A 72,089-nucleotide genomic window follows, 5' to 3' on the forward strand; every position below is an offset into this window, starting at 1 on the left:
TGTGTGTCAGACTATTCTAATTACTACTTTGACTCTGCTGTCCATTATAGTAGCCATGTCCACTTTGTTTTTGGCAGTTAGGTGCTGCCACTTGGCTTTGACCAACAGAGGATCTGATCATCCCTATTGTGTTTAAGGATCCAAGTTCAGTGGCAGCAGTTCCTATGGTAATATCTGACCTACAGAGAAGGGCAACTACAGAGCTCTTCAGGGATGATGGCATTAGTCTCACAAATTTATTCCTCACAGTCTTGATAAAAGGTGTGTCCTCTGGACATTCCTGGGGTGGGGGAGCAGGTCTTACATGATAAATCCTCTCTAACATTCCTGTCTCTAAACCTTTGGATCCCCTCATCTACATTATACCAGGACAGTTCTGGTGTTTCAGCTTCAGGCAATGTAGGCCACCTTTTGGTCCATGCCTCAGCCAACCCCCAAACAAATATTGGAACTCTTTCTAACCCCTTGAGCTTCAACACTGAATCCAGAATCTCAACTTAAAGGGCCTCCATCAATAAAATCAGCCTGATCCGAATTTATGTTCATCATTATCCCATCCCCTTAATATCCATTCCCACACATACTCCTCTGATTTGTCTATATATATTGGAAAAACCATGCAGTTATTTTGGAGTGTAATACACCTTTCATGGGTCACACTTTGTACCACACTGTCAGGGACTATTGGGACTTCAATCTAGTTATAGTCCTGGAAAAAAACTGGGGTGGTGGGAGTGGGTCATGAAGGGAATTAGAAGGATTTTACAAGCTCACTACCTCAGAGCATTCCATTACAGTTTCATCTGGTGAAACATGGTTAATCTCTTCAGACTGGTTGATTCCTCAGGGCCAACGATTATAGGTTTATCCTGCAAGACTTAGCAGAATTGAGAATTTTGATGCCCCCACCATCATCATCAGCCCATATGTGACCATTCCAATTTTTAGGAACCCATTGCTTTACAGTCAGTGCCCTTCCTTTAACAGCAGATACCCTGCAAGGTCAGGAATTCAATTTACATTGTAATTCAGCTACTCACACAATGGGACTCTGGGTCTGTTTTTCAGAAATCTCAAGAAGTAAGTTTCTTTCAATGCACTCATAGAAATTTTCATGTCCTTCATGCATCGCTTGAGCAGGGACTTTGAAGCCTTGAGCTCATCCCTTTCTTTAACTGTAGCCAATATATTTAGAAGCAACTAGCCAATGACATTATACTTTTTAATTCCACAAACTCTGTTAAGGTATCAAATAAACTGCCAACCAGAGCCTTAACCCTTATAAACATTTGAGTAGCAACATTCAATGGTAATATTTTGTGTATCTCTATTGCCAATTCACACCATGGACTATAAGTGCCATCTTGATCATTGGAAATAGAGTCATTAGTTCCTTTTAATCCAATCAGATTAGAAAACCAATTCTTCAAATCCCAGAACCAACTAAGAAATCTCATCCTTAAGATTTTGTTTCTCAAGAACCGCCCTTGATGCCAAAATCTGTGTTGGTCAAGGTTCTCCAGAGAAACAGAACCAAGAGGATATAAATATGTAAATATTATGAGATTTATTGTAAGAACTTGCTCACACAATTTTAGGGACTGGCAAATTCTAATTCTGCAGAAGGCAGGCTACAAATTGGGACCGCCAATGAAGGTTTTGATGAATTCCCCAAGAGAAGCTGAAACAGATGTAGAAATTTCTTCTTCTTTCTGACTGCTGACATAATCAGTTAAGGCCTTTAACTGATTGAATGAGATGCTCTCATTGCTGAAAGCAATCTCCTTTGTTGTTTGTAGATATAATCAGCCACAGATGCAATCACGGACTAATGATTTAAATCCATGAAATATCCTAACAGTAACATTCAGGCCGGTGTTTGCTTGACCAAACAACTGTACACCATAAGCTAACCAAGTTGGCACATGTACTTAAACATCACAACTACACAAAAATTAACACTTAACTAATAAAATTTGTTACTGTAAAATTCATACATATATAATGCACACACGAGAGAGAGAGCACAGATTTTTTAATAACGCAGTAGCAGTGTAAGAACTTTATATTCTTCTAGTGCTAAGAAATAAATAAAAGTTTATCTATTTTTCAAATTTTCCTGTGTGTGTTGCTAATACTAGCCATTTAACTTTTCTAATTATGTCAAAATGGTATCTTGGAAGACAATGATTCCATTCGCTATGAATTCACAAACAGCATTCACTCAACAGAGCTCCACATCAAACCTTTTCTCCCATTTTCTCATGACAGAATCTCTAGCTCATGAATACAAGACTAGATACAATCAGAAGTAAGTTCAAGGACAACTGTGTTGAGTTTTCTGGGTTAATACACACTGCATTTGTGAAGTCATCTTTGCCCGCGTTCTCACCCTAAGTCTTCTGAAAGACAGGCACGCCTGAGCACCATTAGAAAACACTGGCGATTTGTTCTCAGGTTAAATTTCACTTCCATTTATGTATGCTTTTTGTCATGGAGGTTTTGTCATGTGCTCCCCATACAATTATTCCTCTTCTGAGTCTGCTCCACCTCCCTGCAGGCCCGAGGAGAACTCCCAAAAATAAAGTGGTGAATGCACCTCAAGATCCACTTTCTGACCTCCTTTCTACACTGTACATGACTGTTTAATTTCCCTTTAAGACAAATTAATTGTTGCATGCTCTAATGAGTCTGCAAAGGATCCCGCTTCAGTCTGCAAGCTTGGAAAAGGTTACCCAGAGGTTGTCCAGATTGATGGTTCCAGAGAGGATGACCTGAAAATGAACTTTGACTAAACTTTGCTCTTTGTGCATTTGGCAGGCTGTATTTGGAAAGTGGTGATTGTCTGCAGCAGACAGTTTAAAACTTAAGGCTAAGATTTTGTTTGGAGGTTAGCCTTTGGAGGAGGGAGGGAGAAAAACCCCTTTGTCAATCTTCTCAATACCAGCTTTATCAATTGTTTCCTAAGTGTTTTATTCTTCTTTATTACATGCAAGTTACATTTCAGGAAATAAAGTATTAGCCCAACTAAAAATTTTTCTTCTTTTTCATTTTCTGTTCATCCAGGCACTATAAAAATTGGAATTTTTGTAACTTGAACTGAAATTTTGTAACCTGAACCCAACCTACTGTAATGCAAGAAATAACATTTTGCATAATAACATTTTGTATAATACCTTTCACTTAAGAATTTCAATAGAATTCTTACAAATATTAATTGTAAGAATTATAAGCCATGCACTAAGCCCATTTTACTGATTTAAACACAATTTATCTCTGGTTTGTGTCGGCATTGAAGACTAACTGCATTGAAATCATTAAATTTCAACTCTGCAATACAAAACTCCAATCTGTCCAGGAAATTCCCCTTAAAAATAATTATTCATTAAAATAATTCCTCAAATGTTAGAGAACGTTTTTCCATTAATGTAGCAAAATAAAGTAACAGAACATTCTGAAATAATTTGGGTTTGCCTACACTGGCACATAAACTGAACTCCACATTTTCTATCAAATCACCCTCTGAATAACATAAAACTGCTCTCCACTTAAAGATATATAAACAAAATAACAATGCTATTTTATATAAGATTGTCTACTATGTTTCTTCATAAGTAATTGATTAAATATCATCCTATTCTCCTGAGTAACCATGAGTAGGAAGTGACATCTCCCTACGAGAGATGGGAAAACTGACCTGGAAAAATGGCTTAGATCTATTGAAACAATAGATTTGTGAACTAGAAGGTCAACATTTCTTACTTTCTGACTGCTCTTTCATTTCTCTTTGCTGCTTCATCTGCTACCTCCTAAAGTGACCTAGGCAGTCCCAGGTGCTGCCCAATAACCTCCCACAGATTTGCAATAGTTTCAAGCAAAATAAAACAAACAAAACAAACCAACAGCAAACAAAATCATGGAATAGTCTTAAGATACCACTTTATAGTAAATAGGGAAGGAGTTCACAAGTGTGCCTCTTTCCTCGGATAAACACTGTATGAAAATATAGGGAGGTATCATCAGAGATCACCACATACTTGAAAACTGAAGGAAATGGACATGAAGTAATCTGTCTCCCTCTAACAGCCTGTGTAAACTCCCAATCTCAGCAGTGCCCTGGAGAAACCAGATTATCTGAACTTCTTAGGAGCATTCTGAAGGTCTCAGTAGAATTGGGACAGTTTTTAGGTCCCTTCAGGAGGGATCAGAGCCCCTACTGGACTCCTGAGAAGATGATCATTAGCTGTATAAATACCATTCCTTTTAGAGCTACTGCACGCTCTAGAGCCAGTCAGCTGGGCTCAAAGACAAAAGCAACTGGAGATTGTCAACCACTTCTCCTGAGGCTTCTCTAAGATTTTTGGCTGAAGTTCTATAGTACCACCTGTTCCCATTGACTGGATAAGAGTCTTAGAAATAGAACTCTAGTGCTAGTGTCTCTGCAATGCTCCTCCCACCTGAGAATGCAATGGACTGAATAAACAATAATATATTGGCCTGTGATGGTTTGAAGCTGTTATGTACCCCAGAAAATCATGTGGTTAAATTTAATTCATTACTGTGGGTGTGGACCCATTGTAAGTAGGATCTTTTGGTGAGTAGATCTTAAGATGTGACCCACCTCATTCAGGATGTGTCTTAATCCTCTTACTGAAGTCCTTTATAAGAGAATGAAACTCAGACACGCACACAGAGAGAAAGACACAGGCACAGAGAGAAAGACACAGAAGCTTAGAAAGAAAGCCACAGACTGAGCAGCCAGAACCTGAAAGCAAAGAAACCCAGGAGAGAAGGGAAGAGACCAGCAGACACTGCTGTATGTGCCTTGCCATGTGACAGAGGAGTCCAGGATCACCAGAAGCCAGGCTTTGATGAGAAAGCATCACCTGTTGATACCTTGATTTGGACATTTTCATGGTCTCAGAACTGTAAGCTGTATATTAATAAATACCATTGTAAAAGCCAAGCTAGTTCTGGTATATTACATTTCAGCAGCTTTAGCAAACTAAAACATGGCCTAATATCCTTTGTGCTGAGCAAGTTTGTTACATCCTAAAGCTGGAATGAAGAAGTAGAAGCAGATCCTCTGATGAACAGAAAAGAGTGAACTGGAAAAAAAAAAACTACACACACACAAACACACATACACACACACACACACCTTTTTTGACTTGGAGAAGGAGAATATCTGCTAAATAGAATGTCTTTCACAGTCTTACATGGGGCATCACCAGCTCTTTTGGGGTCATTTTAAATCACAACAGGAGTTATTAACTTGGCTCAGAGGCTGGAAATTGAGAAACATCTCTGATCAGATACTTCATGCAATTCAGGATGCTGGAGAAAATGGCAGTGTGATGGCCTATAATCTGTTGCTTCCTTTCCTCACAACTTTTGTTCTTTTACCTTCCTCTGTAGGAGAATTTGATTTTAGTGACATTGTTGATATGAACTTTTTTTATAAACCACTGGCTTATCTTTTGGTAGAGAATTAAGACACATCCCACTACTCCTACAAGACAATGCTGTAAATCTATGGAAAAGAATGATTGACAGCTCAGTGCCCTTTGAGGGTTTCTTTCAAATCGAAATTCATTTCAAGACTTCCAGTCACCTGAATTCCCAAATTATTCTACATAGCCATCTCTAGGTGCTCTCTAACCTTCTCCACTGGCCACATGACTGTTCCTTTCCTTTTAAAACAGGTTAGGGAGTAGAGACTTTAACAAGCCCAAGGCCACAATGCAACAGAGAAACATTAGGCAGAAACTAATTACATTTCCTTCTGTGATCAGTGCCCCTGAGCACATGTCACAAGCAAATGAAAGTGTAGCCTAGCTTGAGGTTAATTTCTTTACCATGAATAATTATGGTCAGTTGGTTCTGTACTGTCCACTCTTGCAATATTTTCAACTGATTCAGTGCTAAAACAAGAAAAAGCCTGGAAGTCTAAGACCATACAACCATTATGGGACTAACAATTATTTATTCTATAAATTACATTTTTGAATAGCTAAATCTAATATCTTGTTCTGAGTTAAGTGATTACGTATAGGAACAAAATGGGAGGAGGGAAAATTTGTTTTCCTAAAACATGTTAATCTATTAATCATTAAGGCAATCTGTATGTGTACAAAAAAGATTGCTTTGACTTACATGTTTGTACATATTCCTTTAAAAAGTGCTAATAGGTATAATTAAAGGCTAAGTTCCAAATTTAGCTATATTTTTAATAGAAAATATATAGGATCTCAGACTCCTCTTTAGGACTTTTATTCCTAGGAGGAGATCTTTATATCCAAGGATATAAGGGCCACTGTATTATCATTATATTCATTTTTCTTTTATCTTTTTTTTTATGCTGACTCCCTTGGGATTTTCTTCGCTCTTCCTGTTTAGGGAAGGCAGCTTTCCTTTATATTATTCCCAGCCATGTTGAGGTGTGAAGCAAACACAAAACAATCAGATGCTAATTCATCAGGGATAGGTGACAGTCAGAATTATTCAACTGAAATTAATAAGAAGGGGTGTAACAAACCCACCTTCTTTAAAGTTGGATAATATCAATTAGCACTTATCAAATAAGAATAGGCAGGTGAGGGTGACAATATTTTACCCACCTTGCTGGAACATTTGATGATGAATGACTCACTCATGAAATGTTTTGTAGCATTTCCTGAGCACTCACAGACTGTGTTTAAGCAACTCCAAATATCCAGATACAACTGAAAAACTCAGCTGTGGAACAGCAATTGGATGGACAAAAGTCCAGTTTGCTTAGCATTTTGCCAAGTTATAGTCCTAACCTTTCAGCTGCTCATGTCCTAGGGGAAAAGTATTAAATGAATTTGACCTGGATTCCATTTAATTTAATTTTAGTACAAAAACTATTTCCTGGGACTCTCTGTAGTTAATTCCTACTGGTCTCTGTGAAGTGAGTACCATTAGACCCATTTATGAAGAGGGAAAATGAAAGAAGAGAGACATTGAAATGATTTGCCCATGTGGAAAGACTGAGAATAGGAACTCAGTTGCTGAATCCTTCTGGCAGCACTTTATCCACTATGCTAAGCTGTCTGTTGTACCAAACTACTTATAAGAATCCTTTGCATGTATCCACGATAATCATCACTGTTACCATTTATCTATTGGCTAATGCATGTGTTCTTGCTAGGCTCTCACCATTATGTGAAAACATCAGATACAACCTAATAGAGATATCAGTTCAGAAAAACACAGATCTCCTTCTCCTGCCTTAGCTTATTTACAATTAAAGCAGGATTCCTGCAGTGAGAAATGAGATCCTTGACTTTGCAACGGCTGGCATGTTCAAGTTTAAATTCACTAATAAAGTTCAGGTTGTGTATATTTTATTTTAATATTGATGTCAACATCTACCTGAGGCCAGAATTATGAGGATGGAATGTAGTGATGAAAGCAAATTTGGCTGGCAAGTTATGATTAATTTAGGTTAAGTATATAAATTTGAATATTCTGAATTTCTTAGCCTTCCAGGAAAATAGATAATTGATGCCAAAAATGATGTGTCTACATTAAATGACTACAAAATTGGAATTTTATGGGAAAATTATTCAACTCAGCTGTTTGGGGTTTTTTCGTTTATTTATTCTTTAAACACATTTATGGAGCACCTGCTGCTCTACACCAGAGCTAAGTGTATAGTGATAAGGCACTGTGCTAGGACTGAGAATACAAGCAGGAAATATGCAGCCTTTGCCCCTGCCAGCATGGAACTTACACTTTGTCAGAGTGTCAGAAGAAACTGACACAAAGTACATTAAAATATTCCACAATAAAAGAGGAATATACAGTATTACCAATGGGGCACACACTGTGGGGTCACCTAATGTACGAGAGACTCAAACAGCTGAGGAGGACATCCTGGTGACAAAAGACACAGGCATGGAGTAGAGAAATATTTAGGAAGTTGACTTGATCAGATTTACTGAGTCAGTTTTAGCTTCACTGTAGGGGTTGTGAAGGCACTGGGGAGAAAAGACAGAGAGAGAAGTCAAAGGAAAACTCTTTCAGTATACACAGACATAACGTTATAGTGCCTTCTTTCCTAGAAATGGGGTGGGGAGGGAGTTATGAAAATGTGGCAGAATTCAATTTTATCAAGCATGTAAATCATTTTTCTTGAGACTGGTGGATTTTACGGAGGAATTCAGTCGGAGTTAAGTTTAACACTACTTCAAGAAAGACCTTTAGTATAAATCTAGAATGTCAGAAAGCAATTTGATTCAAAGTGCTTCTTTACGAACATGCAATGAAACTGCCAAATAGTATGCAAGGATATTTAATTGGGAAAACTAAAGAGAAACTAAAAGTGAAGAGATTTAGTAGTGGTAAGAGTCCAGAGAACCAATTTGAAATTTGTGACTTCCTTTTCCTTTTAAATAATAACATTTTTACCAATAAATTTGAGAAATTCTGGTCTTCATGTGATGCAAATGCTTGGCATTTTACCAGGGAGATGTTTAGAACTTTAGGAATGGAAAATTCAAAAGAATAAAATACTGAGATTAAGTCTAAGAAAATATGTGTGCACATTTGATGCTGAAACTACAAAACATTGATGAAGAAAACCAAAGAGAGCTATATAAATGGAGAGATATACTGTATTCCTGCATTAGAAGACTCAACACAGTAAGAATGTCAATTCTCCCCAAATTGAACTTAAGATAGAAAAAGACTTCTAATCAAAACTCCAGCAGAATTTTTTTTATATATAGACAAGTTTATTCTAAAATTTATATAGAAAGTCAAAGGAATTAGAACAGGCAAAACAATTTTGAAAAAGAAGAATAAAGTGGAAGGAATCGCACCACCCTATTTTAGACTTAGCATAAAACTACAGTAATTAAGATATTGTGATTTGATGATGGAATAGGCAAATAGGTAAATGAAACAGAATAGAGTCCAGAAATAGACCCACCCAAATTTGTCCAGTTCATTTTTGACAAGAGGTATAGAGGCAATTCAATGTAGAAAGGACAGTCTGTTCAACAAGCGGCATTGGAACAAATGAACATCCATATACCAAAAAAACAAATCTCAACCTAAACCATTCATCTTATAAAAAATTAATTCAAAATGGATCATGGGAATAAATGATAATTACAAAACTATAAAACTTTTGCAGGAAAACATAGCAGAAAATTTTTTGTCACCTGGAGTTAGGAAAAGAGTTCTTAAACATGACACCAAAAACTCAACACATAAAAGAAAATAAAATGATAAATTTACAGGACTTCAACAAAATTTAAAACTTTTACTCTGCAGAAAACACTGTCACATGAAAGAGAAGACAAAATACAGCCTGGGAGAACATATTTGCAAGCTAGACATATAAAAAGAATTTATACCCAGAATGTATAAAGGACTCTAAAACTCATGAGGAAGAGAAGTAAGAACCCATTTGGACTTAAACAGAACTTCACCTATGAGTATACATGAAAGCCAAATAAGCATATGAAAAGATGTTCAACATCATTAGCAATTAAGGAAATGCAAATTAAGACTACAATGAGATATCACCATACATCTACTAGAATGGCTAAAATAAAAAATATTGGCAATATTAAATGCTACCAATTTAATGATGCAGAACATCTGGAATTTTCATACATTGCTGGTAGGAAGAAAGTGGTACAGTCACTCTGGAAAATAGTTTGGTAATTTCTCGTACCCTTACATATGACCTGATAATTCCATTCTTATGTGTTTACCCTAGAGAAATGAAAGCTATTGGTCACACAAAGACCTATATGTGAAAGTCCATAGAAGCTGTACTCATAATTGCCAAAACTGAGAACAGCCAAAACGTTCTTGAAGAGGTGAATGGTTAACCAAACTGTGGTATATATCCGTAAAATGGGATAACACTCAGCAATAAAAAAGAATGATCTCTGTTATGGCTTGAATTGGACAAAACATTGGACTGGACAAAAAATATTTTTAATTCCTAAACGCTGGTCTTCTGAATGTAAACTAATTTGTAAATAGGATCTTTTGAACATGTTATTAGGTAAGGCAAGGCAAAACTGGATTAGGGTGAGTCCTAGTCTAATATGTTTGGTGTCCTTGTAAGGAGAGGAAATTTGGACACAGAGAGAGAGAGACAACCAAGTGACTGAGGCAGAGACTGAGTTATGCCACCATAAGCCAAGCCACACCATGGGTTGCTGACCACCCACCAGAAGCCAGGGGAGGGGCATGGCATGGACTCTCCCCTATAAGAGGAAGCAGAGCCTTGTCAACACCTTGGTTTCTCACTGCTACCCTTCAGAATCAGGAGCAATAAATTTCTGTTGTTTAAGCCAACTAGTCTGTAGCAATTTGTTACAGAAAACCTGGCAAAGTGAGACGATTTCTCAAAGGTATTATGCAGAGTAAAAAAAAAAAGAAGCAGTCTCAAAAGTTACATACTGCATGATTCAATTTATATGACACTTCCCCTGCCCCACCAAAATTTAAATGACAGAGAACAATTTGGTGGTTGCCAGGGGTTAGGGGTTGGGGAGGGCGTGACTACAAAGTGATAGCAAAAGGGAGTGTTTGGGTAACGAAACTGTTCTGTATCCTGATTGTGGCAATGATTATATGACTCTGCACATGTATGAAAATTCATAGAATTATACACTTAAAAAGTCAATTTTATTCTGTTAATTTTAAAAAGAAAAAGAAAAAAAGAATTGGAAAAATTTTTCAAAAGTTCATAAGGAATTATAGAAATGGAAGTCTTATTCCCAAGTCCAAATTTATCATTTTACAGGTAAAGTACATGTGACCAAGAGAGGTTGTATGACTTCCCCAAAGACCCAAGGTTAGTAAGAGGCAGAGGAAGGGTTAGAACCCAGGTATTCTGTTCACACCATCAGTCAGGCTGTTTCTCAATAACTAAAAGAAACAGTCTGTTAAGACTTCCTCAAGTATCTGGTAATAATTAGAACACTGAATAACTTTGCTTTTCCTACAAACTAACTACAATAATGTATTAAGACCACCAAATCCACAGGGAAGTTTGTTTTCCTATTTATAGAATAAATGATTAACTCCATCACTATAAGTAGCTGAATCTCAACTCCATAGTCTATCACTTGAGTTTTCTGTATAGGAATCTCATTAGCAATTATGCATTCCTGAATCTAAGTGTTCAGCTAAGCATCATCAAGATAGATTTTCTTCAGTGTGCAAAACCTACACTGAAGGTGATATTAAAAAGCCCGACTATTTCATAGTGAAGCAGTGCAAACCATATTCTTAGGCCAGTGCCCATTCTTTGTTTCTTCTATCCCTGCTCCAGGACTAAATTAAGATATGTCCTTGAACTACTTCTTTAGCACTTCCACAGTTAGAGCATCAAGTACAACTTAAGATGAATAGTACAGTATATCCATAATCAGGCATTCTGATTTTGATTCATTTTTACTAAATTTTAAGAAAGTCTATAGTAATTTCAGCCAGAAATGTTTATGCAACATTTCTTCCAGTGAATAAATGACTTGGTAGTACAGGCATTTAACCCAAATCAATTTTACAAATGACTTGACAAATGTTCATTCAGAAAATTCTATTTGAACACAGTGTTGAGCAAGGATAGTGTAATCACAGATGAATGTTTATAATCTCATGAGGGCAGTAATAGGCTGGGCTGTGTTAGAGGGCAACATAAGGATGCTGAGAATCAGGAAATGCCAAAGCGAAAAAGAAAACTTTGGCAGGGGAAGTAAAAGACAATGAAGAAAATCTTGACCTAGGGTCAGCTCTACTTAATTCCTTAGTTTCAACATGGAATGGATTTACAAACTCCACTTCCACTTGAGTCAAAATAAATCTTTCTTAGAGAAAGACCTTAATTAACGGATTTGAATTTACATTCTTTCTGTAATTCTGAACACTTTCTATAGCAATGCAAAATGGTGGGGGACAGGGGTTCCCCAATAGGAAATGCAGTAAAAATCTTTAAAATCATTTTCCAATATGGATATCTCTGAAACCCACTCATGAGGCATAGTGAAAAGTGCAAATTGCCCCTCGGATCTGATCTTAAAGAATAATAACATTTTCCTAATGTTAATCTAGGGGTTGTTTTTCTTTCTTTAATCTCTTTTAATTTGTAATTTGTCATTCTACTGAGACCTTTTTAAGAAAGCATTTCAGTATATGAAAATGTACAGAGTTGTATAGCACCTATGTACCCACTGCCCAGCTTTGTCATTTCTCATCTTTTGCCCATATGCTTCAGACTTTTTATTTAAAAAAAAAATAATTAACACATGCAGTTGAAGTGCATTGCGTACTCCTCCCAAATCTGATTCTTTATTTTTCCCTCCAAACACTACCTGAGTTGGATGTTTATCACTTTCATATGTGTTTTTATATGCTTGCTATGTATGCGTGTATCTATGTGTATTTTAGGTATGTTTTTAAATTTGTATAAATGATATGCTGTACATAAATTTCTACAACTTGCATTTTCCTTTCATAGCAAATTTAAGATATATCCATTTTGACACAGATTGCTCTGGTTAATTTTAACCACTATGAAAAAAGTAGACCACAATTGATAAACATTACCTAATAATATTTCAATATTTCCTCTCCCTTTCCAAACAGATCAAGGACTGTAGAATGCTTTAGACCTGTTCTTCCCTCCCTTTATATGTCAATTATACCAGTATTTTATTTCCCTTTTATTTGAACTAATTTCCTCAAATTATTCAGCATTTATTATATTTATTTATTGCCAATATTTGTTTAGACATGCAAACAAGTTTATCAATTTATTTGCTTGACCTTCTTACATCTTAGTCCTTTTACCTGTGTTAAATTTCCTTCTTACTTCCGTGGATGCTTTTCTGTTTGTTTTTGTGTTTGAAAATTTATTTTCCTCAACTCCTAAATTATAGTTTAAATGTATATATGTACCTGTTGATGGTTAATTTCTTTCACCATTTTGAAAATATTCCATCATCTTTTAGCTTCTTGTTGCTGTTGAGATATCTACTGTTTCGTCTAGTTAGAATTCTTTTATAGATAATCCCTTTTCCTCTCTTGATGCTTTTAATATTTCTCTTTGTCTTTTGTGCTTTGCAGTTTTACTATGATGTATCTAGGAATAAGATAATTTTTATATCCCTTGGAACTCACTATACAGGAATATCCTCCCTCATAATTGTTTTTCTTTCCTTTTGGACACCCTATTAGGCTCAGATTGGACCTCTTTCTATCTTCCATGTCTCTTTTATATGTTTCAACTCTCTCTTCGCTGAATAATGGAAAAATTTGCTCAGATTTACCTTACGGTCCATTAGCTGTCTTTAGCTATGTATAATCTGCTACTTAAGTCCACCACCCCCACCACCACCCCTATTTTTTAAATTTCAACAACTTTATTTTTAATTCTGGTAACTCTATTTGGTTATTTTCCAAAAATTCTCACCCTTTTTTAGTGTCTTTATATTTTTCTCATTTTTGATTCCTTATTTTTACCTATTTAATCATTACAAACATATTTATTTCCTATTGTCAAATTGTTCTATGATCTGAAAATATTTGGTTTTATCCTATAATTTGTTGTTTCACTGATAATTCTCAGTCTTGGTGAAATATTTCCTAGTGGGGTTACTTAGTTTATATTGTGAGCTCGTCTACAGCAGGACTTACATAGCTGTGGGAATTGGTGTCTGGTTCATAGAATGTCCCAAAAAGAAGTTTCCTTTTTCTTCTGCTAGGTGCCCCCAGCTATCAAACCTGCATAAAACAACAGGTCATAGTCACACATTCTCAATGCAGATCTTTTATCCCATCCAGAATCCAGGCAAAAAGGAAATGGCAGATTTTGATGGAGATTTCAGTTTTTAGTTCTCCAGTTTGGACAGGCCCAAAGTCTACTCTGATGTCCTCATCTGAGCCTCAGAAATGAAGCCCTTAGCTTGCCATGACTCATAAGCTCTTCTCCCACCAGCAACCACAGCACCAGTTATTGAGTTCACCACTCAGGTTCATTCCTAGAACCTGGTGATCACTTTCCTGTATACTCAGCGGTGCTTTTGAAAGAATGTTAGTTATTTTTTAGTTGTTTGTAATAGTAGGATTTTTATTTTGTTTTGTCTTTTGGTTTGTTTTCTGCTGTCTGGAACTTTACTTCATGACCATTTTTCTGTCAGGGCAATATTTTAAAATAATATTTCTTTGGTGCCCTGTAGGTAAATAGAAGAAGCTAAACCTGGTTTCCCACTTACCAGCTTGTGATCTTGGGAAGTTAACTTAAACCTCTCCACACCTCAGTTTCCCCATCTGTAAAATGGGTATAATAACAGTACCGGTTATTATGAGAATCAAATGAATTAATACCTGGCAAGTGCTTAGGACAGTGCCTGGCACTTAAACGTTGCGTAAGTGTTTCTTACATAAAGAAAAATTCAGTAGTCTTCTATTTCATTAGTTTATACACTTCGAACAAAGAAATTACGTTTTGCTTAACAATCTGGTGCCTGTTGTGTAGACAGAGGATTAACAAGAACTCAAAGTATTTTATTTTAAATCACTGGGTTGACACAACTGAAGTTGAATAACAACATTCACCCAATTCAGTCCTTATCACTCAGCAACACTTCCCTTCTCTATCCTATATATTCACTTGTCACTCATGTGTCTCAAATTCCTACAAGCAAAAAATTGTAAACAGCAAGTAAAGTAACTATGACATCTTTCAGTTTCCCAGTCAGAGATGGACTCAGTGTTTTTAGAAAACACACAAATCCCAAAAGGAAGTGACTTTAAAGGACTAAAGGGGTTTTCTTTTTATTATCTACCTTCTATCTTCCCTGGAGCAACCGCTTTAGCATATTGCTTCTTGAAGTCTCCATCAGCCAGCACCCATCTGAGTAGCTTCCTGAGGAACACAGTGAAATTTTCTACAATCCATGTATTCCTGCCTCATTGTGGAAAGAGCCAAATTTCCAAGTTATCCTTATAAAGAAGCTAAGTTTAAGATCAACAATGTTTCCTTTAGATAGGCTTCTAATAATTGCTTTTCCACTCTCACTGTGGCTAACAATTTCTTAACAACCTGATTCAGTCATCGGCACATTTTCCTAGGATCTCTATTAAAAGGTGTTTTGTTAGCAAGAAAATTTTTGGGAAATGCTTTCCTAACTACTTATTGAAAGGAAGAAAAATGGTTAGCCTTTTAGTTAAATTTCATTTTATCTATGGATAAGCTTTAAAGCCAAGGCAAAAAGCAAGTGTAGTCTAAATTACCCTAAAAAAATCCCACAAATCAACTATCAAGTAGAATGCAGTAAAGTCTCTTGGTAAGTCTGACACTGGCACTTTTTCCTTCTCACACTGACTCCAATGATCATTTCCTCAGTTAAGGAGCAGATGATGGAGTTGGCTTGTGTTAAGGAGTCATATTGTTTACAAAAAAGTATGAATATTTAAATACTAGAGTTACACTCAGGACAGTGAGATGCCTACACTATAGGATTACAGGGGGACTGCCGCCCACAGGATACAGGAAACTCACATCTAACACTCACTGGCTTCAGTGGAAAGCTGCATCACCTCTAGTATTTAAATTTCTCCTTCTTCCTTCCCCTGAGTTGATGAAGAAACTTGGTCTCATTCATTTCCTACATATTAAAAAAAAAAAAAAATTAAAAGGAAAAAGGAAAGTGAACAGTATATAGGTTAGTAACAATTCAAGGTATAACATTTCACAGAGGAATAACCACAAAAGAGGGTTATAGAGTAGAATTTGACATAAATGACATAATCTCTGGTTTATAAACTACTCAACCTGCTTATTGATGCTTAAAATGGCTGAACACTTGATAATTGCTTTATTGTTTTCAGAATAACAGAAGTGCTTTTCCATTTAAAATCTTCAAGTCTTTTGCTGAAGATGCATTCTTTTAATATGTTAAGGAGAAAAAGAAATGGAAATGTACAATTCAAAATATGCATTTCATAGTCATTTTCAAATTGTTCTAGGGAGTCCTAGAGTTTGGAATTGTTCGAGATTCTAATGATAACTGTCTTCAACTATATGAATATCTGCCATTTAGTCAAATTCAGTTTATTGGAAATAGCATCCATGATTAAAATTTGCAGGAGGGCATATATTAATACCACATACAGAATAATTTTCTAACAATTAGAGAATGGAACCAGCTCTCTTATGAAGTAGCAAGTTTTCTATCAGTGGATTTTAAAAATAGTATAATGTACATGAAAGCATCTGGCATATAGGAGGTCTCAAACATTTGTAAATTTGAATCATATCCAATCTTGGTGATTCTGTATCAGGGGATTATTACTACAGATACTACAGATGACTTGAATGAGCTAATTTATAAGATCTCTTCCAGTTCTAAAAGTCTTTTATTAACCAGTAGAAAAATTTGTTCACATACTTTGTAATTTCATTCCTTTTGTTGTTGAAGTTTGGGCTCTTCAAGAAATGTTCAAGTGCCAACTCAAGTCAGCCTGCTGCATGAGGCAAGCTACAACATGAGAAATCATCAAAACATAGTCAGCCCAAGGTTAACTAAGAACCTTAGCCAAGACACAGTAGTAGTAATTCCAGATCAGACTGTGAGTTGTGACGAACAAAGCAAGCAAATATCATTTGAAATCTTGGTAAAATGGACTTTCCTGATGTGATTCTGTTTGTAGTTCCTCTAGAAAACAAGTTGGGATGGCTTAAAAAACAATGCTCCATTGTTTATTCTAGAAACTGATGACTTGAACTTTACTCTCCTGGTTATATGCTAATATATTATAAGGTCCCTGAGATCTTTTACAATTTTGCATCTCCTAGCATGCCTATGAGAGTACATTTTGTGTGGTAGACATTTTAAGATGTCTGTTAAATTGAATAAATTGAATTCTATTTTATTTGTCCTTTATTAAAATCATAATGGCAGACTAAGTTGGAAGCATTGTCTTGGAATGCAAGACAAGCACCGTGTAAAATTATTCATGGTAATTTTTATTTAATGAAACATGTATATTGATATATTAATAGTATTATAAATATTATGAAAAGCTGCCTAAGGAAAAACTACATAGACAATAATTGGCATTTACTTTTAACTTCCAATAATTAAAGGAGCACTTCCTAAGGTACATTTATTTCTTCAGATTACCAGGGTCTCCAATTGATCTAGTACTCTATCAGTAATAAAGTCAAACACGATATAGAGCAGGGATATTGCAGAAGGTCAAGGAAAAATTTACAATTTAGTCACAAACTTTTAATATATCTTAATCATCTGAGAAGAGCTTTTAAAAAGCTATGTGTTGATTCAATAAGCCAACAACTGACCCTTATTTGTTTAGCAGAGTATTAAACATTTGGAGAAAATCAGAAAATACTAAAGAAAGGTAATCCCAGCTCTTAGACGAATTAAAATATTTGCCAGATTTTCTACTGATCTTTATCCTGTGAATGTTTTGCCTTATACATTCTTGATACTGCATATTGTATATACAGATTGTTTAATTAAAATTATAGCATGAATATTTTTTTGGCATTAAATTCTCTTCATAAACATCATTTCTAATGACCACATAATATTCTAACACATGGATAACATAATTTAATGAGACTTCCCCTAATTGCCAATAAGTATCTATATATTTTCCACTTTGAAAAGCAATTTCCACTGATGGAAAATGCAAACATGTAAGACTTGTCCATGATCAAAAAATTAAGATTTGTAGGAAGACCCTGAGCCTTTCTGTTAAACATAGAATATGAACACATTTTGCCTTATCTGTTTCCTCCTGAAAAACCCTAAAATGACAGCAAAGGAACATAAAAGACATAAACTCACAAGGACATATGGGAGAGGAAATGACAGCAGACAAGAGATGTCAAGGAGCTGAGAGAGAAGAAAAGAGGAGAGGGGAGTGGTACCTGTGACTTTTAGAGAAAGCTGAAAGGTGAGAGAGCAAGTCAATTTGATACCTAACATTTCACTTTGTCATGGTTTCCTTTTTTGTTTCATTTTGTTACCTTCTTCCCTAATCTCCTTAAGTCTATTTATCATGCTTCTTTTAAATCCTTAGATATTCTGCTTCAAAAATGTGCTTTAGGTCATATATGATGTATATGTTGTCCAGTTTGTTTTTACATTAGTTAGGATAAGGCTAACTTACCCTAACAGTGGCTTAAAGAATAAAGACACTTATTTCTCTCTCATGTCCAAGGTCTGTAGAAAGCAACATTCAGTGGGGCAGCTCTGTTCCAAGTGATTGTTCAGAGATCCAGGCTCCTCTCACTGTGCTGCTTGGTTATCTCTGGGCACTGGCACCATATAGTTGAACATGAGCTGCCACCAAGTCCAGGTCCCAGCCAATGAACAGGGGAAAGAAAGCATGGAGGAGGCATGCCCGTACCTTAACATTCAAGAAGAGAAACAGCATGCATCATTTCTGCTCATATTCCATTGATGAAAACTTAATCAGATGGCCAGTTGGCTTGGAAATGTAGTCTAGCTTAGCAAGCAGGGGAAAAATTAATGTTGTAGCATGCTAACAGTAGCCACCACAATTGTCTTTCTTTTTATTTATGTAGTTGGAATCCTCAGGCATTTAGTTATTTTCACTCATGAGCTCATGTTTCCCTGGGTATACCAGTTCCTCTGTCTGACATTGTTTATTGGGGAAAAGTTAAATACCAGGTGTTTGGAGGGAAAGGGTAGAAGAGTGAATGCTTGAGAGTAGCTGTGAGTCAGCATTCGCCTGCATCCACTCCTCATCACAGCAAGGCTTAACCCTGCTATTTTACTGCTCTGCAGACTGTCATACCACCAAAAGGCCCACTGCCACTGATTTCTCCTGGGAGAGGAAGCAGTGATTGCTCCACAGAGGGGAGAAGCAAGAGCAGCGTTTAAGAAGGTGTGGTGGTTTGAAGTGGTATGTACTCCAGAAAACCATGTTCTTGAATCCATTACTGGGGGTGTGAACGCATTGTAAATAGGATCTTTTGATGAGGCTACTTCACTTAAGGTATGACCCAATTCATTCAGGTGGGTCCTATTACTGGAGTCCTTTATAAATGGAATGAATACAGAGAGAGAGAAAAAGCTAAGGAAGCAAGAAGCTGAAATCAATGAGACCTGGAAGAGAAGGGAGAGACCAGCAGATGCCCCGGGACAAAGGAGCCAAGGATTGCTGGCAGCCAGTTCAGGAAGAAAGCATTGCCTTGATGACACTTTGATTTGGACATTTTCCAGGACTCTAACCACAAATGAATACATTCCCATTGTTTTCACCAAACCATTTCATGATATTGCTTTAAGCAGCCTAGGAAATGAAAGCAAGAGGTTTCCTCCCACCGGTCTATCAGCAGGCTTCTCTCTATCTCCTGCCCCCCTCAGTGTGTACTTGTGTAAGCTACTTAAATTATTACATTGTCTAAGCTTTGGTAGCCCATCAGTAAAGAAAGATAATAATTACTACCAAATAAAGGTTATTTAAGAATTAAATGATATACATATATAAAAATCTTTCTAACCTGTCTGAAACATATGAGCAATCAATGAATGTTAACTACTGTTTCCTTACCTTACAAATCCTCTAATAGTATGTTAGGAGACAGGAGATCCAGCCTGTGACAAAGTCACTTATGCTTTAGTTGATACCACCTGTACTGGTTTGAATGTATTATGTACCCCAGAAAAAGCCATATTCTTTGATGCAATCTTGTGGGGCAGACATAATAATGGGGATTAAGTTGGAAAGTTTGGATTAGGTTGTTTGCATGGAGATGCACCCCACCCAACTGTAGATGATAACTGATGGGATATTTCCATGGAGGCGTGGCCCCTCCCATTCAGGGTGGGCCTTGATCAGTGGAGCCATATAAATGAGCTCTCTCAAAGAGAAGGAACGGAGTGCAGCTGTGAATGATGTTTTGAAGAGAAGCAAGCTTTCTAGAGAGGAACATCCTGGGAAAAAGCCATTTTGAGGCCAGAGCTTTGGAGCAGATGCCAGCTGCCTTCCTAGCTAACAGAGGTTTTCCGGACGCCATTGGCCATCCTCCGGTGAAGGTACCTGATTGCTGAGGTGTTACCTTGGACGCTTTGTGGCCTTAAGACTGTAACTATGTAGCGAAATAAACCCCCGTTTTATAAAAGCCTATCCATCTCTGGTGTTTTGCATTCTGCAGCATTAGCAAACTAGAACACCACCTAACCATTAAATATCTGGGTCAAGTTATAGAAACCTAAACATATCTAGGGAACGGATGATAAATTCTAGGGCTCTCTTCCACATATCACCTTCTCTGATACAAAATGGAACTGATGAGTATGATCTGCTTTTCAAGGATATCCTAGAGGCAACCATGACACATTTTGAGCCTGAGTGAACTATGTTGCCAGAATGTTTGAGGAAAGGTTCTACTACCTCTTAGTAGAAAAGACTACAAACAAATTAGATCTGTGTCACCACTACACCACTGGAAGGGAGAGGGAAAACAGTTTGGACTGTTAGAAAGACAGAGTCAGAGACAGAGAGATGTCATGTTATTATATCCTATTTTACCTGAGATTTCATTCTTCCTAAAGTTTTGGTGTTAAAATATCCTTCATTTATGAAATGATGGTGTCAGATATATGTAGTTATATTTTCTGGTTTTTAATATCTTCCCTTCCCTGCCCCATCAAATGTAAAAGTTAGCTATTCTTTTGCTTGTTGCTAGCATTATTTTTTTTTAAACTTACTGTCTATAAAATACAATATCCTAATAACTACAACCTACTGACTATATAAAAATAGACAATTCAGGTTGCTCCTGTGTAGAAGGACTTACTCAAAAAGCCTTCTTTGGGTGACACAGTAGTTTGCATGATTCAAGATATATTGTCACATATGTCTGCTTTCTCTAAACATCTCACAGCAATTTTATTGAATTCCGATTGACTTCCATTTGAGGGAAATAAGCAAGACTGACATCCTGAAAAACTTCCCAATACAAAACACTTATAAGGTAACAAACATCCTTATAAATGCTCAGCTGAACTTAAAAGAAAGTGTACAAAATTCCCATGATCCCCAAACGAAGAAGTTAAAAACCAAAAGTTACAACTGTCATGTGAGTGTTTGCTGCTCTTAGAAACCAAAAGACCAACTGCACAAGGGACAGGAGACACAGTCCTTGGACCTGTTAGATTTGAGCACCCCAACATAATGTTTAGACAATTAAAGGGCTGCACCCTTAGTGAAAAGGTGGACCAAGGGAAAAAATCTTTTCCTCCAACAAAGTGAAAGAAATTTGTATGTCTTAGCCTAGGCTCTAAGTGGAAGGAAAAAAAGCTCTCCTGAAATTGATACTAGCCAAATTTATACTACCTATGTGGTGCAGGAAACCCGACTGAAAATTAATCTAAAGCGGTCTTGATACCCTGAGACACGACAGAAACAAGTGCAACTTTGACCCATAGATAAAACCCAGTCAAAAAAAAAAAAAAAAAAACACACACACAATGCAAAATTACACACAAGTAAATAAGTAAATAAGCTACCATAAGCAAGAACTGCCAGAAACATCAAACAAAACAATTAGACCTCTATGAACTTTAAATTATTAACAATGATTGAATAGTATTTACATAGGATTTAAAATAAATATGTTTAATTCAAAGAGATAAAATGTGGAATCAAAAATATGACAGGGAACATGATAGCTTCAAAATAGATCAAGTATCATTTTTAAAAAACCAAATGAAAATGTAAGCATTAATTTATGGTCACCCTTATTTTGAGTGGTGGGACAATTCAGCCTTGTTAAGTAAAAAGTATCATAAATATATGCACATCCCTGCCATGTTCTTCTGGTTTACATTTACCTGACATTGTCCGATGTTTTTGGCTTTATCTACCTTCCTATAATTCCATAATAGTGGAATAATTAGACATAGTAGATTACAGACCTACTGTGATTTCAGCCCCTTTTTTTTATTCTAAGGATAGTAGTTTTCTGTTTTTTTTTTCCTTCAAACAAAGCTAACATAGAAAACAAATGTAATTAGAATCACCCTCTTAGACTGGTTTACAGTAATTGGGGATCCCCATCAGCTGGAGCTCAATACGTAGGCCCTGGGACATGACACCCTAGGGATCCCTAAAGCCTAGTTTGAAAAAAATCACTGCTCTAGTACAATTGATACCATGCTGCCTCAATTGTGTTTTCCTCTTCATTTCCTAAAGGTACAATTCCTGGGTGGTTTCACCATAAGAAAGAATTACCTTTTTAGCAAATGACTAAAAGATTTTAAGTGTAGGGTATTTTTGTTTTATTCCCAAATGTTCAGTCATTTTAATATCATTTGCCTGTAAACTAACACTATTAAATAGAGCTAAAGAGGATTTCTTTCCCCACGATAGATGTAGGATATATCAGAATAATTCATTGTTCCCTAAAGACAGCAATACACACATATTGCAATTGTTACAAATCATATAACTATCATCTTTCCTTTTTTTTTCTCCCCTACTGAAGCCTTGTTTTGCACAGTCAAAATTTAGCAACTTCATTAAATGCATTGCCTGATGCACCTGTTTGGACTCTGGGTATCATTTTCTTTTCTCCAGCACATTTTTATACAAGATGTGCAGACTATCCCAAAGGCCGTCTAGGGACTCTGAAACATCTATACCCAGCAGTTTACTTAAACCAACACAAAGTGTTAAAAGAAAAAAATCAAACTTTGGGCATCAATTTAACTGTTTCTTTTCACGATGGAACATGTCAGACCTGATACATCCATTATCACTGTTCAATGCTTAGAATAACCATTTAAGCAAAACTGACTACACTCTAATGAAAGCTGTCACCAGAAATAGTGGGAGGCCTGTAAAGGAAAACCAATGCAGGGAATATTATGAAAAACTCTTATTGGAAAGGAGTGACCACAAGGAAATCCCATGAAAGAAAAATACCAGAAATAAAATCATGCAACATAATTCATCTATACACATAATTGTGTACAAGTAATTAAGCCTACCAGCACAGAAGTATTCATCCAGTAGAAAACTATACAAGTCCAAGTCTTTAAATTCTTAAGTTCAGTTCTAGAGTCCTTGAGTGCCAATTTTCCAAAAGTTTCCTTTTATCACATGTGACTGTACAGGGGTCAGTTTTTGAGCTCTCTCCAGCAGATTCTTTAACTGAAATTTGGAAAACTTGTGTGCAACCAAAAGGGAAGGAAATGATGGAGTAAGAAAAAGGAAGAAATGTGAGATTAACAAATGGAAATTCCTTTTTCTAATCTTAAAGAACCCCTCTTGAGAGTAAAACATTGTTCTCTGTGTCCCACATCAGCTTTTCTTTTGCGCGTGTGTGTTCCAATACAACTTCATTCGACAAAAGTCCAACTTGTGGGCCATAGTTTGTAGACCTCTGGATTCAAGTAACAATTCCTTAGTTTGGCTGGCATTCATCAATCTCAGCAATTTGGACTCAATTTAAAATGTCACATCAGCTTTTCTGAATCAAGTATTTTAAAAAGGATATTTGGGGGGTTAGGGAAGGAAGAAAAGAAGAAGAAAGATTGACACACAAAATCTGACCAATAGAAGGCAGATGGCTTTAATATTTAAATTTTGAGGATTTATGAAGTCTCCAAATGCATTTGCATAGATACCGTAATAGATTGATTCCGTGGCTACAACTCTTCGCTCCTCCCTGTATCTGTACCATTTGGAATTTGCTTTTCAAGCTTCTCCTCCTAGAAGTAGAGATTATTTCCCCATGTCTGGAATCTGGGCTTGCCTCGTGACTTGCTTTGGCCATTAGAACGCAGCAGCAGTAATACTGTCTGCTTCTGACACTAGAGTTCAAGAGGCCTCACATGCTTCCACTCACACATTTTCTTGGAATGCTGATACTCACCATATTAAATAAGCACAACCTGGCCTGGTCCGACAAGTGAGCAAGGCCATCCTACATCAGCCAGCAACCAGCAGACCCACCAGCTGACCACCTGCACATAAAGGAGCCCAACCAGAAGAACTATGCAGTCAACCTACAAACTTCTAACCTAAGTAGTTTTAAACTACTGAATTTTGATATGGTTTGTTAACAGCAACAGTTAAGTGATTCAATCTCCATTCTAGTTTGCTAATGCTGCCTGTTATGCAAAATACCAGAAATGGATTGGCTTTTATAAGGGGGTTTATTTCATTACACAGTTATAGTCTTGAGGCCACAAAGTGTCCATCAACAAAGGGCACCTTCACTGGAGAAAGGCCATTGGCATCCAGAAAACCTCTGTTAGCTGGGAAGGCACGTGGCTGGCACCTGCTTGCTCCCAGGTTGCATTTCAAAATGGCATTCTCCAAAATGTCTGCATCAGCTTCCAATGGCCATCTTCAAAATGTCTGTCTCAGCTACAGCTAGCAGTGAGCTCCTTCTGTCTGAGCTTATATAGTGCTCCAGTAAACTAATCAAGGCCCACGCTGAATGGGCGGGCCACGCCTCCATGGAAATTATCCAATCAGAGTTATCATCTATAGTTGGGTGGGTCACATTTCCATGGACACTGAACCAATAGGTTCCAACCCAATCCACACTAATATGTCTGCCCCCACAAGATCGCACCAAAGAACACACTTTTTCTGGGGGACATAATATGTATACAAACCAACACAGTCTCCAAACCAAAATCACCTTTGTTGAGTGTGTATATATATTTATACACACACACACACACACACACACAAACTGAGTCAGTCATTTATTTATTCACAGATTTTTTTGTTCAGTGTCAATTATATACCAACTGTTAGGACATAAACTATTCAACAAGCATTCATTGAGCATTGACTTAGTGCTATAAACATACAGAATACAAAAATAGGGACAGAAAGATACGTTCTCAAAACATTTTCTTGTAGTAAACATAAGACATTCGTGAGTTGATGACAAAGGAGCAGCACAAGGGAATTTTGGGAGCATGGAACCGTTCTGTAATCGGTGGTATAGACAACTCCATGCATTTGTTAAACCCACAGAACTGTAAACCACAAAGTGAATTATACCATATTTAATTTTAAAAAAAATCAAGTAGGGTGTGAGAGAATTAAAAAAGTGAATGTAGATTGTGACAAATGAATTTAACAGTATAATAAGTCAATCACATAACTACACAGAATGGGCTGAGGAGAAAAGGAGCTGACCTAAGAATCTGGTTATATTTGACTCAATACAATAAGCCTAAAAACAAAAAGAACTGTACATGTGATGGTTAGGTTCATGTGTCAACTTGGTCAGGTGACAGATAGTACCCAGCTGTCTGGTCAAGCAAACACTGGCCTAACAATTGCCTCTAGGATGTTTGTGGCTGGTTAATAAACCAACAGGCTGGTTTATTAACTCATCAATTGACTGCAGCTGTGACTGATGACTCACCAAAGGGTGTGTCTTCCACAATGAGAGAATGCAATTGGCTGGATTTAATCCAATTAATTGGTTGAAGACTTAATAAGCGAGACAGATAGAGGACCTTCACTTCTTCTTCAGCTGCCCAGAGAAGTGTTTCCTGAGGAGTTCGTTGAAGTTGCCAGTTCGTTTCCTGAGGAGTTAGACGAAGTTGCCAGTTCGTTTCTTGAGGAGTTCATTGGACATCTTCCTTGGAGTTGACAGTTTGCTGACTGCTCTACAGAATTTGGACTCGTGCATACCCACAGTTGCGTGAGTCACTTTTATAAATTTTATAGTCATAGATAACTCTCATTGATTCTGTTTCCCTAGAGAACCCTAACTAATACAGTACACAAACACTGTACTCCTGTTCTAGTTGATAAGTGTTTTTCTCACAGAGATATGCATTAGTAATTCCAAAACTACCTTATATGTATAATGGGGTTGAACAGCTAAGATATATTGTAAGTATTGAGAGCTAGATTTCTCACTGTCTGAGAAAGAAGTTTTAAATAAGGAAAAGGGGTAAAGGCTAGAATGAACTCTGTGGTGTTGGATGGAACACTGTGTCTCAACCAGTATGAACTCACGTTGTCTTTCTTTTTTGAATATGTATACAGATACATACAAAAATAAACATGTATGTGAATTATATGTAACCATACATACATATAATATCTTAGCTCAGTCTGCTGAAAGGGCCTAGAAGCAGTGATACCCCAGTAACAATGTGTATGTAGAATAGCATCTAGATTTGGTTTCTAAATACCATTTTCCAGTAAAAAGAACCAATGCTCCTTGGAAAAGTAGTTAATTCCAGGGCAGGTAAAATACAAGGAACCAATGCTCCTTGGAAAAGTCATTAATTCCAGGGCAGGTAAAATACAAGATGAGGCTGGAGCATCTTGTGGTGCCAGAAACTAAGTAAGTACTTGAAAATAAACAAATAAAAAGATAGGGAAAAGTAGAAAGGGCACAGAAGCCAAGCTGAAAGTATTCCAGAATAAATGGCCAAATACTCAACATATTGAGCAGCAAAATAAATAACAATAATATTGGCTTGTAATCCAAAGAATAAAACAAATACTCTTGATTCAAGATATTTATTTACTTAAAAATGTTTAAATTTATTTATTTAAAAATAAATGGCATGGGAGGCATAACTCTACTTTCTTACTTTTTTCTTTCTGTCCAATTTGCAAGTGTAGATGGACTGAGGGAAATAGAAAATCATCATTAGAACACCACAGTAATAATTGCCGCAGTCAAGACCCACTTATAGATGCAAAATTAGTGGGCAAGTTAAGGAGAAGCAGAATATTTGCATTATTTCAAAGTTCCTCCCCCAAATAAATATTTATTAATTCCAGAATGAAAAACAGTAACTTTATAGTGCCTTAACCAAGTGATCAAGGTCAATATCACCAGAAATAAGATGTAACTACATACTCCCATATCATGCACCAAGGATTCTGTGGTATTTTTCCTAATAATGACTAACCTCAAATTAATCAGGCAAAAACATTGGACAAACCCAAATTGAAGGATATTCTAAAAAAGACCAGTACTCTTAAAAATTCATAAAAAGCCTGGAAAGACTAAGGAAGAGTCACAAACTGGAGGAAATCAAAGGCGATGTGGCCACTAAATGCAAGGTGGGATCCTGGATTAGATCTTGGAAGGAAAAGGATGTTAGTGAAAACTGGTAAAATCCAGTCTCTTGTTTAGTAAATAGTATTGTATGAATAGTAACATCTTCGTTTTGCCAATTGTACTCTGGTTGTGTGAAATGTTAATGTCAGGGAAAGCTGGGTAAAAGATATACAGATTATTTTTATACTGTCTTTGCAACCCTTTAATAAGTTTACAATTATCTTAAAATGAAAAGTTTTAAAATATATATCCATAAACATTCCTTTTAAGTAGCATACACTACTAAAGTAGTTACAAGCATGTCATCAAACTCAGACAGGTGGAGTTTTAATATATGTTTATTAATGCCTGTTAAGACTGTTAAGCGAGTCAGTTGAAATTTGGACCAGATTTCAGGGTTGAGCCAACTGGATAACGCTGAATCTCCATTTGCACATTACAACATATAGACAGGGACCAAAATAGTAAGCATTAGTTTTACTAGTGTTTATTGCACTTGGCATTGAATCAGGAGACTACTAAAATCCCTATTCCATTCAAGAGAAAAAAATGAAACAAAAATAAACCTTGAGTAGGCAGTTTGCAGGCACTGTACTACCATGAAGTGGTTTGCAAGACAGCTCTGGCCTCTGTCCTCATTTAGTTCATAGTCTCCCTCTGAGATTATTCACTTATTCAGTTCTTTAGGCCTCATTGAAACCCTCTCAAACAATTGTTAAAAAGTCTATAATAACACATAAACTTCTGGCAGGCAAGAAATTCTATCTCCTATTTCCTTTAAACCCAATGAAATATGTTATGTACACAACTTAAGTCCTCAATAAATGCTCTTGGCTGACCTAGACCCAGTATGTGCACACTGCAAAGGTGCTTTGCTCAAATCTCCGAAGATTCATAAATGTAAAGATAAAAGACAGCTTTTGGAAAATATTCTCCACATTACAGATTGTAGCAAATTGCCCAAGTTGACCATTCCTGTTTACCTTTCACCACAGTAACGAGAAGACCAGCTGCAAAATTATCAGAAACAAATTACCTGCCAACATACCTACTTCTGTCTAGCAATGAAGGAAAATTCTCTCTCCTCTTTGGTGATTCCAATTGTCAGTTATTGGTAAATATTATTGGGTAAGAAACTATACAGACTGATTCATCTATTAGTACAACTGAGTCCTATGATGTGAACAATAAGAGCAAATTGAAAAATCTGTTCTGTTATGGGAATTATTTATAAGGCAGTTTCAAGTCATTCCCTACCAAATATTTCCTGTTATTGTACCCAAGACTAGTATTATTTTCTGACTTGTATCATTCATACTTCTATAAAATATGTAAAATGCAGCTAACACTCGATTTATGGAAATAGAAAAAGAATGTCTAAGTAAATCAGGGCCTCGGGAGAGTATTTAAGATGGTCAGAGAGTTTGAAATCTTGTCTTATGAGGAACAGTTGAGGGAATAAATTATGCTTAGCCTAAAGACCTAGGGAGGATGTGATAATAGCCTTCAAGTATTATGTTTGCATATGGAAATAGAACATGGTCCTGTTCTGTGCCATGTAATTCAGAAGAGTATATCAAGGGCATGTGGGTGGAAGTTATATAGAAGCAGCTTACAGCAATTAGAAGTAGGTTCAGCTGCAAGTGACGTAAAACCCAAAATAAAACCTACTTTGGAAAAAAGAGAATTTTCTTTCTGTCTCCAGTAAATGAAATTTGGAAACAAGCTATCCAGGCTCTTTGGAAGACTCCACAATCAGAGACGCAGACTCTGGAAATCCTCAACATGTAGCTTCCACCTCATGGTCAAAGATGGTAACTCAAGTTCTAGCCATCATATTTACATTCCAATCAATGGAAAGGAAAAGAGGGAATGTATAGACAAATTCTGTTTATATTCCATTACCCAGAACATAGTTGTATGTCTACCCTTAACTGAAAGGGAGGCTGGGAAGTGATATCTTTATCCCAGGTAAACATGCATCTGGCTAACAGTCAGGATTCTACCTCTGAAAAAGGAAAGGGAGAACAGATACTGGGAGACAACTAGTGGTCTCTGCCGCATGGATGCTAAGTCAAAATAAGGAAATATTTTCTGATAAATAGCTCCACAATATCAGGGTTTCTTGGGAAGTCAAATGTTCCCCCTCACTAGAGCTATTCTCCGCAAAAGCTAGCTGGCCACTTGCCAAGAATGCCAAACTGGAATCTAAGCCTCTTTATAGGTTTGGGCTGGATTATTTCCAAAGCTACTAAACCACAAGATAAAATAAGACTGATAAGACAAAACTATAAATTACTGGACTTACACCCATTTGCCAGTGTAGCTTTTACAAAAATTTGCATGTCAAAAAGCATCTCACTCCTTTCCATCTTTTCTCCTCATTCTTCTCCCTCCTGCTCTGTTGTAAAAAAATCACAGGATGCTGAAATAGATAGCAAGAAGTACGAGATGGAAAAACTAAAAGCTTTGATACTCTTGGTGGTTAATCAAAATCTAGCCGTAGTGATGTATATTGTATAACAAAACAAGAGGAATTTCAAAAAAAAGTGTATATTTATTTCTACATCTATATTCAAAAGATAGAATTGCAGAACCCTGACCAATATACCTACTTGGTAGAATAAACATAAAATGGGTTAATTACCTTTATCATGTACTTTGTTCAAAAATGAAATTTTCATTTACTTAAGAGACTGTAGCATAATACAGAAACGTTACATAGACTTTTTTAAATGTCATAAACACATTTGCATTTCACAACTCTGTCCTTTGCAAAAATGAGCCAAGTTTAGCCACTCCATTTCTGTGTGAATTTTACTAATTAAGGCATATATACTCTCATTATGGATTTCTTGGGTTCCTACATTTAACAAATATTTATTGAATGGCCATCATATGCCAGAAACCGGGGCTACAACAGTAAATGAGAATTTCTCAATCACTGATATTCCTTGCTGTCAGAAAATTTGTAATCTGGTCACATGGTCAGACAAGTAGGCAAGCAATTACCACGGGGGATAAGGGCTCGGATGAAGACATGCAGGAGAGCCTCACCTGGAGGAAAGAAGGCAGGGCAGGATTCCTGGCTGAGCAGTGTTTTGCCAGGCAAAGGAAACAGGCTGAGGTGGCAGGCAGGTCATAGCAGGCTATAACCTACTACAATTTTATTTTTCTTTTGTTCCTGACTTTTTATTTTGAAAATTTTCAAAGCTACAAAAATTTCAAAAGAAAAATAGAATAAATATTCATATTTCTTTCAACTAAATTCACCGGTTGTTCTCATTTTGCCACACTTGTGCTCTCTCTCTGCATATACACATGCACACATGCACATTTTTTCCTGAATCATCTTGTAAATCAGTTGCCTATATCATGATACCTTTTCACTAAGTACTTTAACACTCTCCTATGTAGCCACAATATGATAATCATACCCAAGATAATTAAAATTAAGTTAATATCATCTAATATAGAACCCATATTCAAATATCCCCAGTTATTCTCAAAATGTCATTTGTAGCCTCTTTATTTTCCTTTTATCCAGGATCCAATCAGATTCGTCCTAGGTGGCTTTCAGTGAGCTAGCAGGAAGCAGGCCATTCCTTCTCTTTGGAAGAGGGGCTGTATTTCAACTCAACATCCCAAAGCATCAGGGGTCCCAAATCTCCAGGTGCTGGGAAGCTGGCATCTCTCATCACTCCATTAAACAGCAAGCTCCAAAGCTCAGGCTCCTTAATAATGGAGCCAAAATATTTATCTCCACGGCCCCCAACCACACCTCACTGGGCCACTATCAGATTCAACCCATAAAAAATGAGAGACTCAAGGATGCACTTGATAACCCATGGCCCATGAATTCCAGCCTGATCCAACGGACTCCCTGGTATTTACCCAGAGCCTTCTGTGTGGCTCTCCCTCTAGACTGAGTTCATTTATAACAGTTGTGAGGGTTTTTTCCCTGTTCATCTTTGCATTGAGCCTAGCACAGTCCCTGAAATATAGTGGGCACCTGATAGATGTTTGCTGAATGAGCAAATTGCAAATGAAAGTATAGACTTTTATCATCTTCCAAATGATGCTATGAAGTGTGTTACCTGCCAATAACAGTGTGCATTCATGGGTATTTATAAATTTGTGTCTTATTGCAATCATGCAGTTTTAACACCAGTGAATTTCCTCCATCCCAGCTTCCAGGGAATAAAATACCAGTGTGTTTTCACTGCCTACCCACATATGTTGGTAGTAAAATATTCACGACTTAGAGAATTATGCAGTGTGTTTTCAACAGCAGCGTTTGAAAGCCACTTTTTCCATTAAAACTGTCAGTTTGGTAATACAGCCATGATTTCAAAGCAAAGGACCATTATGGTGCAAATCAAAGATAGATTACATATTTTATGTTTACATATTCTAGGACCTTCACGATGTAAAGTTGTTGGATTTTTTTTTAGACTTTATGTAAGTCTCATCCATTTTGGAATTGAAATGTACCACCTTCATTATGAGCTAAATAAAACCAGTGTATAATATATGTGGTATTGCTAGGTATTAAACCTGCCCTGTTCACTACAACTGCAAGGGGAAAGAGTGGCAGTAAAAATTGGGGAAAAGCCATTCTCTATGGCTTTAATTTTTAACAAATGAACCCCTATATGTTTCCTAGCTTCCTTACATTCTGGCAAGATATGCAAACATTCCCAAAATGTCTATTTTTAGGAATAATTTCTGTTTCTCAATAGGTCATCTTTCTAGTCAAATAACAAACTTAACAAATAAATTTATCGTAAAGGAACCATCAAAGTGAGAGGAAGCCCTGATCCTTTTTTTTTTTTTTTTTTTAATTAGGAGAAAACATCTCTGACAGTTATTAGCAATGGAAAACTATTATTGGGTTTTTGGTGAGAAGAAAGAAAAATTGCTTGGCAATAAGACAGCCTGTATCTTAATTACAGGTTACAGTGAATACTTGGGCATGCTCTATTTGCAGGGGAAATAATGAAAGGAACTAAAGCTCTTAAAATAACAGCATTTGTCCATGAGTGGTGAGATGCTTCAACAACATGTGAAAGTGACAAGACGATAGCCTATTTAAATAGAATTAGATAATATGCTTCAAAGATTTCCATCCATAGCAATATGGTGGCAAATGAGAGTTGTATAAGTTAAACTAATATTGGAATAGTCCTGCAGTCCTGGATTCAAATTTGATGAGAGCAATTTTTTTTTTAAGCATCTCTCTAGTCACTAAGTAAATAAAATGAACTAAAGAAATGTAAAAGCAATGTGACACATGATTATGAATGTGGACTCTGGAATCAGATGGACATTGGCTCTGCCATTTACCATCTCCTTAAAAAGCTAGTTAACCCCTCTGTGCCTTGCTTTCCTGATCTCTAAGTGGGAATAGCAATACAGGCTGGTTAATTTAAAGCAGTGATATATGAAGCGAAAATTATGTTCAATTTATTTTTTTTTCAACATATTCTTTTTTTTTAATGCAAATGTTCAATTTATTTTATTTTTCAAAAGTTCATACTTCAGAAAATTACTTCTTTGAGAATTCTTAATTTAAAAAATTTATCTTCCTCTTACCTTAGCCTTAACAGAATACAATGCCATTCCTAACACTCTTTTCCTTTACCTGAAGAGCTAATAACTTGCTTTACTAGGCTCCCTCACAGCTAGGACTGGCCACATGGCATCATTCTGGAAGGTGAGCTATAAGCAAGAGTCAGATAGGAATTATTAGGAAAGCATCTTCTTTCTTGTAAAAAGGATAGTGATAGCTGGCTCCACCCCTCCCCTTTTCTTTCTGGCTTAAATACAGATGAAATGCACTACACTGTGGCAACCATCTTGCAACCTGAAGGAAAAGCCCAGAGAATCCAAGAGATACTGACCCTGATATCATTGAGCCACAAAACAATTATCTGTAACTGTCTTCCTCCAAAGCCCTTTTTAGTAAGAAAAAGGAACACCTTTTTCAAGCCATTAAAAATTGAGACCTCAGTTACTTGAAACTGTAAGCATTTCTAACTGACATGATGGGATTAGTAATAGTAGCTACTCTATAGAGCTGTTTGCAAAAGTTAAACAAAATAATTCACATAGCAACAGTGCTTGGCACATAGGAGTAACTGAAAAAACTATTATTAGCTAGTAGTAATTTAGTAGTAGTTGTTGTAGTAGTAAATATATCATCATCATCATTATATTTTTAAACCTGCAAGGAAAGAGAATATACCTTCCACATGGTACCCTCATATGTGTCACCTTTAGAGTCATGAGTCTTGGGTAGAAGATACTCAAGGTTTTGAGCACCCCCCAGGTGTAACTGGCCCCAAAGAAAATCTAGTATCCTGAAAGAACTAATGTGGCTGTCAAAGGGGCATTGCCTATAGCCATGGGTTACCTCAGGCTATGAGAGAATCAGGGTCAGCACTAAAATCCATTGGAAGAGAAACAAAAATAAGATAAAGCAATTGGAGTTACAAGAAATTTACTTTATATGAAATACAGAGTTTAAAATTATGAATGCAAAATGCATACATTAAGACAGAGGTTAAGTTAATGCAGTCACATATCAAGCAGAAAATGACATAGAATCTATTGTTTTATTTTTTAAATGTTCATATTTTTAAAAATTACTTCTTCCAGAATTGTTAATTTTTAAAAAGGTTTTTTTTTCCTCTCAGCATAGTCTTAAAAGAAGACAAACATTGGCTTCTCTGCTGCCATAAATGTAATGCATGCTAATAATCAAAAACACAAAGCCAGTTTCACTTTTGCAAAAGACAGAGCAAGAGGTGATGTCATCAACATGGCAACATAAGACATCCCCAGAAAAAGCCTCCTCAAGGATTCAGTGAATAAAAGGACAAATCCCACCTACTTAGAATTCTGGAGGACTGTAGAAACTGGAGAAGGACTCCACAAATGCTGAATCAAAGCAAAAGAAAAATATCAGGAAATTTCTGTCCTGAAATCACCGTCCATTCTCCTCTAGCTCACTTGGTCCCATGGAGCTTGGAAGTTGCTCAGAGGCAGTGGTCCAGGTTTGTGTCCCACTGCAGACACAAACTATAGAGCTACTCACATCAGTGTGTTAGAACTCCTTGCATATCCAGGCATAGAGACCCAAGTCTGCAGAGATCCAGTGTGCAACACAAGCCACTGAAGAGTGCTGCATACAAAAGGGCCCCCAGAGGGTTAAGAGAGAGAGAGAGAAAACCATGGTAGAATGGTTGTTAAGAGGTGCTCTCACTCAATTTAGTTGCTGTGAGCTGGACCACCTAAATGTAAAACAGACTTTTCTGGAGTGACCCACCTTTCTGGTTTGAACCCATCTGGTTCCCTGGGGCAGTATATTCTAACAGAGAAGAAACCAGAGTCAGAAGAGCCTAACATACAAAAGTGGGGGGTAGGGGCATGGGTTAAATTGAACCGCTTTAAGATGGGACAGGTTACAGAACTGAAAATGGGGCACTAAGTGAAAGAGAAAATTTAAACAAATAATAGGAGCTGGGAAGAAAATTATGCATAAAAACAAACAGAACAGATCAGGATTCCTGGAGAAGGAAGAGAGGAAATGAAGATTTCCCTTAGAGGTGAAACAATTGCATCAATAGTGCAATCTTAAAAATTGTACCACATATCCAGGAAAAGAATCAGACAAAGAAGAGTTGAGAGAATCTGAACAGTTAAACCTGGGCTATTCTAAACATCTAGAATAAGTTGGAACAAATGTCAAAGAAGAACCTTAACACAAAGACACTCAACAATAAAAGCATAGACAAGAGGGAGAAACTGACTGCCAGAGTTAACTAATTAAGGTAATCGATGCCTAGACATCTGCAAAAAATTACAAGCCATACTAAGAAACAGGAAGATATGGCTCACTCAAGGGAACTTTGGAGAGGACACAGAATTTGAAACAACTAATCAAATCTCATAAATCAATTCAAGGAGATGAAGGAAAATATGAACAAAGAGCTAAAGGATATAAAGAAGACAATGTGTAAGCATAAGGAATTTGAAAGTAAAGAAACATAACAGAAATTATGGGGATGATAGATATGATAGTAGAGATTAAAAATAAACTAGACTCTTGATTGTGAAAACCTTGTGGATCTCACTCCCTTTATCCAGTGTGTGGATGGATGAGTAGAAAAATGGGGACAAAACCTAAATGAAAAATAGGGTAGGATGGAGGGGATGATTTGGGTGTTCTTTTTTATTTTTTATTTTTATTCTGATTCTGGTGTAAGGAAAATGTTCAAAAATAGATTGGGGTGATGAATGCACAACTATAAGATGGTATTGTGAACAGTTGATTGTACACCATGGATGATTGTATGGTGTGTGAATATGTCTAAATAAAAACAAATTTAATTATAAAAAAATACACCAGAAGCACATACAGCAGATTTGAATAGGCAGAAGAAAGAATCCATGAATTAGAAGACAGGACAATTGAAATCATACAGTCAGAATACAAAGAGAAAAGAATAGAAAAAAAGTGAGCAGTGTCTCAGTGGTTTGAGTGACATCCAAAAGTGCAAAAACATGTATCATGAGTGTCCGAGAAGGAGAAGAGAAGGGAAAGGGAGCAGAAAGAATATTTGAGGGAATAATGACTGAAAATTTCACAACTCTTAGGAAAGACAGAAATAAACATGCCCAAGAAGCACAAAATATCCCAAATAGAATAAATCCAAATAGACCTACTCCAAGTCACATACTAATCAGAATGTCAAATGGCAAAGATAAAGAGAGAATTCTGAAAGCAACAAGAGAAAAACCATTTATCACGTTAAGTCATCCTCAATAAGTCTAAGTGCCAATTTCTCATCTGAAACCATGGAAACAAGAAAGCAGTGGTATGATATATTTAAGGAACTGAGAAAGAAAAACTGCTAGCAAAAATTCTTTATTCAGCAAAAGTGTCCTTCAAAAATGAGGAAGAGTTTAAAATATTCACAAACAGAAACTGAAAGAGCTCATCAACAAAATGCCTGCCCTACAAGAATTACTAAAGGGAGTTCTACAGGTTGAAAGGAAAATACAGGGAGAGACTGGCTTGGAGTAGTGTGAAGAAATGAAGATCATTAGTAAGGGTAACTGAAGGGTTAAATGCAAAATTTGATAGTACTGTATCCTCAATATACAATTCTACTCTTTAATTCCTATAAGCATGAGAATACAACTGAACAAGAAAAAGGCATATTTCCTGATCATGGACATGCAAAATATACAGTGGTAAGGTGGGACAAAAACAACATGAAGTGGGGAAACAGAAGGATATGGGAGCAGAAAACATATATGCTATTAAAGCTAAGTTGGTATCTTTTCAAATTAGTAGGTTATAGATGAAGGTTTTATAATATAAATGCCAGGGAAACCACAAAGAAAATATTTAAAAATATACAGAGATGACAGCAAGATGGCAGCATACAGAGGTATGGAATTTAGTTAGTCCACTAGAGTAACTAGTAAATAGGAACAACAATTTGGGGGACACCCATGACTGGACACACATCATACACCAGTCCAGAATGGATGGAATGGCTGAGATCACTGCATAGAACTGTAAGTAAATTTCCCCAAACTGAGGAGTTGGCACCTCTCCCCCAAGGGCAGGGCAGACTGAGCTGGAACACTCCCCTGTGGGAAAAAGAAATGACCTCTACCAGGAGCAAGGGAAGGTAGCTCAACTAACCTCCAATTGCAGTTTTAATTAATGAATATGGACTACTGAATGCAAGCTATGAGCACAGATAAACCCAGCAGGAAAGGAACCCCGAGGTCTCTCCTGGCAGAGAGGAGGTGGTGCCAGTGGGAAAAAATAATAATAATAAAAGCAGAGGCTATTGGAGTTGGCTGAGCTCAGAATACTGGAAAAGGGCTGTGTCCCAAGTAAAGGGGCACATAGAACCAGGTACCAATTCTGGTCCACCAGTGAAAATGCGGGGCTTGGGACTAGCTCTGAAAAGGGGATATCTTTCTGTTTTCTTTTTCCTTCTCCCATTCTAAGTAGCTTGTTAGAGAACATCTCAGGCATTTTCAGTTGTCAGTGCTAACCCAGGCAAGGGTGGAGTTAAGATAGAGAGACAAAGGAAGAAGTCAAGTGTAGGAGATAATTCCCTAAAGGGCTTATTTTCCCTAAGAAAAGGTGGAAATGGGGCCCAGCTCAAGGGGCTCCTCTCCCTCAGAGAATTCAGACTTTGGCTTCTGATTCACCCTCAGTCCCTGGCAGGGACAGGGTCTGCTGAGAATTAAAGGCACCACACCTCTTTACTCCAATGGGGAGCTGCAGGCTGAGAAGCACCACCTGCAGATCAGGATAGGAAAAGCACACAGTCTACAAGCCTCACAGGAAAGTCTGGCAGCTTTCTAGGTCTCACCCTCAGGGAAACTTGATACTGATTACACCCTACTTCTGAGACCTGGACCTGGGCCAGTCTGGTCTGGGAAAATCTGATTGGGGTAATCAAGGGAGCCAGATGCCTAGACAACAAAAAATTATGAGTCACACTAGGAAAAACAAAGGGTTAAATGCAAAATTTGATAGTACTGTATCCTCAATATACAATTCTACTCTTTAATTCCTATAAGCATTAGAATACAACTGAACAAGAAAAAGATATATTTCCTGATCATGGACAATCAAAGGAGCAAACTTACACTTCAAATGAGATACAGGAGTTGAAACAACTAATTAAAGATGCTCAAACAAATATGCCAACTCAATTCAAAAATCAAATCAATGAGTTGATGGAAGATATGGCAAAAGAGATGAAGGATATGAAGAGGACATTAGGCAAACATAAGGGAGAATTTGAAAGCTTGAAAAAACATTTGCAGAAATTATGGGAATGAAAGGCAAAATAGAAGAGATGAAAAACACAATGGAGACATACAACAGCAGTTTTCAAGAGGCAGAAGAAAGGATTCATGAACTAGAAGACAGGATATCTGAAATCCTACACACAAAATAAAAAATGGGAAAAAGAATGAAAAAATATGAGCAGGGTCTCAGGGAATAGAATGAAACATGAAGCCCATGAATATATGTGCCATGGGTGCCCAAGAAGGAGAAGAGAAGGGAAAGGGGACTGTGCCAGTTTGGATGAATTATGTCCCCCAAAATGCCATGTTCTTTAATGAATTCTTATGAATGCTGTGATGATTAGGTTGGAATCTTTGGATTAGGCTGTTTCTATGGATATGTGACCCACCCAACTGTGGGTAATACCTTTGATTAGATTATTTCCATGGAGGTATTGCACTACCCATTCAGCATAGGTCATGATTAGTTTATTGGAGCCCTATAAAAGCTCACAAACAGATGGACCTCAGAGCAGCTTCAGCCAAGAGAGACATTTTGGAGATGGACATTGAAAGCAGACTTTTGCTAACAATTTGTTCCAGAGAAGCTAAGAGAGGACAAAACACCCCGAGAACAACATTTTGAAGAACACATAGGAGCTGAGAGAAGAGCTGGAACACAACCTGGGATCAGCAGGTGCCAGCCATGTGACTTCCCAGCTAACAAGAGTTTTCTCAGATGCCACTGGCCTTCCTTTGATGAAGGTATACTTGTGTTGATGACTTAATTTGGACATTTTCATGGCCTTAAGACTGTAAATTTGTAACCAAATAAACCCCCTTTATAAAAGCCAATCCATTTCTGGTATTCTGCATAATGGGAGCATTAGCAAATTGGAACAGGGACAGAAAGAATAATGGGGGAAATAATCACTGAAAATTTCCAATCCCTTATGAAAGACATAAAATTATAGATCCAAGAAGTGCAGTGTACCCCAAACAGAATAGATTTGAATAGACCTACTCCAAGACATTTAATAGTCAGATTATCAAATGTCAAAGACAAAGAGAGAATTCTGAAAGCAGGAAGAGGAAAAGCAATCCATCACATACAAGAGAAGCTCAATAAGACTGTGTGTGGATTTCTCAGTAGAAACCATAGAGGTGAGAAGGCAGTAGTATGATGTATTTAAGATACTTAAAGAGAAAAAGTACCAACCAAGAATTCTATACCCAGAAAACCTGTCCTTCAAAAATGAAGGAGAGTTTAAAATATTTTCAGACAAACAGACACTGAAAGAGTTTGTGAACAAGATACCTGCTCTACAGGAAATACTAAAAGGAGCACTACAGTCTGATAGGAAAAGCAAGGAGAGAGAGGTTTAGAGAAGAGTGTAGAAATGAAGAGTATAAGTTGGGGGGGGAGAGAGAGAGAGAAGAAATAAAATAAAATATGACATATAAAATCCAAAAGACAAAATGGTAGACAGTAGACATTATGTTGAGTGAAATTAGCCAGAAACAAAATGATAGATACTCTTTGGTCTCACTAATGTGAACTAACATTGTGAGTGAACTTTGAGAATTAAGGTTGAGAAAACAGGCTATCAGACAGGAAGAGGTTAGAGAACAGGCATTTGATACTGAAGGAATACAAAAGGTTCAACAGGATTGATTGTACTGATCCAGAAATGGATAGCACAATACTGTGTGATGGTAGCACAATATTGTAAGTACTCTGAACAAAGATGAGTGTGAGTATGGGTGAAAGAAGAAGGCTAGGGTCAGGTATGATACCAGAAGGAAAGACAGTAGAAAAGGACTGGGATGGCATAACTTAGTAAAACCTAGAATGGTCAATTATGGGGATTAGATGTACAAATATAAGAATATTTTTACATGAAGGAGAACAAATGAATGTCAACATTGCAAGGTGTTGAAAATTGAATGGAATGGGGAAAAAATACAATCAATGCAAATTAGAGTCTGCAATTAAAAGTAACATTGTAAGATGCTTCTGTGAATTGTAACAAAGGCAATATATACCAAAGCTAAATGTCCATAAGAGGGGGATATAAAGGAATGGTATGGGAATCTTGTGGTGTTGTTGTCTGACCTTTTCATTGTATTTTATTTTATTTTTATTTTCCTTCTATCTTTTATTTTTTATTCTTCATTTTTTTCTCCTCTTCCTCTTTCTTTGCAGAAAAAAAAAAGGAAATATTCTTACAAAGATTGTTGTGGTAAATGCATACCTATGTGATTATACCAGGAATCATTGACTGTTTGCTTTGGATGGATTGTATGGAGTGTAAACAAAACTGCTTAAAAAAATAAACAGAGGGATACAAGTGTGGAGAAAATGTGGAGAGAGGTATGTACCTATTCCCTGTTGCTGGGGAAGAAGAAAGGTGCAGCCCATATGGAAAGCAGTGTGGTGGTTCCACAGGAAGCTTAGAATGGGGTTATCATATGGTCCTACAAACCTGTTATTGGATATATACTTGGAAGAACTGAGAGCAGAGACATGAATGGACATTTTCACACTGGTGTTTATGGCAGCAGTAGTCATGAATTTCAAAGGATGGATGTGGCCTAAGAGTACATTAACTGATAAACAGAATGGTGAACTGTGGTGTATACAGGCAATGGAATATAGTGGTGGCAAGAAGGAATGAAGTTGTGAGGTATGCAACTAGCTGAATGGACTTTGATGACAGTATGTTGAGTGAAATAAGCCAGAATCAAAAAGACAAACAGTATAATGCTTCGCTAATATGGACTAACTCTTATGTGCAAACTCTGAAAATTGAATCTGAGAGCATAGGTTATCAGGGAAAGGCTGTTTGTGAAGGTTCCTAGATTGTAAGCTCTTACATCAGCCACATCCATACATGAGTTGTAACAGTTATTTTTAAATTTTGAAATGCTGTGCTGTTTGTGTATAACTAGTCAGTCCCTGGAACTTTGGTATCTGTTTGACACCAGATACCAGAGTGTATTAGTTAGGGTTCTCTAGGGAAACAGAATCAGTGAGAGATATCTATGAATATAAGATTTATAAAAGTGACTCACGCAACTGTGGGTATGCATGAGTCCAAATTCCGTAAGGCAGTCAGCAAACTGACAGCTCCAAGGAAGATGTTCGATGAACTCAGGAAACGAACTGGCAACTTTGATGAACTCCTCAGGAAATGCTCTGCTGGGCAGCTGAAGAAGTGAAGGTCCTCTATCTGTCTTGCTTAAAAGTCTTCAACTGATTGATTGGATTAAACCCAGCCAACTGCATTCTCTCATTGTGGAAGACACACCCTTCACTGAGTCATTAGTCACAGCTGCAGCCAATTGATTGACGATTTAATAAACCAGCCTGCTGGTTTATTAACCAGCCACAAACATCCTCACAGCAATGGTTAGGCCAGTGCTTGCTTGACCAGACAGCTGGGTATCATCACCTGGCCAAGTTGACACATGAACCTAACCATCACACAGAGTTCAGCAGCTATGAATGTCAGCATTACCCCACACAGCAACTGTTTAAAAAGCTGAATAAGAGATCAGACTTCAATTAGAGATATGAATGAAACAGACTTGTTTGCACTGAGGTAAATCAGACTAAATGGTAAAGGATGATACTGATAGTGTTTCAAAACTTCAATTTCTTTGTGAGACCAAAAGAAGAGACATTTATTTGGTGCAAAATCTATATTTTCTGTAGCATACTATGTAATTTAACTTGTATGGTCAATTTATTCAAACACCATAATTACATGGAACCTTGAATCTGGTTGGTTTGTACAGGTTAGTGAGAAACCCTGATACATCCCAGAGTAATTTGGGCAAAGAACAAAACCTGTTTGCAAAGCCCCCTTGAAGGATTGGGAGAAAATGTGAAAATATTAAACTTCCTGTTGTGGTTTGCTAACGCTGCTGTCAGGCAAAGTAGCAGACATGGATTGGCATTTATAAAGGGGGTTTATTTGGTTACAAATTTACAGTCTGAAGGCCAGAGTGTCCAAGGTAAGGCATCAACAATAGGGCACCTTCAATGGAGAAAGACCATTTGCATCCAGAAAACCTCTGTTAACTGGGAAGGCATGTGGCTGGTGTCTGCTTGCTCCCAGGTTGCATTTCAAAATGGCTTTATCCCAGGATGTTTCTTTCTAGGCATCTGGGGGTATTCTCTTAGTTTCTCCCAGGCAAACTCTGGAGTAGCAAAAGTCTACTTTCAATGGCTATCTTCAAAATGTCTCTCTTGACTGCATCAGCACTGAGTTCCTTCTGTTTTTCAGCTCTTTTATATGGCTCCAATGACTTAATTGAGACCCATGCTGAATGAGTGGGGCCCCACCTCAATGGAAATAATCTAATCAGAGTTATCATCCACAGTTGGGTGGGTCACATCTCCATGGAAACAACCTAATACAAAGATTCCAACCTAATCAACACTAAAATGTCTGCCCACACAAGATTGCATTGAAGGACATTGCAGTTTCAGGGACATAACACATCTAAACTGGCACACTTCCCCAGCTGGGGAATTCCTGATATTCTTGCAAGCATTGGGAACTACCAGGTTAGTAGGCTGAGCCCTTGACATTGGGGCTTATTCCTATGCAAAGGAGAGGCTAAGCCTATTAATAATTGTGTCAAAGAGTCACCCCCAGAGAACTTCTTTTGTTGCTCAGATGTGGCCTCTCTTTCCAATCCAACTCTGCAGGTAAACTCACTGCCCTCCCCCCTACATGGACATGACTCCCAGAGGTGTAAATCTCCCTGGAAACAAGGGATATAACTCCCAGGGATGAGCCTGGATCCAGCATCATAAGATTAAGAAAACTTCTTGACCAAAAGGTGGAAGAGAAATGAAGCAAATTAAAGTTTCAATGGCTAAGAGATTTCAAATGGAGTTGAGAGGTTATTCTGGAGGTTATTCTTATGCATTACATAGATATCCCTTTTTAGTTTTTAGTGTATTAGAATAGCTAAAATGTTGAACTATGACTCAGTATCTTTAATTCTTGAAGATGACCATATAAGTGTATAACTTACATGGTATGACCATGTGATTGTGAAAACCTTGTGACTCACACTCCCTTTATCCAGGGTGTGGACAGATGAGTAGAAAAATGGGATAAAAAGTAAATGAATAATAGGGGGGAAGTAGAGGTATAAGATGTTTTGGATGTTCTTTTTTACTTTTATTTTTATTCTTATCTTTATTTTGGGGAGTAATGAAAATGTTCAAAAATTGATTGTGGTGATGAATGCACAACTATATGATGAAACTGTGAACAACTGATTGTACACTTTGGATGACTGTATGGTATGTGAATATATCTCAATGAAATTGCATAAAAATATATATAAAAACAGAAATGTGAAAGAGATCAATCAGATATATCACAAAAGATCAACTATACTGAAAAGGAGTTTGCAATAAAGGAAAAGAGAGAAAAAAAAGATGTGACATATTAAAAGCAAAGGACAAAATGGATGAAGTAAGTACTGCCTTTACAGTAATAACACTGAATGTTAATGGATTAAACTCTCCAATTAAAAGACACAGATTGGCAGAATGGATTTTAAAAAAGCACAATCCGAGAGAGAAACCAAGATGGAGCCTAGGTGAGAGAGGGCTAAGGAAAACCTCCATGGAAAACACTAGATAAGGACCAGAGAGTGACCCAGAATACCGGTTACAGTGATGTGCCAGCTGGACAAGACCCGCTAGTTCCCAGGGGCTGTAAACTTGGTGAAACTGGGAGTCTGCATTCTGAAACGAGTGAGTAAGCTAGCTGGAAGTCCCGCAGCCATGCGGAAATCTGGGGAAGCCAGGGTTTGGCGTCAGGAGACTGACGGGCTCTTTTAATAAAATAAATAAATAAATAAATAAATAAAGGGGAAAAACCCAAGAGTGGCTGCAGGTGCAATCGTGGGAACCACGCAGTAAAACACAGCAAGAGGGGGCTGGGCCGGCCTCTCGGTGTCTGGCCTGGAAGATAGCCCACTGCAGCTATCCCTGAGGCCGGGGGAATGGAGGGAAGTGCCAGAAGCTGGATGAAACCCCGCAGCTAGCAGCTCGCTCCCGGGAGGGCTGGATAAACTCCTGCCTGGGGCTGTGCCCACAGCCCAGAGCCCCGCCAGTTGTCCCGGAACTGGGAAGGAGGAACTGTGCGAGGAGGGGGTGGTTGAGATGCCCCAATTGGCCATTTTTGCATCAGGCTGAAAGCAAGCCGGCTTGGCCTGGCAGCCCGGGGCTTCCCTTGAGGGACAGCGTGCACTGATGACACAGCACGGCATTCCCTCCAGAGGTCCTGGAGGATCGCGGCTGGGCAGGGTGATCCGCTCGGAGATCCCAGGGACACTACGCCATGTCTGGTGGTTTGTGGGACAGTGAGAGAGAGGGGCTGGGGCTGAAATGAAATGAAGGCTTGGACTCCTGCGGCAGCTTTGAATCTCTGGGAACCGGGGGGATTTGAATATTGAGGCTGTCCTTCCACCCTGGCCACCCGTACAAGCACCCCACATTCAGGGAGGACGGCTCCAGCAACACACCCAGGCTGAGTTCTCCAGCTGGACCCCACAAGAATCGTTTCCCCACATACCGCGGGGACAAGGTGGAGAACTGACTTGAGAGGTATAGGTGACTCACAGATGCCATCTGCTGGTTAGTTAGAGAAAGTGTACTTCACCAAACTGCTTCTGAAAAATTAGATAGGGTTTTTTTGTGTTTTTTTTTTTTTTACAAATTGAAAGAACCCTGTCGAGCAGAGCAAATGCCAAGATGCCAAAAACAACAGAAAATCTCAATGCATATGATAAAATCAGACAATATGGAGACTCCAACTCCAAACACACAAATCAAGTTATCAGAAGAAACAAAGTTCCTTGCAGAATTAATCAAAGAAATGCAATCGAGGAATGAAAACATGGCAAAGGATTTAAAGGACATCAAGAAGACCATGGCCCAGGATATAAGCTACATAAAGAAGACCCTAGAAGAGCATAAAGAAGACATTGCAAGAGTAAATAAAAAAATAGAAGATCTTACGGAAATAAAAGAAATTGTTGGCCAAATTAAAAAGACTCTGGATATTCACAATACAAGACTAGAGGAAGCTGAACAACATCTCAGTGTCCTAGAAGTCCACAGAACAGAAAAGGAAAGAACAAAAGAAAGAATGCAGAAAAAAAATTGAAAAAATCAAAACGGATCTCAGGGAAACAATAGATAAAATAAAACGTCCAAATCTAAGACTCATTGGTGTCCCAGAAGGGGAAGAGAAGGGTAAAGGTCTAGAAAGAGTATTCAAAGAAATTGTTGGAGAAAACTTCCCCAACCTTCTACACAATATAAATACAAAAAGCATAAATGCCCAGTGAACTCCAAATAGAATAAATCCAAATAAACCCACTCCGAGACATATTCTGATCAGACTGTCAAATACTGAAGAGAAGGAGAAAGTTCTGAAAGCAGCAAGAGAAAAGCAATTCACCACATACAAAGGAAACAACATAAGACTAAGTTGTGACTACTCAGTGGCCACCATGGAGGCGAGAAGGCAGTGGCATGACATATTTAAAATTCTGAGAGAGAAAAATTTCCAACCAAGAATATTTTATCCAGCAAAACTCTCCTTCAAATTCGAGGGAGAGCTTAAATTTTTCACAGACAAACAAATGCTGAGAGACTTTGCCAATAAAAGACCTGCCCCACTTCAGATTCTAAAGGAAGCCCTACCAACAGAGAAACAACAGAAAGGAGAAAAAGATATAGAGAATTTTAACAGAAATATGTAGTACCTTACATCCCAAAGCACCAGGGCACTCATTTTCCTCTAGTGATCACGGATCTTTCTCCAGAAGGGACCATAAGCTGGGACATAAAACAAGCCTCAAGAAATTAAAAAAAAATAATAATTGAATATACTCAAAGCACAGTCTCCAACCACAATGGAATACAAATAGAAGTCAATAATTTTTGAACTGTAACTCCACTGTTTACTACCTACATGATATAAATTACACAAACTCTAATGACAAATCAGTGGTTTTGAACTCAATGTAAAATATGTAATTTTAGACAATAATATAAAGATAGGGGAATGGAGGAGTATAGGAACATAGTTTATGTGTCCTATTGAAGTGAAGGTGGTATCAAAGAAAAACAAGATTGATACGGATTTAAGAGGTTAATTTTAACCTCCACAGAAAACACAAAGAAATTATCAGAGAATATAACCATAGGGATGAAATATAGAGTTTGGGTTAAGAGAAATGGGGGAAGGGGCAATGGGGAGTTAAGAAATGAGTGTGGAGTTGCTGTTTGAGGTGAAGGGAAATTTCTAGTAATGGATGGTGGGAAAGAGCATTACAACATTCTAAATGTGATTAATCCCACTAATGGAAGGCTAGGGAGGGGGTGCAATGGGAAGATTTAGGCTGTATATATGTTTCCACAACTAAAAAAATAAATAAATAAATAAAAATAAACAGTCTAAATAGAAGATGATTGAATGCCAAGGATGAACTTGGATGGAATTGGAGGATAGAGGACAGGGGGCTCAAAGGGACACAGTTGAAACATAGGTAAAGGAAATATAGCATGTAAGCTTTGTATCATTGTTGAATATTTTGTACTTCTTAGCTGCGCTTAATGGGATTGCATAAAAGAATGTTCTTGTTCATGAGAAGTGTATATGTGAATTATAGTGTATGTTCAAGGATGTGTAGCAGCTAGCTCTCATATGTTCAGAAGACAGAGCAGTAGATGATGGAGGATAGGGAGGGAGGGAAGGAGGGAGGGACGGAAAGAAATAGCAATGTGACAGCATGTTAAGGTTGGTGGATTGAGCTGTCAGGGAGGGGGGCCAGGGTATAATGGAATTCTTTGTATGGGGTTAGCATTGTTTTTGCAACTGTTCCTATAACTGTGAATTTATTTCAAAATAAAATAAAATAAAAAAAGCATGATCCAACTATATGCTGTTTATATGAGTCTCACTTAGACCCAAAGACACAAATAGGTTGAAAGTGAAAGGATGGAAAAAGAAATTCCATGCAAATAACAACCAAAAATGATCTGGGTTAGCTATACTAAAATTGGAAAAAATAGACTTCAAGTCAAAGGCTGTTATAAGAGACAAAGAAGGACATTACATATTAATAAAAGGGGCAATCCACCAAGAAGAAATAACAATCATAAATATTTATGAACCTAACCATGGTGTCCCAAAATACATGAGGAAACACAGGCAAAACTGAAGGGAGAAATAAATCTACAGCAATAGTTGGAGACTTCAGTACTCTACTCTCATCAATAGAATATCTAGACAAAGGATCAATAAACGGAGAACTTGAATAATATGATCAATGAATTAGACCTAACACATGCTTACAGAACATTGCACCCCAGAACATCTGGCTATACATTCCTTTCCAGTGCACATGGATCATTCTCCAGGATAGACCACATGTTGTGTCACAAAACACAGCTCAATAAATTTAGAAATATTGAAATTGTACAAAGCACCTTCTCTGATCATAATGGCACAAAGCTGGACATCAATAACAGGCAAAGAACTTAAAATCCACAAATATGTATTAAACAATCAGTGGGTCAAAGAATAAATTGCAAGGCGAATCAGTAAATATCTTGAGACAGATGAAAGCAAGAACATAGCATATCAAAACCTATGAGATGTAGCAAAGGCAGTACCAAGAGAGAAACTGATAACCGTAAACACTTAAATTAAAAAATAAGAAAGAGCTAAAATCAAAGACCTAATTGAACACCTGGAGAAACTAGAAAAAGAACAGCAAAGGAAACCTAAAGTGAGCAGAAGGAAAAAAAATAACAAAGATTAGAGCAGAAATAAATGAAATTGAGAATTAAAAAACAATAAAAAGTGTTAACAAAACCAAAAGCTGGTTTGTTGAGAAGATCAATGAAATTGGCAAACATTTAGCTAGACTGTCAAAGAAAAAGAGGGAGAAGATGCAAATGAATGAAATCAGAAATGAGAGGGGGACATACTACTGACCCCACAGAAATAAAAAGGATAAGAGGATACTATGAACAGGATACAGTTGTATTCCAACAAATTAGACTAGATGAAATGGACAAATTCCTAGAAACACATGAACAATCTACACTGACTTTAAAAGAAATAGAAGATATCAACAGACCAATTACAAGTAAAGATATTGAATCAGTTATCCAAAACCTCCCAATAAGAAAAGCCCAGGGCCAGAAGGCTCCACAAGTGAATTGTACCAATCATTCCAAGAAATGACTAATCCTTCTCAAACTCTTCCAAAAAAATTGAAGAGGAGGGAACATTCTAACTCATTCTATGAGGCCAACATTGTTCTAATACCAAAGCTGGATAAAGGTATTACAAGAAAAGAAAATTGCAGATCAATTTCTCTTATGAATATAGATGAAAAAATCCTCAATTAAGCACTTGCAAATCAAATCCAGCAGCACATGAAAAGAATTATAGACCATGATCAAGTGGTTTTTATCCCAGGTATGCCAGGGTGGTTCAACATAAGAAAATCAATCAATGTGATATACCACATTAACAAAAACAAAGGGAAAACCCACATGATCTTCTCATTGATGCATAAAAGGCATTTAAAAATATCCAGAATCCTTCTTTGATAAATACCCTTTGAAATATAGGAATATAAGGAAACTTACTCAATATGATAAAGGGCTTATATGAAAAACCCACAGCTAACATCATACTCAATGGTGAAAGACTGAAAGCTTTCCCTCTAGGATCTGGAACAAGACAAGAATGTCACCATTGTTATTCAACATTGTGTTTAAAGTTCTTGCCAGAGAAGTTAGGCAAGAAAAAAATAAATAAATTTATCCAAATTGGAAAGGAAGAAGTAAAACTTTCACTACTTGCAGATGACATGATCCTATATATAGAAAGTCCCAAAAAAATCTACAACAGAGCTACTAGAACTAATAAACAAATTCAGAAAAGTGGTGAGGTACAAGATCAACACAAAAAAAATCAGTAGTGTTTCTACACACTAGTAATGAGCAAGCTAAGGAGGAAATCAAGAAAAAAAATTCCAATTTACAAAAGCAATTAAAAAAATCAATTATCTAGGAATAAGTTTAACCAAGAATGTGAAGGACTTGTACACAGAAAACTACAAAACATTATCAAGAAGACCTAAATAAATGGAAGGACATTCCATATTCAAGGATTAGAAAACTAAATATCATTAAGATGTCAATTTCACCCAAAAAGATTTACAGATCAATGCAATCCCAATCAAAATTCTCACAGCCTACTTTTGCAGAAATGGAAAAGCCAATTATCAAATGTACTTGGAAGGTTACAGAGGTGCAAATAGCCACAAACATATTGAAAAGTCAGAACAAAGTTGGAGGACTAACACCTCCTGTCTTTAAAACATATTACAAAACTACAGTGATCAAAACAGCATGGTACTAGCACAAGGATAGAAATAGTGATCAACGGAATTGAACTGAGAGTTCAGAAATAGACCCTCACAACTCTGGCCAATTGATTTTTGACAAGGGTGCCAAGTCCACTCAATTAGGAAAGAATAGTCTCTTCAGCAAATGATGCCGGGAAAACTAGATATCCATATGCAAAAGAATGAAAAAGGACCCCTATTTCACACCATATACAAAAACTACCTCGTAACTCATCAAAGACTTAAATATAAGAATGAGAACTATAGAGGATCTAAAATGGTGGCACAGAGAGGAGTGGAAGCTAAGTAGTCCCCCTGGAACAACTAAGAAAAACAGAAACAACTAGTAAATAATCCAGAAAACTGCAGGGGGACAAACGTGACCGTCCACTCGTTATACACCAACCTGAATTGGGAGCAATGCCCGAGATCACAGCATAAAATCTGTAAGTAAAAACTGTGGATCCAAATTGGGAGACCCCTCCCCCCCGAGCCCGAGCTACAAAGCCTCCTGGTGCCAGAGAGAAGCTTTCTCCCAGCAAGTGAATATAGCTCAGCTGAGCTCCAACTGGGGTTTTAATTTGCGAATGTGAACTGCTCACTATGAGGTACAAATCCCCAACAAGTAGACAGAGGCTTTGGGTGATGACTGACCTTGGAGAGCCAGAGGGTTGACTCAGACTAGCTCTGTTCCTTTTTTGACTCAGTGGAGAAAGCCTCAGCCATTTTCAGTTCCCAGTTCTGTGACACAGACAAGGGTATAGCACAGGCAGAGAGAGACCATTGAGATGTTAATGACCTCCTCCTAGGGCATCTATCTTCTCTGAGAGGAAAGGGGTGGGGCCCAGCTCTACCTGTCTTTCATCAGTCAAGAATTATAGGCTAACAGGCACCACCTGCTGGGCAGAAAAGCACAATGACCAGAGGCATCAGAGGGTGTACCAATCTTCTAAGACACACCCTCAGGGAAACTGGATACTGAATATTTCTTCCTTCTGCGACCTGAGCCCATTCTGGTCTGGGGAGGCCTGATTGGGGTAACCAAGGAAACCATGCCTAGACAACAGAAAACTACAACCTACGCCAAGAAAAATGTGGTTATGGCCCAGTCAGGGGAACAAACTTGCACTTCAACTGTGATGCAGGAATTGAAACAACTAACAATAAGCAAATTCAAAAAGTTTAGGGAAGATATGGCAAAAGAGATGAACCGTATAATGAAAACACAGGACATACATAAGGTAGAAATTGAAATCTATGAAAATGAAAGGCACAACACAAGAGATCAAAGACACAATGGAAACATACAACAGGAGGTCTCAAGAGGCAGAAGAAAACACTCAGGAACTGGAGAACAAGGCACCTGAAAGCCTACACACAAAAGAACAGATAGAGAAAAGAATGGAAAAATATGAGCAATGTCTCCAGGAACTTAAAGACAAAATGAAAAGCAAGAATTTACATGTCATTGGTGTCCCAGAAGGAGAAGAGAAGGGGAAAGGGGCAGAAGCAATAATAGAGGAAATAATCAATGAAAATTTCCCATCTCTTACTAAAGACATAAAATTACGGATCCAAGAAGCGCAGCGTACCCCTGTTCTAGTTAGCTAATGCTGCAGAATGCAAAACACCAGAGATGGATAGGCTTTTATAAAATGGGGGTTTATTTCACTACACAGTTACAGTCTTAAGGCCACAAAACGTCCAAGGTAACACATCAGTAATCGGGTACCTTCACTGGAGATGGCCAATGGCATCCGGAAAACCTCTCTTGACTGGGAAGGCACATGGCTGGCGTCTGCTCCAAAGTTCTGGTTTCAAAATGGCTTTCTCCAGGGATGTTCCTCTCTAGCAAGCTTGCTCCTCTTAAAAACGTCACTCATAGCTGCACTCCATTCAGTCTCTTTGAGTCAGCATATTTTATATGGCTCCACTGATCAAGGCCCACCCTGAATGGGTGGGGTCACACCTCCATGGGAGTATCCCACCAAAGTCACCACCCACAGCTGGGTGGGGCACATTCCAAGCAAATCTAACCAGCACCAAAATGTCTGTCCCACAAGAGCACAAAGATAATGGCATTTGGGGGACACAATACATTCAAACCGGCACATTCCACCCCCTGGACCCCAAAATGACAATATCTTTCCAAATACAAAATACATTCATTCCATCACAATATCACAAAAACTCAAATCATTTCAGTAACAAAAGTTAAGCACAAAATCCCATCAAAATCAAATATAGGCGTGGTCAGTCCTAAGGCATACTTTTCCTTTAGCTTGGATCTGTGGACTTAGAACAAGTTATATGCTTCCAATATACAAAGGAGGGACATTCATAGGATAAACATTTCCATTGCCATAAGGAGAAAGAGTAAGGAAAACAGGGTTAACAGGACCAAAACAGTTCCTAAAACCTGCAGGACAAACTCCATTAGATTTCAAAGTCTGAGAGTCATTAACAGAATGACGTTGCATCCTTGGGGCTCAATACATAAATACATGACTATACGGGGAACCAACGACTGTTTACTTAGGATGGAGTATATAGTGTTTGAACAAAACCATCTTAAAAGAAATGGGTTGATGAAGAAACCTTGAGGGCACTATATTGAGTGAAATAAGACTACACGTAAAGGCAAATATTGCAGGGTCTCACTGATATGAACTAATTATAATATGTAGACTCATAGACATGAAATATAAGTTACCAGGATATAGAATGAGGCTAAAGAATGGGGAGCCATTTCTCATTATGAGCAGAATGTTCAACTAGGGTGAACTTAAATACTTGGAAATGGACAGGGGTGATGGTAGCATGTAATGAGAATACTAAGTGCTAAAAGGTGTGTGAAGGTGGTGGAAAGGGTAAGCTCAGAGTCACGCCTGTCACCAGAAGGAAAGTGGGAAGTTAAAAGATGGGAATGTATAAAACAGTGAATCTTGTGGTGGACAATGTCCATGATTAACTATACAGATATTAGAAATCTCTCTCACAAACTAGAACAAATGTATGTCACTATAACTAGAGGTTAATAATAGAGAGGCATATAGGGAAAAAATATATACCTATTACAAACTATACATTGCAGTTAGTATTTTAACATTCTTTCATCAACAGTAACAAATGTACTATACCAAAACTATGAATCAATAATGGAGGGGGTGGGGCATGGTTAGGGGTATGGGAGGCTGTGAGTTTCCTTTTTTTCATCTTTGTTTCTTTTCTGGAGTAGTGAAAGTGTTCTAAAAATTGAAAAAAAAATAATTGTGTTGATGGATGCACAGCTGTATGGTGGTGCTGTGGGCAATTGATTGCACACTTTGAATCTTTGGCTAGTTGTATGGTATCTGAACAATCTCAATTTAAAAATAATAATAATAAATAAATAAATAAAAATAAAAAAATACCTTCTAGTTAGAGGAGAAAGGAGGAGGAGTCAAGAAAAATATGAATTATGAGGAGAAAGCAATAGGAAAGGAAGAGACAAAAAGGAACAGTAAGGGAAAGGCAAATGAGATTTTATATACTATCCTCTGAAAGAAAACTTTTCAAATTCCAAAATGAACTCTTAGGTTTTACTTGCCCAAATAAATTAAATTCTTGAACAAATTAAAAAAAAAAAAAAAAAAAAAAGAATGAGAACTATAAAACTCCTAGAAGAAAAAAAGTAGGGGAGCATCTTCAGAATCCTGTAAATTAGGCAATTTTTTCTTAGACTACACCCAAAGCACAAGCAACAAAAGAGAAATAGATAAATGAGACCTCCACAAAATTAAAACTTTTGTGCAAAAAAGGACTCCGTGATGAAAGTGAAAAGATTACGTATTCAATAAGAGAAAATATTTGGAAACCACATATCCATAAGGATTTAATATCCAGAATATATAAAGAACTCCAACAATTCAAGTATAAAAGACAACCCAATTAAAAAATAAGCAAAAGACTTGTATACACATTCCACCAAGGAGGCTAAACAAATGGCTAAAATGGACATGAGAAGATGTTCAACGTCACTATTAGGGAAATGTGAATCAAAACCACAATGATATCTTTTCACACCCACTAGAATGGCTACTATTAAAGAAACAGAAAACTACAAGTGTTGGAGAGGATATGGAGAAATAGGAACACTCATTAATTGCTGGTGGGAAGGTGAAATGGCACAGCCACTGTGGAAGACAGTTTGGCAGTTCCTCAGGAAGCTAAGTATAGAATTACCTTATGATCCAGCAATCCCACTACTAGGTATATACCCAGAAGAATTGAAAGCAGGCACTCAAACAGATATTTGCACACTGATGTTCATAGTGGTGTTATTGACAATTGCCAAAAGGTGGAAGCCACTCAAGTGTCCATCAACCAATGAATGAATAAACAAAATGTGGTATATACACACAATGGAATATTATTCAGCCGTAAAAAGGAATGAAGTCCTGAGGCATGTGACAGCACGTATGAACCTTGAGGACATTATGCTGAGTTAAATAAACCAGGCACAAAAGGACAAATATTGTATGATCTCACTAATATGAACCAAAAACAATCAGCAAACTCATAGATTTAGAATATAGAATATAGAATATAGGTTACCATGGAATAGATTGGGGATAGAGAATGGGGAATTGAAACTTAATTTGTACAGAATGTGTATTTAGGTTGATTAAAGGTTTGGAAATTGATGGTGGTGATGGTAGCATGACATTGTGAGTGTCTTTAACAGCACTGAATTATATATGTGAATATAATTAAAAGGGGAAATTACTAGAATGAAAATTAAAAGATAAAACATAGGAGTGCATAACACAGTGAGTATTGTAGATGTTACACTATAGTTAATAGAACAAATATAAGGATGTTTTTTCATGAATTATAGTAAATATATGATAGCAATACAAGGTGTTAATAACAGAGTGGTATATGAGGAAAATATACCTAATGTAAATTATGGACTATCACTGATAGTACTATTTTAATATTCTTTTGTCATTTGTAACAAAGGTACCACACTAATGCAAAGTTTCAATAATGGAAGCATGCGGGAACACTGTATTTTTTACATGACTTTTCTGTAAACCTACAACTTCTCTTTTTAAAAAAAGTTTAAATAATAGGACATTTCACAAGCCTGTGTTTTTGGGTGTTTTAAATTAGGTGATCTGCATAAATTGCTTCACAATTGCCCAGAACATAGAATTTCTCAATGAATGCTGGTTGGTATTGTTTAAAAAAAAAATTAGCAAAATTATATAAAAAAAAGTGCCATTATCAATTGTAACAAATGTTCCACACCAATGCAAGATAGGGTGATGGGATATCAAAACCAGAAAAAGAAAAAAAAAGCATCAAAACATGTACCTTGCTTCAGGTAGAGCCCATGTCTGAAAGATTGCAAATCCTGTACTCTTATTGTCTTCAGGGCAGTGTCTCTAAGATTATGCTTAGGTTCTTGCTGTTATTGCAGAGAAAACAGAAGGCAACAGCAGCTAAGCAGTAGGGTAGGAAGAATAACTGTTGAAAACTGCATTGGCCCTGCCCATCATCACAGAGCAACTGCTTCTATTTCAAATGCTCCAGAGTGGTGTGTGCCATTAACTGCCAGAATGCTGGATACAGGTTTATTTGAAGAGAAATGGTTACAGTCGCTCAAGTTGGTTGTGTGCAGTGTGAAATAAACAATATTATGTAATTCCCTAATTTATCGAGCTGGCCTTTCTGGAACAGAATAGACCTATTTCCTGTCTTCTGGGTAAACACTGTACAGTTCAAAGCTCTGTGCCACCCTGGCCCATTAGACAGAGCTATCCCAGGCTGCTGGCAGCCAGCTATAACTAACACAGTGCCCCTTTCTCCCCCCTTCTTATTCACAGTGGTGTAAGGATTAATTGTTTGCTTTAACTTTGAGCTTCCTGGCATTGGTCCATTTGTATCACCACCCTGGCATTATTTAAACACAGTGTGCTTCATATTTATGAGCTTACAAAATTTCTGGTCTCCTGCTTCTGCCATTCTTAAGAACCATCAAGGGAAAAGGGTGTGACCATAAAAGCTAGTGTGTAACAGACCTCATTCAAATGCAGGCAGTGCATTGGGAATCTTAATTCTATTAGAGCATGGACAATGAATGTATTTGTGTTAGTTACTTTCCCACTTTGAGGTTAAACAAACCAGTGAATGGGACTCCGGGTGGCAGCAGAATGAGATACTGCATTGGATGACGCAGGCAGACAAATGCCAGGGAGCGTTTTTAAAAACAAGTCTCTTTCCTGCCTTCCCATGACTTTTCAGCAATTTGGACTCTGTAAATGTAAATGAATAGCCTCAGTCCTCCAATATCTTCATTCAGCAATTCGGTTCTGATGGTCACATGATGCATTTATCTCTATGGCTGCTTCTAAGAAAATGTACCCCATTCAACGAAGGTCTGAATTAACCATAGTAAATGTGTTCCATCTACTCTTAAATTGATATCCTTTCCTGAATAAAGTTGTAATTTGCAATAATTGCCAGACTGAATAACTTGCTGCAAACCTCCTACCAATGCCTCCACAAAGCTTATTTCCCACCAATGTGATTAACTGAATACATCTGTGTTTAAAACACCATACACACACACACACACACACACACACACACACACACCTTTTATGGTGGTGCAGGCTCAGACACATGCCTTCCTCCATTGCAGCTCATCTGCCATTAACAGGCATCACTTACTCAAAAGGAGGAGCTGCCCACAAGCTGCCTCTACCACCTCTCCAAAACTTTCACTTGACACAGTTTCTCAGTACTTCTGGGATCCAGCATGATCTTTAGGTAACTGGAGGAATATGGGTTCAACCTGTATGTTGTTCTTCAGGTAGGGGATCCGTTATAGGATATCAATGGGGCACTATAAATTTGAGTGCCATCCCTCTACCACACTACTCTATCACTGGTATCCTGTATTGTGGGCATCAAGTTGTGCCTATCACAGTAAGCATCATTTAATAAGTATCAGAAAAGTGCTAAGAATTAAACCCTTCCAAACCAGATATATGTTGACCAATTAGACTGAACACAGACAAGAGCAATAAAAATAGAGGTTAAAAATGGATGACATCGTGTGATGAGACTCTTGGTGTGTTCAGGTTTTCACAGGCACTCAAGTCAGGCAGGAATCACTGAAGATAAAATAGTTTACCTCTTGCTTCAAGAAATGTCCCCGTATACAAAGTGTTGCTCATTCGATACTTGAAATCTACTAGAAAAGGAGAATAAACTAAAAAAAATCCTGGTTACCTATTATAATAAATTTTCCATAATGTTTTCTAAGACTCTTTTCCCTCACTGGTTCTTGCCTAATTGGCATTGAATAAATATTTATGGTATTTCCATTGTCTCCAAAAGTTCAGTAATTATTTAAGTTAACCAATTCTTGTTTTCTAGGGAAAGAAAAATTAACAATTCACGTATTGTCTGGTTTGAAGTCAAATTTTTGCCCTTCAAATTTACAAATTACTTATGATATCACAAGAGCATAGAGAACACACCAACTGATGTGTCTACAGATGGTACCTGTAGACACACCTACAGTTCTGGGAGTTCTACTACTCATTTTTACCAAAAAAAAAAAAAAAAGACTTAAAAAAATGTGTCACTTTCTCAATTGGCCTACGAGAAACAAATGTAAAGTAAGACAAGAAAACTGGACAAAATGTATGAAACCATAGCTCTCAAGAAATGGTAAAACCATTGGTTTCATGTCAGGCCTTAGGGTTCTTGTATTTTATTATTCTTTCAGTTTCTAAGAAACATGGCTATATCAGTTCCTATGTTGGCTATCAGAGCTATAAGTAAAAGAGACAGTGTGATGAAATAGCTGGCAATTTGTAATCACAAAGAGAGACTAAAATGAGATAGAAGGCCCATGATGATTAAGGTTGACTTAAAGTTTGTCATTCAGTCCAGTCATTTTAATAAGTTAAAAATCTATTTAGCAATAGAGGTCATCAGGATAGAAGATAAAATAACCTAAGTTGATACTCTCTTTCTTGCAGATAGATACCAGGCCTAGACAAGCAAGTAAACAAGAACTGCTTAACTGTAATTTGCAATCCATCTCTGTAGGAGACAATTGTTTCTACAATTTATGTAGAAAAGCACATTACATTTGGTGGTGGTAAACCTTCCTAAGAGTTCAGGGTTACAACATCTGAGTCCTCTGGCTTCTGGCCTTGATTAGTCATTCTAGGCCAGAAACTTTTCCAGAAACGCTAAGAAATATAAATCCATATTTGTGGAATGGTGGAAAATTATAGACACAAAAGTATTTAAACCATCTTTAAACTAAAACGGTTTATCTCCATTTCATAAACCCTGTAAATTTTCCTATAGGTCTTCTAGCTCCCACTTCAAAGAGCACTGTTCTCCCCATTCAAAAACTATCATATACTGTTCAGTTGTTGGATATCTTCTGCCAGTTTTATCACTGGCGATTTGGAGCCTCTGTCACGATTCTCCTGTGATAGCAAAGAAAAGCCAGATGCAAATACTTCCTCAGAATGATATACCCCTGTCGCAGTTAGACAAATACATTTAAATATTAAGTCCTTCTACAGAATGTTTAGGATTGACTGCATAGATCCAGAAATAGATAGCATAATACAAAAAAAAAAAAAAATTACCACTTTTACTGAAGTATGCCGTAAGAAAAAAGTACAAATTGTATTTACATAATTAAAAAAAAAAAAAATATTAAGTCCTTTGGGACTGGGAGGTATTTAGGCATCTCTTTTTTTCATGATATGTGATGATAAAACCATGCACATTTGAGGGCTTAATAATTTTTCATTAGGATAGAAGACTTAAAAAAAATAAAATTTTCTTACGTAGAAAATAGGCAAAGCATGAACATTGACTACAGCAGTTTTTGTTTTTCAACCAAGTCAACTAACAAAGGAAAGCCTGTACTCATCAGAATGAGAAAGTATTTCAGGCCCAGTTCGTATTTAGCCCTTGACCTCAAATGTGACTGACAAGTGGAATAGTGATTTGGGAATGTGAGCAGACACCTGTCCACTGAGGAATGGACTGGAGCCAACAGCTCATTACACAGAAAACTACTAAACAGCCATTGTAGAACAACGACTTTTCATCACCTGGATCAGATACAAACCAATAACCTAGAGGTGAAAGGCTGTCCATCAAATTCTAGTTCCCACTTCCCAGGTCCATTCAATTCCATCTATTCAATTTTAAGGACTCTCTTCTATAGGTTTGTGCAAAAGAGGGCATGTGATTCAATAGAGTTCAGACTGTTATTATTTATGGGATGAACGAAAGGATTATAGATTCGATCACAATTAAGTTCTCCCCTAATGAATCTGCAGGCTTTAAATAATCTTCTCAAAGTGCACATCACTTTTCTTTTCTCCTTAGGTGCTCTTGAGAGAAGGCGCACTGGGTGATTTCAATGGCAGATACTCTCAGCCCTGAAGTGGATTTGACATGTAGACGAGGCTGTTAAGCCCAAGACTGTGAAGTCCACACTAGTTGCCGTGTTCCTGATGTCTGGGCACGTATTCATAAATTAGCAGCCCAAGTGTTTAATTTTCATGCAAGTACTTATGTGTTTACTAAAGATTAGCATTTTAATTAGTCTATATTTTTCTCTGAGACAATTGGCACGAACAGTATTTGTGGATACCTGATTAAGAAGATGCAAAGTAAAAAAGAAAAAAAAAGTCACAGTTGTATTCAAAAATCCTAATTAGTTAGTCATTCCCTCAGTATGAAGCAAAATGACATGCAGTATGAGGATTTAGGTAACCACTGAGTTTTTGTATGGTTGGTTTACTTTGGGGTTTTATTTTTTATTATTATATTTATTTATTGGATAATTTGGTAGGTTTTTCTTCTCAATTATAGCTCTCTTATAGAGAGTTCAGCAAAAGCCTTTTCTCTCAGCCCTCTTTGTATTGTGTATTTGGGTCATGCTTGGAATATTAAACATTTGCCTCCTTCATTTTAAGTTCTGATAATGTAACTTTATGAAGTGGTTTTAATTTAGCTAATTTCTGGGAGACACCAAAAAAAAAATGATTGAGGTACTTCAGCTGAGTTTAGGGACTTTCTGCTGCAATTTGGTGAAATTTTATCAAGACTTTTTAAAATGTAACACCTGAAGAAATTTAAAAGTTGCTAAAAACATGATACAAGCATCCAGAATGAAACAGGGGGAGCTCACCTGAAAGTTTCCAAACTGATAGTTGCACTGAATTTAATCACTAAGAGTTGTTCCTAAAGTCACTTCACAGATCCAAATGCAGAGACAAAATTCAGAGAATGCGTATAATTCTCATGGGACTCCAGCAAATTAAGTCACATGACGTCTTTTCTTTCTTGTTACCAGGTCATTAGAATGGAAAACTTTGAGAGCTTTTAACTCTACTTTTCTGATTTTTACAGGTATAACTTTATTTTTTTCTATCTCATACTGCATAGTTTATGTGTGTGTGTTCACTATTTCATACCTTAATATCTATAGTCTTGTTCTAATATTACACCCCACAAAATAATAGTATGAGATTTCAACTTGTTTTGTAAATTTTTTCTCACTAATATTTTAAAACAACGTGCTTGGGAAGCATTACTCTATGGTCACAGATAATTCATTCCAGATGGCCTAGAATTTATGCATTGACCACCAGTGTTTAATAAGAAAAATTTGAGACTTTTATATGATGTATATGCTCATCAAACATAATTTTTGTTTGAATTATCTTTTTCCATGTAGTAGTTAATTTGAAGAAAAAGAGAAGAGAAAGGTGATTTTAAAAATTAACACCCATGAATAAGCAAGGAAGCAGCCTGTGCTGTAAATGTCATATAGACATTTTTAAATGTATAATGGAATCTGATCATCTTCACTGGCATAGTTATGACTAGCTGTCACATACGTATATTTTATGGTATTATGTACAACCATGTGGTGTTATAGCACACAACATGATATTTGACAGACATTAAATGGCTTGCCGAAGAAAAGAGGGCAAGGAGACAGGAGACATCAAAATTTTCATGAAAAATAAAACAAAACAAGTAAAAGAGCAAATGATTAAAAAGGGAATAGCTATTATGATCTCTCCTTTCATAGGCTCACTCAGAAAATAAAGTCTCCTAATTTGGGGACCTCTGATACTATTTTTAAAACTTGAAATGCCTGGGGGAAGTTTCAACCCCATTATCAAGAGCCTGGCTACTTTCCAAAGTACGATGACCCTTCATTTATTTAATATTGACAAGGAATAAGCTTTCCACACAAGTGAAGCTTACAACCAAAACTTTTTTGTGAACTTTGTCTCTTGTTATACAACTCATTCTGAAATGTAATTCACACTTCCTTGCCTTCTCAAATTGATTATACTGATGCAATTGTCATTTTACTGATGACTTGGGGCCATGATAATAAACATCAGTTATTGTGCAGTGAGATCCTTATTGGCTATTTACAGAGTTTATTGTCCTGAAAAGAAATTGTTCATGTGGCCATGTTTAATTTCTTATATCATTTATTCATTTATTTATTTATTCATTCATTCATTTCTATCTCTTAAGGCTTTCAGCTGTCCCTACTTACTGCTATTAATATTTCTGTGTCTAGAAATCACTCTGAAATTTTAATTCCAAATTCCAGTTGGTTAGAAACCCAGATAACCTGACATTGCCATTGTGTCCAAACAGAGAAAACAGGTTCCGAATAAGGTATTAAGGCATCCTTGTTATATTCAATTTATACACATTTTGGCATTTGCATTTGCTTCTCGGAAGCTTCTTTGCTTTCTCCCTCGATTTTAGCTACATCTCCCATTAATTCCAGTAGCTGAATGAATGATCTCCAGAGGTGTTACTATACTCAACACTCTGATTCTGTAGGGTAGAAAGAACCCAGACAGTTAAATTGGACATGCTGTATTCTCATCACTTGGTAATTTTTAATCACAGTCAAAGAGTCAACCACATCATCAACTTTTCCCCCCTGCTACATTTATAGACAATCATTGGTTAACAACAGAATCCTATCATGGTATTAGAAAAAAATCCAGTCTTGATTGAGATCAATTTTAACCTGCTGTTCATGCAGCCACTTTCAAGACATTGAAGAATACATTGGGACCAAGACTAAGAATACGTAAAAGACCCCACCAATGGCAGAGCATTGTGTTTAGAAGCAATCTGCCCCTACAAAGGGCATTAAAATAGCAATAGTCACACAGCTTAAACAGTTTGAACCATCTCTGCAAAGAAGGATCCAAGTGGAAAAGGGACTCAAAACCAAAACTGGTGTCAGACAGCCCTTTCTCCCTAGGCATTATGTGGTCAGTGAAGTAAAGAACAAATTATTTCTCTAAGCAAAAATAATTTCTCATGTAAGATGACCGACAGCACTTGACAAGGCTCTTTACAATGAAGTGCTTATCCAGTAGATAAAGAAATCTGCCAAATTTACATAAGAAACAAAATGCATAAATGGTTAGTAAGCCAAAAATAGCTAAGTGCCCTACATAATAACATTTTGTGACCAGGCTAATTATTGTTATTTTTTTGCCTCAGTTTCTTCTTTGTCTGTAGAATAGGGGCTTCTTAGAAAGGGACAATGCCGGTATTATCTACTTTGCATGGCCGTTTGGGGAGTTAATGACTGACACCATTTGAAAATGTTTTGCATTTATGATATCAAATGAGATAATAAATGCCAAAAAGGCTTTGGAAATTTTTTGAGCATCATAGTAATGACTAAAATCAGTACGAAAGAAATTAAATGTCTATAAAATATTACTTCAATGCAGACTTATGCCAGATGTAAATATTTCACTTCTTTAAATAATTTCTATGCATAAAATTTAAATTTTAAATGTTATAAAAGTAATTTTGCACAGAAAATATTTATTCAAAAACTAGTGTTGATGATAAAAACTTGAACATGAATCCCAGTAATAATACCAACAAGAATGTGAAAGCAATAGAATATTTGTGAAAGAAAACCTCTTAAACATGTCTCTAAAACCTTCATTAAACCTCAAAAATGGATCAATACTTTTGACAATTAAAAGGAGTCTGCTTCCAGACAAAAGAAAAAGAACAGCTGACTAGAAAGAAGGTGACTGAGTTTCTGTTTCCTCCTGGTTATTCTTCCAGTGCATATTCTGTGACTGTCTACTGTCTATTAAGTACCCCCTTTCCACTAACACAATTCTTCTGGTCTCATGAAAGGCACTACTACCTCAGAAAACCTTCCCTAGGGCACCCCTCTGAAAGCAGTCTGCATTTCTTCAACCACACCGTTTCTCATACCCCATGGCAATTTCTTCTTTTCCACCCCAATAGAACATGGAAGCTCTGGAAAGACCACATCCTCATCTGTCTTGTTCTTTGTGGTACAAACGAAATATTTGTTGAAGTAATAAATGATGGGCCATGTGCTAGGAAATGGGAATACAGTGTGGTTCCCAACCTCAAGGAGCTCACAGTCCAGTGAAGAAGGCCTACGTTCAAAGGAACAATGAGAATCCCACTGTAAGTGAACTGGAGGAGGGTCCCCTGGGACTGGGGAGACCAGGATGTCAAGGAAGACTTTTTGGACAAAGTAATGGAGTAGGGAGGAAGGGAACTAACTGGCAAGTTGCAGAACCCATCTGGCCTATATTCTTCTTTATAAAATGAGGTATTTGTACTAGGTTACTCCTAAGATACTTTCCAAAATAGGCTCTGTGAAATTTTGAATTGAGATCATAAATATCAGCATAATATTTATAATTGAGTTACATGAAAAACTGGGTTTCAGATTGTGCCAGTTTGAATGTATTATGTCCCCCAGAAAAAGCCATATTCTTTGATGCAATCTTGTGGGGCAGACAGAATAGTGGGGATTAAGTTGGAACGTTTGAATTAGGTTGTTTGGATTCAGAGATACACCCCACCCAACTGTAGATGATAACTGATGGGATATTTCCATGGAGGTGTGGTCCCGCCCATTCGGGGTGGGCCTTGATCAGTGGAGCCATATAAATGTGCTGACTCAAAGAGACTGAAAGAGTGCAGCTGTGAGTGACGTTTTGAAGAAGAGCAAGCTTGCTAGAGAGGAATGTCCTGGGAGAAAGCCATTTTGAAAACAGAACTTTGGAGCAGATGCCAGCCACGTGCCTTCCCAGCTAACAGAGGTTTTCCGGACGCTATTTGCCATCCTCCAGTGAAGGTACCCGATTATTGATGTGTTACCTTGGACACTTTATGGCCTTAAGACTGTAACTGTATAGCCAAATAAACCCCCTTTTTATAAAAGCCAATCCATCTCTGGTGTTTTGCATTCCGCAGCATTAGCAAACTAAAACACAGATAAACAAAAAGAAGTTCTAGGACTACATTTTCTAAGCTTTGTTTCTCAAAACATGAGCATCCTGTGGGGATGTTAATAGTTACTTGGTAGAATAAAAAAAGAAAAAAAGAAAGAGTTTCATGGTCAAAAATATATTTGGGAAATATCACATAGTTTATATCCCACTGGAGAGATTCACGGTGCTCATTAGACTGTCACAGGCTTTAGATAGTCCTACAAGGAAGAAGCTTGTTAAACACTCCAAACCTAGTTGATCAGGAAACCCTCTTTTCAAAGAATATCACTGATTCTCACTGGAGACCATCTAAAATCACTGATCGAGACACACATAGAACAGCTCTATGTGGCCTTCTTCATCAACATTATCATATAAATTTTTGCTTTTATTAGAATATAATATTTAAAATACACATAAAATGGCAGTGAGAATCACCCCAGAAAATACAGCAGTAATAATTAGATCTAACCCAATGGACTTTTCCTCATGTATCTATGAAACTCTTCCGTAAAGGGAAGGGTAAACTATGGCTTTCCCTACATAAAGATTATGAAGGGATTCAGCATTTGTTTTTATAAATGCCCCAAATTTCACTTTCACCTCTAATGTTAAGATAATGGAGGCACATTCTCAGTGACTTGCTGTGAAACGCTTAGCAAGTCACTGCTCATCTTGTCCCTCACCTGGAAACATGGAGCTTTGTCTCAGACAGTCGCTGAATACTCTGGCCTCACACTCATCCCCAACTGATGCTTTAATGGACATTTCCTTTGTTACACAGGCAATTTTCACAATAAAAATGTGGTGGTAATTTTTAATTGTTTCTGTTCATCCCACTCACCCCCTCAATGTTAACAAAAGTCTTTGGTAGACAGGAATAGTTAAAAAGAGCTTTGTAATCCTCTAACTTGATCGCTTAGCTCTTGTATAATAGGTATGTTCCAAGTGTCAATCCATGGTGAGCTGCTATTTTTACTCAAGTCGGAAAACTTTTTTTATTTCTAGCAGTGGGCCAAATCACTGAGCATTTATCGTTAGCTCCATTTTACTTCAGTTCTGGAAAAACTTTATTTGTTCCATTAAAGTCTTTAGGAGTAGATTGCATAATTTCTTCCCAAATTAAGTTACAAGTTGAACATCTAATGTTGGTACAGAAACTCAGGAACATGTCTTCTGCTGATGGGAAAATTAGAAACAGCCCTTTAAGTATAGGTTTTTCACCATCCAAAAGATAGCATTTAGTTTCTCAGAGATATCATCCTGTTTTTCAGAAGATGCCAGATGACATTTAATGGCAAAAGATATGACAGCTATAGAAATACTGAAAGCTGAGAATGCAGTGAAGACTTCGGAGAGCCAAGACAAAATGTGAAGAAACACGGCACACCTGACTTGGCAGAGCAACTTTAACTGGAGAGGAGGAATAGCTGTCCCTCATACACTCATCTCATCAGTTAGTATGACAAACTCATGTTTAGGCAAACCAAGGTAACAGAGATTCTTGAATGTTTATAGATTATGAGCCTCTAAGGTGAAAAAGTCTGGGTTGATACATTGCAGGCCTATAAAAGAACATGACAGACTGAAGCATTCCTGTGAAGGCAAAACATGTAAGCTCCCATATGGCCCTTTTTTTGAGAGTTCCACACTTGGGAGAGGGAATAAAATCTTGATTCTGGCCCATAAATCTAAAACGCTTTTTCAAGGTTTGAAAATCTTACTCTTTTTTGAATTACAGTCCTGCCCTGCTTTGGCATTGGAAGGCATTCATGACTGCTATCAAAGTAAGATAGAAATTGATGAATTGAGAGACCGTGTTTCTCTAGCCTGTGTCATTCAGGCTTTGCCGGTGAGAACTGGAATTTATTATGTGTGCATTAGCTCTAAGACTATGAGGCCATGGTTGGCGACTTTTATGTTAAAGAGCATAATGGTAATGATTATGAGGTATTAGAGATGAGGAAACCTGTGCAGCCTGGGAAGCCCACACCATAAACAAAATAATCCCATATCGTATCAAAGCCCTCTTTTAAAAGTATCATTGTTTAAGAGTTTTTATTCTGTTTGCTATATTCAGAAATATCGTGACAATAAAGAATGCCTAATCAGTTGTCAGAAAAAATTCAAGGTATTGGCAATTATAAGGAAAAATGAAAGTTTTAGGAATAAATCATAGTCTTTTCAAAGAGTTTGCCCTACAAGAAGGTTAAAGAAAAACTATATCCACTTTGTGGAAGAAATCATCTGAAAGATAGGGAAAAAAAAAAGCGAAAGGAAACAGTCCATTAATGACTGGTCACAAGCCACAGAAGGCAGAAAAAGGCTGAAGGGTTGAGTATAAGAGCAAGTAGGAAATAGATGCTGCCATGGAGGGTATTAGACAGGCCCCTGCAGCATGGCTCAGGACAAAGGTTTAATAGTTGTAGAAATCTCTTGGTGAGTTTATTTTAGAGATTTAACAGTTGAAAATCATAAATAAACTGGAATGCAATGAAATTTTTAAAGGTAAGGATGAGCGACCAAGATTTAAAGGTCATGCAGTAGGCCCTATAGCCTTGGAAAATTGTGGTCCCAGGCCAATCTTCAAGGAATACCCAGAGAGCCTGGTGCATATTTTTAAATAGCCTGAATTCAAAAGGAGTTAGAAACAGTATTGAAAATAGGAGACAAGAGAGGTCAAATAACATAGGTTAAAACTGGCTCTCAGCCTCGGCTGCCATTTGAATCATTTGGTGCCTTATTTTCCCAGCTGCTAAAATGAATACCATACAATGGGTTGGCTTAGCAAGAGGAATTTATTGGCTCATGGTTTCAGAGGCTAGAAGGCTTCCTCCCAGGGTCGTTATCTTCTGGCTGGCTGGCAATCTGGGAATTCCTTGGTTTTTCTGTCACACAGCAATGCACATGGGAGCTCTTCTCTTTCTTCCAGATTCTCCTTTCTCTTCCAGCTTCTTGCTTCTTCCATGGCTTTCCTACATCTGAATCTCATTCTGCTTATACAGGACTCTAGAAATCTGGAATAAAGCCCAACCTGATTCAGTTGGGCCACACCTTCAAGAGATCCTATTAGCATTGGGTCCATACCTACCAGAAGGCAGATCAAGAACATGTCCAAACTGGGGTACATAATTCAATCCACCACACCTGGGGAACTTTCAATACATACTCAAACTTCAGCTCCAGAGAGTTGGATTTTGAATCCCAGGTATCCCTATTTTTTAAATAAATCATTATTCCAAATGATTCTAAGCACATCAGGATTGGAACCCTAGATTATAGCAGCGGATTCTTTAAACTGAAATATCATTGCTTACAGAAATTACAAACACATGGAAAAAAATTTAGCTATAACCTACTTCTCTAGCCTTTCTTTTTACCACCACTCCTCATTCTAATAACCATTCTTGCCACCATTCTCCAAATACAGCTTTTTCATGCCTTCTCACCTTCTTTCACAAAGACTCAGCCTCTGATACATTCTTCCTGACCTGCTTTCCCCTTTTCTGGCTGGTGAACTGTACCATCTAGCAAAGTCCAGCCCAAATGTCATCTTTTTCATGGCATTTTCTCAGGAGCCCTCTTCCCTACCCTCCGTGATTCCATAGCACTTTATTCAATTCAGAAGCCTACCACTTACTATTGTATTATGGTTTGTAGTACCTCCGAGACTAGCTATAACAACTGCAGTTCCCACTGAAATTCTTAGGCAACTGTGCTTTGAATATGTGACTCTGCTTTCTCTGGCCGTGGCTAAGTGCACCAGGGCCAGCACCTGACCTAAGCACAATCATTCCACAGGCTAACCAGCGACTTATGAGTTGGATTCAAATGCAGGTCCATCCGATTCCAAAATCTGTGCTCATTGTGCTATGTTCCACTGCCAGTTTCTTTTTTGTCATAATAATGCCTATAATAAGGGTGAGATGGCTCATTTAAAATAGCATGTTGATGTAAAAATTTAGAAAATAAAAATTTGCAAAAAGAAAAAAATTAGATTACCTATAATACAATAAGCGAGAGACAATTAAATTAATTTTAGGGATATGATATAGTTACCTAATTAGTTACCTAGTTAGTTAGTTAGTTCATTAGTTTGTTGGTTATATAGCTGGAAAAGACAACTTTTAAAATTATATATATATATAAACACTTTTTAAATTATATATATATATAAACACTCTTCAGGGAATTAAACATTCTTTTACAAAATAATTCAAATAATATATGATATTCTATATTATGAAGTTACCATGATTTCTTGTATGGAATTTAGATTATATCTAATTTTTATATTATAAGATATACTGCAATATATTGCTGTTAAATATTTCATTAATTGTTACCTATTTTAAAAGATATATTCATAGAATCTGAATTCTGAGTTAAAAAGGTATACATATTTTCAGATTGCTTAATTACCTTCCAGAAGGTCTATGTGCCCATTTCCCCACATTCCTTCCAACACTTATAATATACTAACTTTTTAAATTTTAAAAATCTTTTCCAGTTTCATAGGTGAAAATGTCATCTCTTTGTTTTAATTTTAATTTCTTTGACGATTATGATGAGTACTTTCTCTTTTTTCTCTTTGGTCATTTGTATTTCTTCACTATGAATTTCTGACTTTTTTCTTTTGCATTTTTCCTTCTTGTTTTTCTTATTGATTTGTAAATGTTCTTTATGCAGTGGTGTCCTTGACCCTTTCCTGCCATATATATGGAAACCTTTTTTTTTTTCAATTTTGTAAACTTACCCTTTATTTTATGAAAGGTGTTTTCTGATCTGCAGAACAGCTTATGTCCCATAGAGCTAAATCTATCAACTTCTTCTGGATTGGTTTCTGCTTTAGTAATTACACTTTAGAAGGTTTTCCCTGCCCCAGAATAATATAAATATTCACCTCACATTCCCATATAATTTTGAGTTATCAATGTAAACCTTCATGTTTTTTATCATCTAGAATTGATTTTTATTGATTTTTATTGCTTGCTTGCTCCTATATATAAATTGAAGTGTCCTAAAATGAAATGTCCTTTGAGGTTTTAACTGAAGTTTAATTACATTTAGAAATTAACTTGGGGTACAGCACCTCACTTCTATCTCCATCCCCAAGAACAATGCCTGAAACAACAAATATTAAGTGAATGATAGTTGCTGGATTAAGCAGATCACTCTATTTTTGGTTTCAGCTTGTACAGTCTATTTTATTAGATCTGCCACTCTAGGGACATAAAATGTATACCCATACTTACATATCTTTACCTGTATTTATTTTAATATCTATATAAATAGAAATAATACTGAGATAAAGTGGCATGATTCTTTTAGATCACCTACATAAGAGTAAATAAAGGAATACATTAAGTGTTTTGACCATCAAAGGCAAAAGTCAAAGTCAAATTTCTTTGCTGTTGTTATAATCTTTCTGTAGTTAGAAACAAAAAAAAAAAGGTTTAATACCACTAGCTGAGATTTGGATGAACATTATTGTACCACCCCTGATGTACACACACATCTCCCAATTATTCAATCAAACAGTAACCTAGGTGCTGCAGATGTAATTAAGGTCCCAAATCAGAAGACTGTGAGAAAGAGAGATTATTCTCGGTGGGCCTGATCTAATCAGATGACCCTTTAAAAGGGATAAGGCTCTTCCTGGGGGAAAAAAAAAGATTCAGAGTGTGAACAGGATTAAAATGATGGAGATTATCCCTTGCTAATTTTAAGACCAAGAGGGCCACACAGTAAGGAATGCAGGAGCCTCTAGGAGCTGAGAGCAGACCCCAGCTGATAGCCAGAAAGAAAATGGAATTCTCAGTTCTACAACCACAAAGAACTGAACTCTGCCACAACCATGTGAACCTGGAAGAATACAGCCCACAGATACCTTGATTTTAGTTTCATATACCCTGAGGATACCTATCCTCACCATGCTGGACTTCTGACCTACAGAACTGTGAGCTAAAAAATGGGTGTCATTTTAAGTTTCTTAGTCTATGGTAATTTGTCATGCAACAATAGAAAACAAATGTACTTGGGATACAACTTGATACATACTTCATTTTTATCCCAGATCTGAAGGACTTAATGTGACTTCAATCCAAAGATAACTACTTGCCTTATTGGTCAAGATTGCGTACATCAAGAATCACTATTAAAAGCAAAATAGAATATTTATAGTAAGAAATTTCACTCACTTAGAAGGCACCCAGTAATTCATATTACCATTAAAAGGATGTTATGTGTCAATGGCATCCATCATACTCTGTGGTCTTTAGTAACAAAATGCAACCTTTGCTTACTTTTCTTTCTTCATTTAAAAAAAAATTTTCTAAGTGTTCAGCAGCTAACCAAGGCTTTAGGAGTTAAATGTTTTAAAGTGATTTCTTCTAATACATTCAATACACCACCATGGTCTACTTTATTCTCCAAGGCAATTTATAGAACAAACACTGGGAAACTACAAGTCATACTTTATGTAAAATGTGTTTGAAGAATAGTGATATTTCAGTGGTTCCTTAGGCCCCTCCAAACATGTGGTTGACAAATGCCACACTTAAGAACGGCTCTCAAGTCCACATTACACATTAGAAATAAACAACAATACATGCAAACAGAAGAATTGCATTTATACTGAGAGAATAAAGGTGTTTTTAAGGTTTTCACCTCAGCCAAATGATTTCAGACTTCCAGTATAGGAAAATGCAAAAACAGATATACTAATATGTAATCTATCATGGAGACTCAGTGGGTAAACCCAACCTATTCTATTGAATAGAGAGGTATCTTCTATGCATGAACTCATGGTGTGCACAAACACACACACAAGTGGAAGCTCAACAAAACCTAGATGAGAAAGGATGACTGTGGAAACCTTAGGCATATAAGGACATTATTTACTTTACACAAAGCATGCTTTATTCTTTGGGGACTCCTCCAAAAATGTAAGAGATCTATTTAACTGGCCCAGTTGTGTTTCAAATAAGGTTATGTTTCATAATGGCAAGTTCATGCTTCCTCCCTTAGTAGAGTAGTTCTGAAAATAAAAGAACTTTCTTTAGCCAACGTCTCCTGTATCAGTAAAGAACAGTGTAGCTTCTAGCCAGTGGCCTTAACCTCTCTTCCTCATTTCCTGGCCTTTCATGGGGCTTAGTGGCTCTTCCGGTTGAGTCTCTATCACCTCTGACAATGAAAAATCAGGGCTTAGAAGCCTCTTTTGGAAGGATGAACACAAATATCATCTTTATGGTACAAGTTTAGGATACTGGTACATACTGATGTGTGTAAAGAATCTCTTAACCCTTTGTACTCCCTCATGCAAGCTCCCAGAATTAAAAAAAAAAAAATGACTTCACTCTGTCTTTCAACTAAATTGAAACTGAAGGATCTAGCCTGATAACCACCATCTGCCCACCTCAAGGAAATGTCCTCTTGCATGCAGACTAATCTTGAAGGTACTTTAGGGATGTCAATGAAAGAAGGAAGAAGCAATCCCATTTCTACACTCTAAATTCTCTTTCTTTCATCAAGGAATGGGATGGGGTACTGCCCAAATCCCATTCGAATATCAATCAATCTGTGTTGAATCACGGTATTGCTATAAACTCTTAGTACAACCCTGGAGCCTACCCAAAACATAACTTCTAAAAGAACCACTATACTATGATAATGCCTTCAACTACATGTTTGATTAAAAGGAAAAGGAAGCAAAAAGGCAGGAATTAATGCTTTTTTATTTTCCTACTACTTTTTATATCTAAGTTAATATGTGACTTAAACCATATAGTCACATTGATATGGATTTTGAATTCAAATGAAAATTTAAAAGCATTCTCCATATTAAATATTAATTTTTTAAAAAATGAAGAAAGTAAAAGGTCTGGATTTTTCCCTTTTCAAAATCCTTGTTGGAGGATGACTGGAGTGAGGTTCAGCCAAGGTAATGGGAGAGATAACAAAGACATTATTATGTTATTAGCTAGAAAATCCCCCCCTTAGCACTGCAAACCCCAAGAGGCTGGAGAGCCTCACAGAGGCACCCACAGAGATCCAGGAGCACTGCTTGGGATTCTAGTCTATTTCTTTTTCTTTTCTTTTTAACATCATGGAAATGATTTCCTTGTCTGTGTTCAGGGGCATGTCCCTGAAAATCTGGGGAAATCTGTGCTTCTGCCCAGAAATTGACTTTCAGTTTCATTGCTTCCTGGTGGAACATGAATGTTCTAAGATGTCTGAAACAATGAGCTTTACTCTGGAAAAACAGAATCAGAAGTAAACTAGCAATCCCC

At 37.0% G+C, this 72,089-nt stretch overlaps 1 long non-coding RNA gene across 1 annotated transcript; it reads right to left on the reverse strand.

Annotated features, from left to right (window-relative positions):
- Window positions 1–15,574: 15,574 nt before the first annotated feature.
- On the reverse strand, window positions 15,575–18,300 carry LOC119507593. Its single transcript, XR_005211324.1, has 3 exons — window positions 18,199–18,300; window positions 16,449–16,538; window positions 15,575–15,665 (listed from the first exon to the last, which is right to left on the reverse strand). It is a non-coding gene; the product is annotated as an uncharacterized LOC119507593 (long non-coding RNA).
- Between the last annotated feature and the right edge of the window lie 53,789 nt (window positions 18,301–72,089).

This window comes from Choloepus didactylus, chromosome 13, assembly GCF_015220235.1.
Source record: "Choloepus didactylus isolate mChoDid1 chromosome 13, mChoDid1.pri, whole genome shotgun sequence".
Taxonomy (NCBI): Eukaryota; Metazoa; Chordata; class Mammalia; order Pilosa; family Megalonychidae; genus Choloepus; species Choloepus didactylus.